This window comes from Acomys minous, assembly GCF_964271855.1.
Source record: "Acomys minous genome assembly, chromosome: 3".
In the NCBI taxonomy this organism is placed as follows: Eukaryota; Metazoa; Chordata; class Mammalia; order Rodentia; family Muridae; genus Acomys; species Acomys minous.
In genome coordinates, this window is record NC_140485.1 from 102,374,275 (window position 1) to 102,446,173 (window position 71,899).

Genomic DNA, 71,899 nt, shown 5'->3' on the forward strand with positions numbered 1-71,899 from the left:
ATACAAACAAACAACCCACAGCTCTCATCGTAAAGGGAATAAGAGACAGTTTATCCTGGAGCCTTTTTGAGTGACCCTGGCCTGGAAACACAGATTTACATTACCTTAAATTTCGTGGTGCAACGTGAAAACAGTTCCATGAAGTTTTAATACTTTAATGAACAAAGAAAGTTATAAATCAAGGCAAGGTTAAAATACATCGGTGAGCACATTACAGAGTCAGGTCCAACTATGTGTGGGGAGCTATTCTATTGGCACAAGATGCTATCTGAGGACATTTGGCAGAAGTTAGTGGTTACCAATCTAATAGATTCCAAAATGGCTTTCACCCATTGTTGCAAGATGTTAGTTCAGACACAGTGGGGTAAGGAAAGGCTGTTCTAGAAGGCCAGAACTTAGCCCAAGGTAAAGTAATTAGGCTCTGGACCTGGACCTGCAACGTTCCAATCTCTCCACAGTACTGAAATTGTACTCAGCCACGTCGCTCTCCGCAGTCAGATTCCTTTGGGGATTTTGGTTCACAGTCGGTGTCTCGGGGAGATATTTATGCACTGTAAACGTACATCTTGGGCTCTCGAGGATCCTGAAACAGTATCTACTCATCTCCTTGTCAATTCACAGTGAGCTACACAGAGAATAATCGTCTCTTCACTAGTGCATACCTCGTACTTCATATCCATAACCTGGATCAAGCTGTCACGCCCTTAAAGACCGCCAGCACTGATCACAGTTCCCCCCACCAATGCTCTAGTTAGAGATCTTGCGGGTCTACGGTTTACAAAAACCGAAAGGATCCAGTTCTGATTGGCTAAGATAGGAAGAGGGACAGAGACATCATCAAATGAGAAAATAGAGGTTCCCCCTTGCCCCGCCCCTGTCTTAGTCTCCACCCTAAAAATCCTAGCAACTGTGTTGTTTGTCTGCCCCCGACTCTCCCCAGGCAGCAGCCCGGGGTTGCTATGGAGACAGGAAGCTTGCAACAGGTAGGTGCAGTAGAACCCAGAAACTGATTGCTTACGGTATCGGTATCGCAACAAAGCCTGCTTCTTCCATCCACATATTCACTCTGCCCTCAGCTGGCCTTTTGCCCCCTTGACGCCTATGGAAAATCCCACTTCTTTGAATCAAGAAGAAAACAAAGAGACGGAGGAGTCAGAGAGGCCATGGCAAGGAGAGTCAGAATCTTCTCCCCGGGATCCCGATCCCCCATCACCTAAGTATCAGGAAGAGGAGCATAGGTCAGAAACTGAACCCCCACCCAGAATAAGCCCCTCTTGGGGCCGCCAGTCTAGGGCGAGCCTGTCTCTGGGAGGCATCACCGCGGAACCAGGAGTGTCACCCTCCTCCCCTCCTTCGCCTCCTCCGGAGTCTTATTTGACTCCTCACATGACTGCAGCTACTCAAGATCCCGATGCTTCCTCACAGGGAGGGAGGTCCCTTAGTGGGACTCCTGACACGGGGACACCTCATTCTGATCCCAAGGAACCGTATTCTGCCGCAAGACAGTCAACTCACTACGCAAGGCGAACAGAGAAAAACGCCTTCTCGCAATCTCAGGCACCCCAGTCTGACCTGTGTGGACCAGGGGATGCCAGCCATGACCAGTCCAAGCAAAAAGGGCTGAGATTTGACCTTTTACACGATGAAGAGTCAAACAGTAACTGTGACCCAGACCAGCCGGGATTTGGGGCCAATGAAGCAGCCCCCAGTATGCTTGATGTGGCTGTGCAGAACGCAAAGGCGTACCTGCTGGGTACTAGCACCAAGTCTGGCTTAAACCTGTAAGTATCACAACGGGGTGGGGTCGGGGCAAGTTTGACCACAAGGAGTAGGGACAGAGTGAAGTGAGTCTCTGTGAAAATATGTTGGAGGTGAAAGAAAATAGAATTAGAAAGGAACTCATTTGAAAAAAAAAAAAAAGCTGAGCCAGGTGTGGTGGCGCACGCCTTTAATCCCAGCACTCCAGAGGCAGAGGTAGAGGGATCGCTATGAGTTCAAGGCCAGCCTGGTCCAGGACAGCCAAGGCTACACAGAGAAACCCTGTTTCAAAAAGCCAAAAAAAGAAAAAAGAATAAGGAGAAAGAGGAGGAGGAAAGAAAGAAAGAAAGAAAGAAAGAAAGAAAGAAAGAAAGAAAGAAAGAAAGAAAGTTACTGAGGTGGTGGCATAAGCATTTAAGCCCAGGGCTTGGAAGGGGAAGGAGAGGCCAGCCTGGTCTACACAGCAAGTTCTAGGTCAGCCAGGGAAACAGAGTCAGATGCTATCTCAAAAGAGGGGGAGGGAGATACAAAAGTGAGTTAGTGAGATAACTGCACCTAACACTTAAATCTGGGCCATTGGTGATGATTCTTTAGGTCTTTGAAGACCTAGTCACACAATTTGGTTGGTTGTTTGGGGGATTTTGTTGTTGTTCGGTTGGTTTATTCATGACTTGGGGGAGATTGTAATGTCATGAAATCTAAGCACGCACCCAGGATGCTTGTAAAATATAATTTCCTAGAGCAACAGAGTGCTTTCTTGTCAACATTTGAGGATCTGTGGAGTTTGATTTTATGTTCATTTCCAGGCCAGTGCTGGGGTGACCATCCGTACTGGGTTTGTTAGAACTGTGCTAAGATTTGAGCACTGAAAGGTCTACATCATGTATTCTATGGGAACCCAGAAAAACAGGCCACTTTAAAAACAATGCTAGAGCTCTCTTTTAAAACTTCGGTAACCCAGGTACATACTCTGACATCTCGTTGCAGTTCAGAGACTCAAGGAGAACTTAAATCTGCTTGGTTCTTAGTTTTGTCTCATTCCACCATCGCTCTTCTCCAGGTGAAAGATGAGTAAATAGCAGCAAGAATTAGAGTTAACCACTGCATCACTCCAGGTTACAAAAAATTTTTTTATTTTTAATTATGTATCTATGTGGTGGGGGGGCGGTGCTTGTGAATGTGGGTGCCCTTGGAGGCCACAGGCATTGGATCCCACAGGTCTGCTATTTATGTTAAGCACTTCTTGTTTCCTGGAAAAGCAGGAGGCAACCCAGGAGACGTTAATGAGATTGGAAACAGATTCTTAGGAGGCATGGGCTAGAGACCTTGCCATTATTCCCTCATTCATCCATCCATCCACCATCCATCCATCTATCCAGCCATCCTCGCCTCCATCCATCCATTCCTACTCTGTGATCAGCGTTGAGCTATGACATAAGTATATAATAGTAAGCAAAGCCTATGCAGTCCCTGGAGATCTGGTGCTTGAAAAGTACAGCCTGACAGTTATGAACAAGGTGGAATTGACTGGTGGGAGGGTAAATGAAGTTCCTCTAATTTCATTGTGAACTAGAGGAGAACAAAATATTACAATCGCCACTCCAGAGAGAGTGCACACATCTAAAAATATTTGGGCTGTACAAATTGGTCTCGAGGCGCGGGGGGGGGGGGCGGGGGGAAAGGGACACAAAATTGGGTGGGTAGAGAAGGGGAGGGTTTGGGAGGAGATGGGCGATGGAGGTGAATACGGTCAGAACATACACATTCTCAGAGAACTGACAAAAATAGCTTAAAACAAAAGAAGAAAGAGCAAGAAATATGTCTTCAGTAGTATGTGTTTAGAAGGCAACTTGAAATGCATTCTCTGGGGAGGACTAAAAACATTACAATAAGTCATTTCTTTAAAAATAAGATGTGTGGGGCGGGGGCAGGGGGCTAAGAGAGAGAGGGCTCAGTGGTTACGATCACTAGTTGCTCTTGCAGGAGACCAGGATTCCAAAGCTAGCACCCACGTGGTAGGTCACAAACATCTGTCAGCTCCAGTGCCAGGGGATCCAGTAACTTCTGACCTCCTCAGGAACCAGCAGGCAAACGGTACACATCTATATGTGCAAGCAAGACACTCACCTACATTAAATAAAATAAATCTTTTATTTTAAAAAAAAGTTGTGGGTGCTCGAGAAATGGCGTAACAGTTTTAAGTGTGTATTGCTCTTTCAGAGCACTGGAGTTTGATTTCCAGCGCCCATATTGGGTAGCCCACAAGCACCTGCAACTCAGATTCCAGATGATCTGGCACATTCTAGATCTAGCATGGGCACTTGATTTCACATGCACATATTCACATGCACAGATATAACTGGAAACATCTTTAAAAAGATATAGGATGGTAAGAACATAGCTTTTAGGGAGTAGCAGGATTTGGCTCTCTGATTATATTTGGTGAGAAAAAGGATGGGGAACAGAAAAGAATTTAAGGTAGGAGAGTGAAAAATGTTCTGCACTGATAATATATAGCTAAGAGATTCCAACTTCAGAAATGAAATGTGAAAGTGGCTGATGTGCACTGTACATGTTGCTGTTGTGCTTTCATCTACTAATTTAAATATCCACATCATATTAGAGGGATTAAATCTAGATTCTATCTGGAATGATTAAAAAAAACCTTCACTTAAAAAATCTCTTAAGATTTCAAATTTGTTTAACTTCCCTAAAACCCAACTGAATTTGCATACAATTTTTTAAAGTGTTCGTGTTGCACATGCTATCTGGAACTTTTTGTCTGTGCAGATATGATCATCTTTCTAATGTGCTGGCCAAGGTCCTAGATGAGCGCCCTGCAGACGCTGTTGACATCATTGAAAGTATAAGCCGAGATGTGAAAATGGCACATTTTAATAAAAAATTAGATACGCTCCACAACGAAAACGAGATGCTTCCAGCGTATGAAATAGCAGAGAAGCAGAAGGCCCTTTTCCTCCAGGGGCATTTGGAAGGAGCTGACTCAGAGCTAGAGGAGGAAATGGTAAGTGATGGCTGACCATCTCAGTGCTGTTAAAGCACTGGCATCTCGGGGCAGAGTGGGGTTTGCTTTGTGAGCACGCCATCTTTATAGATCTCGGGATAGTAGTAAGTGATTACCAACTTGATACTAATGAGCACTGGGCCTCAGGCATGGATGAGGTTTGCTTTACAAGCTCACCAACCCTTTCTAATGCTCTCTAAATAGCTGCATAGGCCTGATTGGCCCCAAGCTCACAAAGATCTACCTGCCTCTATCTCCTAAGTGCTGGGATAAAAGGTGTGAACCACCATGGCTGGCTTGAATTGTTATCATTAGTACTTATGAAGGGTTTTTCCTAAGAGTCGTACAGTAACTATCATATCGCTGAGTATAGTACACAATTGATGTAAGAAGCTGCGTTTGAGAGAAGAATTGGAGTTTAGGGATTAACACAATTTGATGTTTATCTTGAAAGAAACAGTAGAGGAGAAAGTAATGGTAGAATCAAGATACAGGCAAACCTTCCTCTTATGAATAAAACTTTAACCATGGATGTTTGTTTCCCCAGGCAGAAAGTGCGCTGCCTAATGTGATGGAATCGGCTTATTATTTTGAACAAGCTGGAGTTGGTCTGGGGACAGACGAGACGTACCGAGTATTCCTGGCTCTCAAGCAGCTTACTGACACACACCCAATCCAAAGATGCCGCTTCTGGGGCAAGATCCTAGGTCTGGAAATGAATTACATTGTTGCCGAAGTGGAATTTCGTGATGGTGAAGAGGAAGAGGAGATGGAAGAGGAAGGGGTAGCTGAGGAGAGAGACAAGGAGGAGAGTGATGCTGGTGAAGGCGAGGAGGATGAACTACCGAAGTCCTTGTATAAAGCCCCGCAGGCGGTACCCAAGGAAGAAAGTAGAACAGGCGCCAATAAGTATGTCTACTTTGTTTGCAATGAGCCTGGGAGGCCGTGGGTGAAGTTACCGTCAGTTACTCCTGCTCAAATTGTTACTGCAAGGAAAATCAAGAAGTTTTTCACTGGGCGACTCGATGCGGCCGTCGTAAGCTACCCACCCTTCCCAGGAAACGAGAGCAATTACTTAAGGGCGCAAATTGCCCGGATTTCAGCAGGGACCCACGTTAGCCCTCTCGGATTCTATCAGTTTGGTGAAGAGGAAGAAGAAGAGGAAGAGGCAGAAGCGGGTCGCAACAGCTATGAGGAAAACCCTGACTTTGAAGGCATCCAAGTGATAGACCTGGTGGAGTCTCTGGCCAACTGGGTTCATCATGTGCAGTACATTCTTCCTCAGGTAGGGGAGTATTCGGGCAGAACATAGGTACAGATTTGTGTGTGTTCTGAAATTACTCTACTTGTTATATTTTCAATATTGGCATGTATTAACCTTGTCAACATTTCTTTTATTCTACTAGAATATATGAAATATCTATGTAAAGAACACTAAAATATTATGACAGAAACAAAACCCAGTTTTGTACAGCTGTTATCTAGACCCCCTTATACTAAGTACACTGCATATAATCAATTATGTATGTAAATACAGATGACTCAGTCCTCACCACAATCCCATGGGGGTTGCAGGATTTCGTTTATTTTTATAATGAGCAGTTGAGGCAAACATGTTGGAAGAAATATAAAAGCAGCCTTAGCTAATATATTATAGTGAGATGTGAGACAAAGGAGCCAGAACCATCCTCTGACATATCTGCTGCACTCCTCCAACACAGGTAGAAAATCTTCCTCACACATCCATACAGATAAGAGCTGCTCCTGAATGCTCTAGATACCTGTTATTACCTGAGAAATTACAACCCCACTCTTATCACATTTACAGGCGGTAAACCTTAAACCCCTACCCAGATCTAGACAATGGACAGAACACTCTCCACAGTAGAGTGGAGAGTGGGATATGACTTTCTCACATACTCTGGTGCCTCACCTTTGACCATGTCCCCTGGAGGGGGAGACCTGGTGGCACTCAGAGGAAGGACAGCAGGTTACCAAGAAGAGACTTGATACCCTATGAACATATACAGGGGGAGGTAATCCCCCTCAGGAACAGTCATAGGGGAGGGGAATAAGGGGAAAATGGGAGGGAGGGAAGAATGGGAGGATACAAGGGATGGGATAACCATTGAGATGTAACAAGAATAAATTAATAAAGAAGAAAAAAAAGAAAATTTTGTTACTGATAATAATTAGCATTGGAAGGGGATACAAGAGAAGGTAGCGGGGGCTGAATCTGATCAAGATACATTATAGACTTGTATGAGAATGCCACAGTAAAACATCATTTTGCTCAGTTACTATATGCTAATAAAAAATGAATGCTAAAAAAAGGTACCATGAAGGCCAGATGTATAGCATTATTAACCACTTCACTGGTGCCATTGTGGCAAAATCTTAGAACCATTTCTATTTTAGGAATGATCTATAAATAAGGAAGTGTAGGGACTGGACATGGGTGCTCAGCTGAAGAGTGCGTGCTGCTCTTCAGAAGGCTCGAGTCTGGTTCCCAGCATCTCCATCAGGCAGCTCACAATGATCTACAACTCAGCTTTAGGATACCTGCTATCTTCTTCTGACCTCCATGGACTCCCTCCCCCCCCCCCCCGCTTTCTCTCTCTCTCTCTCTCACACACACACTTGTGTCATACACACATACTCACACACATGGTTCTGATTATGCGTCCCTGCCTAACCTAGGACTTGCTATAAACATCAGGCTAGCTTAAACTCACAGACATCTGCCTGCCTCCGTCTCCTCAGTCCCAGGATTAAATGTGTGTGCCACTGTGCCTGGCCTTAATGATACAATTTTAAAATGCTAAGTGGTCATAAAACCTCCCTGATCATTTCTAATCTAAAATAACGTATCAATAAAATCAACTAGAACAGTTCAAAAGAAACTAAAATGTAAAAAATGGTTTTAAATCATCACTTATTTCATTTATATACAGTATTACAAACTAGTACACTGTACTACTATCATTTGCACCAATTTTTCTGCCTATTTTAAAGCACTCACAGACTTTCAAGTTCTGTAACTCCAAGAAATAGAAAATCACTGAAATTACTAGTACAGGTTTATTGTTTTTCCCAGAGAAACCCAGACGGAAATAGTACTTGGTAAAAGTATGCAGACTGTATAAGCTGAGTGTGGTGGTATGTGTCAGCCAGCCCATAATTCTGAAAGCTGAGGCAGGAGGATCATATAGAGTAACCGTGTCAGAATAGTTGATGGATTTCCCCTACAGAGAAGCCTCATCTTGACAACTACCAACCAATGTGAATATTCTGAGATTTGTAAGGGTCTCATTCATACATTAAACCTTGCAACATTCATCTCCAGGGTCGCTGTCATTGGTTCAACCCTCTACAGAAAAATGAGGAAGAGGAAGAAGAAGATGAAGAAAAAGGAGAAGAGACTGACTACATAGAACCAGAAGTGGGGCCTCCTCTCTTGACACCAATCTCTGAAGACTTAGGTAACTACACACAATTGGTAACAAAGGACTCATAAATTACACACATGTACACACTCATACATTACACACATTGTGTGTTAAATATGCCACCATTGGTGACTCTAAGGAGTGAGCAGGGAGTTAAGTCTCATCCCTTCCCTCCTTCCTAGGTTCTAGAAGGTTCTCAAAGAGAGTAAAGAACGCTTTTGACTATAGTTAACATGCTTTGAAAGAGGCTGAAGGAGCGATGCACAGGGGAAACATAAGTGGGCGGTAACTAACTGGAAAGATTGGCATCGCTCTGGCCTTACCTTCTGTACACCACACATGGCACAGCTACAGTAAAATATTAGATGAGTCCAATAGTTGCCTTTTATCTACGTTTGTCTCTATATTGTCTCTTCCTAATTCTGGTTTCGCTTGCAACTCTTATTAGTCTCTCCCATAGTAATGGCTTGCCTTTCCTTGGTTATCATACTGTTCTCCTCTCCTTTAGTCCCTGTTGCAAAAATGTTTATACATAGTGATATATATATATCACATATATATATACATATATATATATATATGTATGTGTGTATGTATCTGTACATGCTTAAAATTGTATTGGTCCAGAACATCCATAAAATACTCTCTTGAATTTTACATCAAGCTACTGTTTTAACTTTTTATAACAAATGTCAATGATTGTTCCATATTTATAAAAACTTACTTCAGTTATCAGTAGATCCTTGTCTGTTTAGGAGTTAAGCTTGTAAATTTCTCATTGGGTTCCAGAGATTCAGAATATACCCTCTTGGACTACACGACTGTCCTCAAATCTCATTCCACAGTATGCCATTGCTGTCCTTCGATCCAATCTCTGGCCTGGAGCATACGCCTTTTCCAATGGCAAGTAAGTATCTTGTCACTTACAAAGTCATTCATAACCAAACTCAACAGCTTATATTTTGGTGAGTGTAAAACCAATGTAAGCTCTAGCAGAATACAAAAGAGGAAAAGGATTTTTTTTTTTTTTACCCACAGCAGGTAAGCAGAACATCAAAGTCCATTTCAAAGCATCTCCCTGGTCAAAAGACAGGAAAGTGATGGTTTTGTTCTGGGAGCCCATCTCCTCATCCAGGGCAGCACACTCATGAGTGGTCCTATCTCTAAGTACTACAGTCCCAAGTAGATTCAACTTAAAGTCATAATCAAAGAAAGAAAGATAACAGGCACATTTTGAGGCATGTTTAGCTGAAGGTCATAAACACATGGTGTAGGATTTACATTCTGGACAGGGATGACGGGTCCTGCTCAATTGCACCATAAACTTTAGATAGAAATAAAGGAGACTTGGAAAGTATATTAATAGAGGCATTTGTCCTTGAAAATGCTCGCCTTGCTTAGCGTCTGATGATTTTTGTAACTATTTAGGCTCTGTAAATTATGTCATCATAGCGATGTTAAGCTAAGTTCTAACCCATGGTTGGCATGTTAGGTATATAGTGTATGATTTATTAAAAGGGCTTCTGTAATACAGTAAAGCACAAAATTCAGAACTAGAGTAATTCAGGGTTTTGCCTTTTATCTTAATTATCCCATTCATCTACATTAGACATGGTTTTACATCGACTTACTAAGCTAGTGGACTAACAGAGAGTTTAAGATGCAAGTGAATTACACATTCTTTTTGAGAGTTTTGATAAAGTTACTTATAATAGGCTGTACTTGTGCTGTCATTTCAAGGGAATTAGGATCAGGAGACTACTACAACTTCCTTTATCTCTTGCTGGGAAAGAACATGGTTCCATTTGTCTTATTTTTGTTTCCTTCCCAATTAGTGTCAGAAAGCTCACCTGAACAGTTGAGAGCTGAACTGTCATGGCAGGAGAGCTTATTAAAGCGTTAAAGCAAGCCTAATGCTCAGGAGTTTGTTGGCCAACACCGAGCACACTGTGTGTGTGTGTGTGTGTGTGTGTGTGTGTGTGTGTGTGTGTGTAAAATTGAGTTGGATGGATGTGGGGGTAGAAGAGATGAAATCTATGGGGGAAAAGTAAAAGCCAGGCTTTTAAATTATCTACCAAGATAACACAAGGGGAAGGGCGCTTTGACTTCTCCCCCACAGCATTCTCTACCAAGGATCATGTGGATTTTTAGAAATGTGGGTGTCACAGAAGGAACCCCATGAAAAAAGGCTCAGGAAGTTTTATGGGGGAGTAGGGGTGGGACTGTATGGAGGGATGGGCTTCAGGCCTGAGATGGAACACTAAGCATGAAGGTTCTTGAGCTAGGAATGCAAATTTAAGAACATGACCATCTTTGTGGGGACAGAGTCCTTGGCTGAAACCCTTTTAGCTGGCTGTGTGTGTGCAGTGTCTGCTGGGGGACAGGGAATGGGGAGTCTTACTAAGCGGGCTGAGCCCTACAAGGTGATGCTTCTGGAACTTCCTATGATCAGCGCGCGCACACACACACACACACACACACACACACACACACACACACAGCCGAAAAAAAAAACACATCAAATTTTAGCCACACCTCTTATTTTGCTCCCAGCCATGGGCTAGCAACTTTTAAATTTTGTGAAAAACCTAAAAGGTTAAATAATTGAATAACTGAAGGCCCTTTCTTGAGGGATGACTAGATGTAGGCTGCACTTTTGATAGGACCTGACCCTCTATTTTTCATAACCAACTTAGCAGTTTAGATCAAATAATTTCCAGTAGTTGAGGACTTATTGAGGACTATTTCACTCTAGCACTTTAAATGCTTTTTTTTTTTAATGTGGTTCCAAGGTATAATAACAAGACCTTATTCCTATAGAGGGTCAGCTTTTCTTCAGAGACATAACTTTATTTTCTTCTCACTTATAGGAAGTTTGAAAACTTCTATGTAGGCTGGGGTCATAAGTACAGTGTGGAGAATTACACACCCCCAGGCCCACCACCGGTTTATCAAGAATATCCCAGTGGACCAGAAATTACAGAAATGGATGATCCCAGCGTGGAGGAGGAACAAGCTTTCAGAACTACCCAAGAGGCAGCTGCACTCTCAGCTGAGGATGATGAAGAAACTGAAGATGAAGATGACGACGATGATGACTAATACAGAATTAAACCAGTCTTATGTGGCACTAACACACACACAAATCTTTTATGGGGACTGAGTTTTTTTATATACCGACACCCAGACACACACACACACACACACACACACACACACACACACACACACACACACTGAATATATACACGTATGTTGGAAATGATGGTGCAAAATATTCCTTTAAAGTTATCAAATGAGGCGAGCACATACAGAGGTGACTCAGTGGTTAAGGAAAAAAAAAATGTGCTTTTGCTGAGAACAAGTCTGGGGACTCGGTAACACCTGCCACTCCAGATCTAGGAGATCTAGTGCTCTCTTCTGCCCTCCACAGAGACTGCAAGTGTGCATGCACGCTCGCTCACATAAAAACAAATCTTTTAAAAAGAACATTTTAAAAAGCTAGATGTGGTGAATCACGCCTTTAATCCCAGCACCTAGGAGGTAGAGACAAGAGCATCTCTGTGAGTTCAAGGCCAGACTGGTCTATAAAGAGAGCTCCAGGGAAGCCAGGGTGACATGGAGCGACCCTGCCTCAAAAATACGAAATCTTCTATTAAAAAAAAAAAAAAACTGGGAAACTCCACACATAGAAGTGCCAGTGTTTACAGTAAGTTACAGTAAGTTACAGTGATTTTCCAAAAGCCCATGACACGATCATATCACTGTTTTAATGGCTATAGCTAATATAATTAACACTTTAATATCTTGCTTTGAAAATCTCAAATTTTCTTTCTTTCTTCCTTTTTTTTTCCCTCCTTGACAGAGTCTCACTATGTAGCTTGGGCTGACCCGGAACTCACTATGCAGACCAGCTTGGTCTCAAATTCACAAAGACCCACCTGCCTCGACTTCCCATGTGCTGGGACTAAAGGAGTGAACCACAATTCTCACTTTAACTCCTAGTATGGCAAGGACTGAAAATTATAACTCACAATGCTTCTTGGAACCTTTTAGTGTTTGTGTGCCGGGGGATATGGAGTTGAAAACATTAATAACCAGGGCTAAAGAGACCAGGGCTAAGTGGCTAAGAGCACTTCTTGCTCTTGCACAGGACCTGGGTTTAATTCCCAGCATCCACATGGAAGCTTGAAATGGTCAGTTCCAGGGGATCCAACACTTCCTTCTGGTCTCCGTGGATAACACACACACACACACACACACACACACACACACACACACACACACACACACGAGAGAGAGAGAAGGGGGGAGAGGGAGAGAGAAGCAAAATACTCATACACATAAACCCATAAAACAAATAACCCTCTAACCATTCACCTAAAGCATGTATTCAGCCTGTATACTTAAATCTGTAGTTGCTTATGCTGGAGGCAACGATAGCCTGCACAAATATTGTGCCTGTACACTGTCTTCCCTGGGTGAGTGTCCATGATTCCATAACCAAAGTAAAGGCTGTAGAGGTTTTCAAATTTTTAGAGCTTCGTTTTCCTCAATTTCTCCGTCCAACTCCTTGCTCATGCTAGTTGGCAGGACATGAACTACAGGAGATGAGGTCATGCTATCCAGACACTTTGGACTTAACGCTCTTAACCACTCTAAACATCCTCGTTCACTAAAGGGGCATTTTAAGTTTTATTTTATTATTCTGTGTGTGTAGGTGTTTTGCCTGAATGCATGACAACAGGGTGTTGGGTGCCCTGGAACTGGAGTAACAGACGGTTATGAGGCACCGTGTGGTGCTGGGAATTGAACCCAGGTCCTGTGCAAGAGCAGAAAGTGCTCTTAACCATGGAGCCAACTCTTCAGGCTCCAGAATTTAAAAAACTCTCAATTACTACACATCGTGAAATTATGAATAAAACCCAGGCACTACTCCCGAACATTGCTTTATAGAAGAGGGATTATAAAAGGGAAAATACAGGATTAAAGAGACTACAATTTACCAGTAGTGACACAACTGTGGAGTCCCACAAATCAGAGCTTCTCAAACTCTGGGCCAAAGTATCAGTTAAAAACAATTCCATGAGCCATCAGCTGGGCGGGGATGACACAGGCCTTTAACCCCAGCACTCTGGAGGGAGAGGCAGGTGGTGGATCTCTGGGAGTTCAAGGACAGCCTGCTAGGTCTAGGACAGGGCTACACACTGAAACCCTATCTCAAAACAAACAAAACCCACCCCCTCAAAACAAAATAAAACCAAGAAAACCCTACAAAAACATAAAAAGTTAAATAAAAAAAAAAAAAACAAAGTCTAGGGGCAGAGAACTGGTTGCAGATATGAGCACTTCCTGCTCTTACAGAGGACCAGAGCTCAGTTCCCAAAGCTCACACTGGGCAGTAAGAAATAGATGGCTGTGGGCTCCATCTTGCAGCATATTTATATTCTTGAGTACATCACTAATTTCTCAGAGACTCAGCTTCCTTGTGGGGTTAATAATAGTATTTTCCCCTGGCAATGGACAAAGAGACAGCTTGTTGGTGACGTTGTTTTATCAGTCGGGGGCAGTGAAGATGGAGGTCCTTTGTTTATCCTAGCTTCATGGCTGGCGTGGTGGCCAAAGCTGTCTTATGCCCAGGACACATAAAAACTAAATCAAATCAAATCCAGGCAGCCACGTGCACGAGGAGGAAGCCAAGAGACCTTGTGGACTGCCACGCCACCCATAGACCTGTCCCCAGTGCATAGGACAGGTGGGCCATAAACACCTGCTTGCCAATACGCCTTATAGTATAAATGGAGGATGTCACCCAGGGGCCCGCCAGCTGCATGGGCAGCCTGCAGCAGGAGCTACAATGTGTGAGTATGTGGTGGTCAGACGGGAGGGAAAGAGCCGTGGAGCGGCTTGAGCACTAGGAAGAGGGACGGAACTGGAGACTCCGGGGATGGACAGGAGCAGCAGCCTGTTGTGAGTGGCCAGCCCTGCCGCCTGGGGCCATGGCGAGGTCCCAATCTGAGGTGCTGCTGAGGGTCGTGTCTGAAACCGTGGCTACACAGTTGCAGGGGTCACTGTTGATGTCCCTAGCTCATACTACCAACTAGAAAAGACGAGGATGTCCCTGGTCAGGGCAGCAGCTGGGGACCACCTGAATGTGCAGGGGCTGTGTAGAAGAACTGGGCCTGCCTGCCCTTTACTGAACGCAGCGTTCTGGAGAGCTGGCCCTGTACCTCATCCTGGCAGCACAGTGGAGCTGGCCCTGAGGACAGGGGTATGGGTGAGCCAGCCCCATGTGCACGATATGGGAGAGCTGACCCTGCCACTCATCTGACATGGAGTGGCAAGGAGAGCTGACCCCAAGGGCATGAGAGCTATCCCTGGCCCTCACCTGGGCAACACAGTGGCGCTGGCCTTCATGGCAAAGGCGTGGGTGAGCCAGCCCCCAAAGGCATGAAGGCAATACAGTTAAACCTGCCTCCTGCTGATGGCAGCATTGGGTGGCCTAACCAGGACAGGGCTGAAGAGCTCACCCTGGTGGTGAGGATACAGGAAAACTGGTAAAGAAGGGTCGATGTCACTGAGCAGTTCTGCTACCACCCAGGCCTGGATCCAGGGCTCTGAGATGGCATCTGTGAACAGTTAGGATGCATGAAAGGGCCAGTCCTGCTGTTCAAAAGGTACAGGATCTGTATGACACAGGACAACAACCAGGAGGAGTCCTGATGAGGATCCCATATTGATGGCGTCACAAAGGCCAGGGACCTTGAACTGACCAATGGCTTACTGCAATAAACATTTGTAAGTGAAGATTGTAGGGACAGAGGGATGTCCTGTGGGACACATTGTGACACCTACAGCTTCCACGCTGAGATGCTTTGTATGTTTTGGTTTCGGTGGTGGTGATTTATGCTTTCACTTGGGGGTGGGGGGATTGAAGGGCTGAGGGCAAATATGAAGGGACATGGAAATGAGCCGGACTGTAATGCATCATGTGAAATTCACAAACAATCAACAGAAAGTTAAAACACAATAATAATAGTACTTGCCTCAAACAACTGTTTAAAAATTGAACATATTAATAAATGTTAAGTACTAAGAGCAGCTCACACAAGTAATTCATATTAGCTTACAACTATAAAATGAGTTTCTGAGACATGGACAAGAAATCAAACCCAATAATACAAACAAAATATTTTATTCAACTAAGTACTAAACAATGGAAATCTAAGAGGTATAACTTAACAGGCATTTATAACTTAAATAACAAATCAAGGACATAGGTGAAATAAAATTCTTCAACTTATCAATATCAGAAAAAAAGAATAATAACAAAGTCACTGAAATATTTGATTCAAGGGATCTTCTCCGCTGTAAACACTTGAGAAGCTTGTTTCCTGGCCTTGAGAAAGAATTGAGAAGAAAAAAGGCTTTAATTATAATCTAGAAATTAATTATGCTGTTATCACTTTTAAAAATTTAGTTACATTTATTGTTTTATCTGTGTGCATGTTTGTGTGCACATGTATGTGTGCCTGTGTTTTTTGAGCAAGTGTGTGTGCACGTGTATGTGTGTGTGTGTGCGCACACACACATGGAGTTCAGAGGACAGCTGTGGAAGTCGAGTCTCTTGATACCACATGGATATGAGGATCAAGCTCATCAGGCCTGGCAGCAAGTGCCTCTGACTGCTGAGCCATCTTGTCAATCCTATATCTTATTTTAATGTGGAAAATAAAACTTGGACTTTTTTTTTTCAAGGTAACAATGAAAATTGCTAGTGGAAAATTATGACCTAAAACTTAAAAAAAAGAATAACACATATTTTAAAAGTCAAATGATAAAGTTCTAGATAAAGACAAATAGAATGAAACGGAATGTTATACGTGAATGGATTATGCCAACTATAAAAATGGTGGCTCACAAAGAAAAATATAGATTGGGGGGTGGGACAAGGTGTACAAGGGAACCAAAAAAAAAAAAACAAAAAAACAAAAAAACAAAAGAAAGGCAGAGCTATGATCAAAGAACCTTTGTAAAACTTAGCCACCTCATTAGCACTCTAGACACGTCTCTTGAAAATCCTTTAATCTCACAACTCAGAACGCAGATGCAGGTGGATCTCTGTGAGTTTGAGGCCAGCGCTGTCTACATGGTGAGTTCTAGGACATCCAGGGCTACAGTGTAAGACCCTGTCTCAATCCTTAAGGGTGTGGCCCCTGGTAGGTTGACCATGCTCTAGTGGCTGGCCTCACACCCAGGAGTATATGAGCAGCAAACTGGACTCCTTGGATTATTTAAAAAAACAAAAAGGACATGACAGAATGTGGGGTGTGATGGGGGCGGGACTGGGAGAAGTGAGGGGGAATAGAGGAAAACATGATCAAAATACATGGTATACATATATAAAACACACACAGAACTAACAAAATATTAAAAAACAAAAAGGAAATTTCTATTGTTTGTGCTGTTTCCAAAATTTGGATTATAAACTAAAGCATATTAAACTAAACTAAACTAAACTAAACAAATTAGCTTAAATCAAGTTCACAGTGTTGGGATAACACAATGAAAAAACTAAGAATGTCATGAGGTAAATTAACAACCATTATCAAGATGTGAAAAGGAGCTGGACATGGTAGTAAACACCAGCGATCCAGCACTCAGGAGGTTAAGGTAAGAGAATGAGGAGTTCAAGGCTAACCTTGGCTACACAGTGACATACAGAGCAGTCCAGGCCACATGACCTCTTGTCGCAAGGGTTTTTAAGGAAGTGAGTAGGGAGTACTAGAGAGGCCCAATGGTTAAGAAGCTGCTCTTACAGAATATGTAAGTCATCCCTGACACCCACGCTGGGCAGCTCACAGCCACCTGCAACTCTACCTACAGCGAGCTGATGGCGTCTCTGGCTTCAGAAGATAACCACACTCATGTGGTAACGCACACAGACACACATACATGTAAAAACAAGATCTTCCTAGTGCCTGTTATGAACTTATCTACCTGTCTATCCATCCATTTATCTATGTATCTATCTATTCATCATCTATCTATCCATCTATCCATCCAGCCATCCACCCATGGCATTCTCAAGTATTCTATCTCGTCTTCAGCGGAAAACAAATACAGGTACTCAGGAAGTACTCTTATTATCTCCTAGTGTTTCCACATTGTGGGCTGGAGAGGTGCTCAGTGGTTATGACAGCCTGGGGCTCTTGCAGATGCCCAAAAGAATTTCCCAGCACCCACATCCAGCAGCTCATGATGCCCTGTACTCCAGCTCCGTGAGATCTAATGCCCTCTTCTGGCTTCTGTGAGCACTGCACTTACATGCACAATGTCACACAAAGAGAGAACATAAATAACATGCAATTAACAATAATATACAAAATAAAAATGTAAGATTCCGGGGTCTTTAGACTTTCTAGGCTTCGTGAGCTACAATGTAGCAGCAGCTCTAACTTGAGAGGAGGTGCCCTAACACCCAGAAGTTCTTCAGCCATGTGGAGCTCATCACTCAACTATAAGGATAGAGACGTTGTCCTGAGTGCAACCAGAAGGCCAGACCATAAAATACAGCTTCAGAATCACATCTGAATAAACAATAAGGCCACAAGACATAGGCTGTACATTGTTTTTATAACCACATTACTGTTATTCATCACTCACTTCACATCAAAAATTAAATTTAAATTATCATTCAAATTTTTGTTAAGATGAGTTAAGCAAATAGAGGACATTTAGGTACCATCTGAATTTTAAAATGTCCCTTCCAGAACTTCTGCAACATTAAAAACAAATGTGTTTGTCATTTCATGAAATAGAATGAGTCGTGATGAGATAAAATGAGGCAACACAGATTTTAACTAAAAATTTTAAACTACTTCATTCAATATAGAGATACTTACAGCTTTCTCCTCTGGTGAAAGAACACCCTCTACTGCTACTATCTGGTACTGCTTATGTTTTATATTTCCCACATATTTCCGGAGCTGCCTGAGACTACCAGTCTCTATGTCTTGCTTTAACAGTTTCTGCATTTCTCGAGAAGGACATCCGGGATCAAATATTAGTAAACACAATGTTCGGTTTTTTCTCTCTTCAATCCCAACAATTGTTCGACTGTGACCTATTTAATGTATAAATAACAGTTTAAAATGTTGCATTTATACCCAGTTATTACTACATATACATTTGTAGTCTTGGTGTGGGATTCTGTGTATTTAGCACACACACACACACACACGCACACACATATACACACACATATACACACACACAAACACTTTTAAATAGGTACAGTCTGGAAAGGCTTAACTTAACATAGTAAGTGGCAAGTGAGTAAAGATTGGAGGAGGACAAGAGATGAATAATGAGAGCAGTGAACGGAAAGAAAGGACAGGAAGTGCAAAGGCCCCAAGATGCTGGGTTACCCAAGAAAGTACCAAAAAGAAAAATAACCCTGACAATCAATCCCAGCTTCTGCCCCCACCACCTCTGCTATTAGAATCTTAACCTGCCCTTAAGCAAGAGTCAATCTGCTATCTTAAAGCAGCATCATTGTGAGTGTGTGTGTGTGTGTGTGTGTGTGTGTGTGTGTGTGTGTGAGTGAGTGTGTGAGATCTACTCACCCTGATGCTGGAGATAGACAGGAGGTTTAGATGTACACACAACCTTTGCATTCCCTTCCCTCTCTGAAGAATAATAGTTCAATATCCATTCAAATAAGCGAGGGTGTGTCCCCGAAGGACCAGTTGACTTGTGGAAATCAATAATGCGGCACCTGAACAATTGACAGATAACTTAGAGAATATTTTACAAATTTTTTCATAAATGTAATTATTCTAAAACAACAGTCTCACTCTAGAACAAATTTATGTGTCTATTACTTCCCTATGAAGAAAAAAGTAATTATAAATTTTTACTCTTTATTTAGAAATTATTTTGTGAGGAAAATAATTATTCAGATCACCATAGTAATTCAAATTATTCAAACCATTCATAGTAAGCCTGACGAATGAGCTAAAGCTTACCAGGATTTCTTACCATAAAAAATAGCAAATAAGGACCGTGCTTTTTGACCTTTAAAACTCATGTGCCACACCTGGGCCATTATCACTTTAGTCTACTACCCCTAGCCCTGATGATAAACTATAAACTGACTTTTGGACAATGGTTCAATGGGTAAAGGTATTTGCTGTATACACATGGTGGCCTGAGTTAAATCCTTGGAACCCACATCAAAGTGGAAGGGAATACCAACTCCACAGATTTGTCTTCTGACCTACACATGCACACGCAAACACACACATAGTAATAAAAAATAATAGAGGCTTAGACAAATAGCTCAGTGGTCAAAGGACATATTACTCTTGCAAAAGACCCACATTTGCTCACAATTGGCTGATAACTCCAGGTCCAGAGGATCCAAAGGAACCTGTACCCATGTGCACATATACACAAACATGTATCTACACATATAATTTTAAAGCAGTAAACTTTTCTTTTTAATTTTAAAGAAAATTGATTTCTTGCAAGACTTTTTTACTCTACTTCATAACAGTGTAAACACAGAAACAGATTAAAAAGTCAACCAGTAAGTTTTGTATATCTTTATTTAAAAGGAACAAAAAGAAGCTGAATTATGATTTTAATCCCCAGGAGTAGTCATTTCTAACGTCAAAAATACTCTAAATATTTTCCTCAAAATAAAATAAAATAAAGATAAATGTAAAAAATACTCTGAATACATTCAATTTTCTTCAATTGCAGTTACAGACAATACTTGCAAAGAGCATAGGAAAATGTGTGGGAGTTCACATCTCTACATGCACATAGCTCCTGTTTAGCACCAGTTTCACATCTCTGCATGCACACAGCTCCTGTTTAGCACCAGACCATGGTATTTACTGCCTTCAAATGAGTCCTCTTGAATAAATGAGACTGTTAAAGTAGGCTCACTTCTATATTACTCAAAACTATTTTAAAGTATGACCAAAAGCATTTACTATCTTAATTATTTTCAATTTCAGCTGAAACACTCCATCTCCTGGTCTCCCCTGGCAATGAAATCTCCAGAACATCCTGAACTGTTTTGGTTTCTGCCGTAGTCTGAGTGTGAACTGCCCCGGGTAGGTCTTGGGGGCTTTGTCAGCTGCTAGTGTTGTTCAGGAAGGTTGTGGGAACTGGAGGAGAAGGAGCGTCGCTGGAGGAAGCAGGCTCTTTAGAGCAGGTTCCCATTCCCTACTGATGTCTTGTTTCCTCACTGATGACACAATGAGACAGAGAGTGTCCTACTTTCTGCCACCATGCCTTCCCTGTTTCCCCAGCACGATGGGCTGTAGCCTTTGAAACTGTAAGTCAGAGCAGCCCTTTCTCACTGAAGCTGCTTTCGTCAGCATATTTTATCACAGCACGATAAAACAGCTAAGACAGTTGCTAACTTTGGTCATACTAAATTTAAAGTTCATAATTTGCAAATGAATACACCAATATTGCAAGTACATACTTTACTCTCAGAGAGGTCAGAAGCGTATAAATCTCACATGCTCCGATCCAGGCTTTTGTTCCCTGTAATTTGTTATTAAGTTGAGAGGCCCCCTGAGGATCAAAACCTTCATTCCATGCATCTTCAATCATGGACTGAATTTTTGGAATACAAGGAACTGACATACCTGAAATCATATAAGCAAGTAAGTAACAAGGCCAGGTACTAAGATATTGAACAACAATATCAACATAAGTCTATTGGAAGAACCCACGTGAGTTTCTTAAACACTTATTCCTAATGTCTTCTGCTATCATAAGCTCAGATGATAAGATTAAATTACATACCTTTCAAGCAGTCACCATATACATCATTTTTCAGTAATGATGAGAGTAGCATCTGGAAATTTCTATAACCACAACCCCAACCTTTGTCCCCGAAAGATGAGTGAAAGTGATCCACCACTGTAGAGAGCCACACACACCTCACATCTGTGGCAGTGTTTTGATAATATCTATGGAGGGCTTCAATAATCCCTAAAATAGAAGAGATTTAGAACACTTAAAGAGTCCTTATCATCATCACATGGCTGTTTATATGTCTAACATCAGCCTCAAGCTCCACAGGCAAAGCCTACCAACTCAGCTTTTAATATACCTTCTCACTGCTACACCCCTAGCCCGCTCCCTCCCTGTCCCCACGGCACAAGGTTTCTAACGCTAAAATAGTAGCCCTTGCATTGAATTGAAGTTGTACACATCTTTAAGCTCTTCAACTGCAAAGCCCAGGACACAAAGGATCCCTGCAGGATACTCTTCCTGTCTTTCCATTTATGGCATGCCATACTAGAGCTTGCCCAGTCTTAGTCTGTGTCCTCCTAAAAGGAAGTGCTTTCTGACAGCCTTTATGATCAGTTGTAGTAATCTATAGCATATAAAGCCTACTGATACGTGTCCATTTGACGTTCATGTTTTAGAATTCTTCTTGATCTAATTTTGTGAGCTAACAATGAAATATGCCTATGTATTTTAATTAAACTTCAGTAATATACTTTATATACATAGCAGGATAGTAACTGCTAAGCAAAGAAGATAAACGTGACAATGTCCCTAGAAAACATCCCTGGACTACAAATGCTAGAATTCGGTTAAGCGTGGTTTTCAGACACATTACATATAAGTCTTCCTTTTAGAACATTTTTCTTCCATTCAGAATGCGGAAGATCCTTTAAGGACCAAACAGCATTTTCAAATTACCTTTGATGACTCTTCAGAACAATCACTGCATTCCCCCCCGCACTTATCTAGTCACACTTCGTACAGCAGGACATGACAGCTCTTTCTGTATATTTTGTCTTCTTTAAAAACTCTGAAGCTACTGGGCACTGATACGTTTTACATAGTTCATGCTTCCTCATAGTATGTGGCATAAAAAAAGAAAAGTCATTATATGTATTTTATCTGAACGAGATTCAAGGGAATATGTCTTTAGAGAGACAGATGAAAAACCATACTCACACACAAAAATCAATCATGTAACCAATATCTATAGCTGTGCCCACTATCATGAAGAAGAGAAATTAGTTATACATTTAAAGAAAACTTAAATTAGACTCACATTCAAGAAAAAGAACAATGACAATAACTTGTAAATGAGTACTAAGTTTATACACGGGGAAAGATGAGGAAGTGACACCCAACAGCACTAATGTTATAACTGTTATACATGGAACGGGCACCCTAGGAACAGAAAGATCAGGGTCAACTCAGATGAGGTCAGGAACTAAGACAGGCCCTTAGAATGGGAAGGGTCAGTCTATAAGAATAAAGTAATAAATATTTAAGCATACTCTGGCATACTTATTGCATATAAGACAGGAATCCCTCACTTCCTGCTAACTTCTGTGTTAGCAATGATACCATACAACCACATTAAAGAAACATTCTCTTATAATAGAAGTAGTTTGTAATTCCTAAATTTCCTTAGATATATTCCCAAATGCCTGTTGTTAACTTATATTTCATTGTTTAAAGTATGTTAACTTATACTTCATTGTTTAAAGTATGAGGCTGTAAACATATAAAGGAGCATTAAGTGACTGTTCTAACAGACACTTGTATAATTAACAAGAAGGAAAAATCTTTACCATGGGGCTAGAGAGACGATGGTTCAGAAAAAAGGACATTTGCAACGGCTGCAAAAGACACGTGTTCAGTTCCCAGCCCCACAGTAGGCAGCTCACAACCACCTGGAATACAAACTCTAGGGAGTCTGACTGCTTTGCAGAAGGAAAACACTCAATAAATGGTGTCAGGAAAAGAACTACTTTAGTCATATATAAGTAGTTAAAAACAAAACATTGCTATTAAAAAAAGTCTCCACAACATTGGAGAGTTTTGGGTATCAGGCAGCAAACTGTCTCAGTTACCTTCTCATTTAGGAAGCTGCTAACCTGCACTCCTATATACTCAGGTAAGTAATTTTATTCCTTCTCAAGTCTTTGATAGTATTGAAAACCAGATAATTTATTTTTACAGTTAAGTTTAGTGGTTTAGGGGTTAGGATGTTTTTAGATCTAGATAGATGTTTTAAGTTGATAATGATGAGATATGACAGATACTGATTTACACTCAGAATTTTAGATGCACCAAGATAGGAAAGACGTTTGTTATCTTCAAAGGCTGCCAAATACAAATAGCCAAAGCACTATGAAGATAACATTTATATAATTCCTGATTGTTTCGTGGTTCTTCTTGCTGTAGGCAGTTTATTGTACATATGTGTAATAATGTAAATATATATGTAAAAAAATTTTTTTGAGTCAGGGTTTCTCTGTGTATCCTTAGCTGTTCTGGACTCTTGTAGACTAGGCCTCAAATTCACAGCAATCCGCCTGCCTCTGCCTCCTGAGTGCTGGGATTAAAGGCGTGCACCACCACGCCCGGCTATAAAAATTTTTTTTTTAACTAATAAAAAAAGAAAAAAAATCCAGAGCCCCACTTTTCCTTCCATCTCCATCCCTATAAACGAAGAAATACTAGGTAGATTAAAAATTAAACTACAGAGACTAGAGAGTTGTCTCATGGCTACTTGTAAAGAGGAACTAGGTTTGATTCCCAGCACCCATGCAGTGGCTAACACCATCTGTAGCTCCAGTCTAGAGTATCTAATGACAGCTTGTGGCCTGCATGGGCCCCAGGCATGTAAGTAGTACAATGACATACATGCAGGTAAAACTTCCATTCCCAAAGATGTTTTAAATAAAAACATAATACAGCATAGTTAAAGAACCATAGAAGAATGCACATCTGTAATCTTTAAAGAAACCCTTCCATTTTATGCAGACAGACAGAATGCACACAATAAAGACAGACATTGAGAGGTCTGCTGTGTGTGGTGGCTTACACCAGTAATGCTAGTACTTCCCTAAAAAAAAAAAAAACAAAAACAAAACAAAACAAACAAAACACACAGGAAATGTGATCATATGTACATGTGACACTTCTACCTAAAGATAACCATACTCGGGTCTGGCATAGCAGTGCATGGCTTTAATCATAGCACTTGAGAGGCAGAATTATGTGGAACTCTATGAGGTCAAGACCAGCCTGGTCTACAAAGCAAGTTTTAGGACAGCCTAGGCTACATAGTAAGTTCATGTCTTTGTGTTTGTGTGTGTGTGTGTGTGTGTGTGTGTATGTGTGTGTGTGTGTGTGTGTGTGTGTGTGTGTGTGTGTACATACATATTTATATAAATAAGCATATGCTGATTCTCTGAACCTGGAGTTACAGACTATGGTGAGCTATCATGTGGGTCCTGGGAATTGAACCTCGGTTCTCTCCAAGAGCAACAAGGGCTTTAAACTACTGAGCCATCTCTCTAGCCCTGTGAGATCATCTCTAAAACAAAAAGTCTAGTCATGGAAAGGCAACTGTTTCCATATAAAATGTATTAATATTCTAACAGAGATACAAAAACATAATTAGAAAAATCAAAACAAACCACCCACCAGGAAAAGACATACCAACCTGAGTAAGGCAGATCTGATTGTCCAACTAGCCAAGTCCTAACAAAGTTATATACAATGTAAGTGTCAAGTAGACAAGAATGTTCATTTGGGCCCAGAAGAAACAATGTATACAAAGCTTTTACTATCCAAAAAATGTAATGCGCAACAGTGTGGCCAGTACACACACAAGGCTATTGAGTATTTGAACTGTGGCTTATCCAACTGAAATGTGCTGTAAAGTATAAAATATATTATGAATTTAGAAGACTACACAAAGAATGTAAAATATTTCAATTACTAGTTCTTGTGAGGTGAACATAAGCACCATACTATAGGAAAACCCCTCTTAACACTGACAACATGTTGGAATCGTGCAGTAGACACTGGGTTTAAACTATTAGAAGATGGTATTTAAACATATGATAGCTAAATAGGAGTTTTAGAAACTTTACCACCAAAGGACGACATTCAGTAGAAACCATGCTTTGACCATTGATGTGTTCCTGAGCTATGGACAGGTATGCAGTAAATTACTTTCTACAGAGTGCTTCCAGCCAGTCACCATATTAGGAAGGTTAACTGGAGACTGAACACAGTGTAATGTCTTGCTAAGGTATGGTGTTAAGTAGTGTGTGTGTGTGTGTGTGTGTGTGTGAGAGAGAGAGAGAGAGAGAGAGAGAGAGAGAGAGAGAGAGAGAGAGAGAGAGAGATGTATATTTTATATTTTTTCAACTTATAACATTTTCAGCTTATAATAAATTTACCAATACATAATTCACTGTAAATTGAAATGCTTCTCCAATTTTATGTTTTTCTTTTCTTTAATATGGCTTTAAGAGATGTAAAATTTTGCATGTGGCTTATATTATGTTTCTGTGATATGTTCAAATATATAGTAATTTAAGCTAAAGGTTCAGTAAGATGACTTCTTTAGGGTAAACACACACTCTCTGACTGGACTGAAAGTGGATCCACAAGAGGGAAGTCTTGTCTGGTGCTGTAAATTCAGCCAAAACTCCCCTGGACCCTAACTCATGGGTCCCTAATAGAAAAGCTTCTATAGTTTTGCAGTTGACATGATATGCCCATCAAACTGTCTTCTAAAAGTTTACATAGATCAGTGCTGTTGTTCTTTGCTCAGAGAAGATTCTTTTGGTACTGAGTGTCAGTAACTAGTCCAAGGACTGAGTGAGAATAAATGACTATTAGACGTTCAGTCCTAAATGGCCTATCTACATCAACCCTCCCAAAGCTCCGGGACATCAAGGAGGAGGGGCTGTTAAAACAGCAGGATCTGAGGAAGAGGCGACATGTAGAATGCTGTCTTCTGGGCATGGGATGGCTGCTGGCTTTCGCCCTCAGCAGCAGTGGCTATCATAACAAGACTGAGCTGCCAATACAGTCACCGAGAAAAGAGGTATTCACAAGGACACATCCATCTCTGCGTCTTTACAGGCATTAAAGCATGACTAGTTGGGAGCTCATACGGCCCCTCCTCTCCCTTAGGATCTATATAAAGTAAGTGGTATTGGGGTTGGAGAGTCAAGAAACACACATCTGTTTTCTTGCTCATGATCCTGTATATAACCATTCACATCCTTATAAGCAACCCTTAACCAAAGCCAAATAAACACATAAAAAACACGTGGAAATAGAGGGTCAAGCGGTAATGGTAGACACTAACTGGGAAGAGGAAAAGGGAGCAGCAGGAGTGGGAGGACAAGAAAGGGTAATGGGGCGGTACTGAATACGACCAAAATATACTACACATATGTATGGAAATATCACAATAAAACATTATTATATATAATTAATATATGCTAATACAAATTAAAAACATCCAAAAGGTTCATTTCCCATTGTTGTTAGTTAATATAATAGAAACCAAATTATTTTAAGTGAATTATTTACTATGATTCTATGAAAATAGAAGTTTAAATGCTTTAAAATGTTTTGTAAATAACATAAGAACACAATCTCGCCTCAAACTATATTAACTATTGACGGAATATTCATCAAATTCAAGTGGTTTTATTACTCCAGTAGTCTCTGCAATAGTAAAACCGTGGCTGGGATCTTTAAGCACTCACCAGAAGTTTTTGTTTTTCCATCGTCAATACCCATAGCTATTGATTCCAACATGTCAGCTTTTCTGCTATGAAATTCAGATGGATGCATTCTTCCCCTATTTACTTCTATCTCCATATGTCGGAGCTGCTGTTGTTTGTATCCTCCAGAATTATCTAAACCATACTGCCGCTAGTGAACATAAAAACAAATAACTTATTTTTGTGTCCCTGTACTTCAACCAGATGGAAACTTATAACTTTTACTTTTTGGAAATGTATGTTCAAATAGTCTGATATGGATTTTTCATACAAGTAAATGTAAAGATTTTTATGAAAATTAAACCATACATCTGTAATAATTCAATATTTCTGTATAAACATCTATAGCTCCTACAAATAATTAGTTGTTTTCCAAGTAGTATAGAAATGAAAGACCCATCTTTCTGCCAAGGTATTGAGAAAAGCAAATTCTAAAAATACTGCTGATTACAAAACAACTTTTGGGAACTTGCTATAACTTGCTATATTTTGTCCCAGTGTGGATCCAGGAAGGCCCACTTAGGTCATAAAGCATGCAAACATGCTACATAGTAAATGAGCTGTGTTGTTGTAAAACTAGACTGAGGGGCTCACATGCATAAACCGCCTGTATGGATAATCTTCCTGAGATCTAAACAACTTACCAACTGTCAGTCATGGTTATTCTTGAAATTATTCTCAAGACAAGATGATTTTAAATCACTATGAAACAAACTTTTGGGCATGTCTGTGAGGCTGTGTCTAGACTGGGTTTAGAGAGATAGGAACCCACCCTAAACATGACCCCATCGCAAAGCATGAGGTCACAGTTGAATGAAAAGGATACAGTAGGTCATCTCTCCTTGCTTCCTGACTGTGAATGCAATGTGACCAAGCAGCCATGCCCTCCTCACACCACACAGGTAAACCCTCCTCCTGTAAAGGGCTTCTGCTTGGGTATTTGATCAGAGCTACAACAAAGGTGCAAGGAAGCCAAGCAAGAAGTGGGCGCCTACTGCAATAAGCCTGCCTGACCACTGGAACTTGTTTGTGAGGAGGATTAGAGAAAGTTTGAAGTGCCAGGCTCAGAAGCCCTAGTATACTGTAAGCAGGGCTTGGTGGGCCATTCTGGCAGAGTGAAGGCCTGGCTCAGAAGGTTTCAGAGGCAAACTGGGCTGGAAGCCACTCAGGACATATTCTGGCAAATAACATGGCTTCATTTTGTTTGTGTCCTGAGAACTTCACTGATGTTCACTCAGAGTTAATGAGGTAGTAAGGAACTCTCAAGACAAGATGGCATTTAGATTGCATCACAACTACAGCTTATATCCTATATGCAGGTCTACAATTGCGTACAAGGTAGAACAGAATGCTGAAAATTTCAAGTTTGGTGAGGAAAAGTGTTAAAGTTACAGACAAAGCAAGTATGAAAGCAGCTGCAAGTGAGATAGCTCCTTGGGTGAAGGTATTTGCTCCCAAACCTGATTGCCTGAGTACAAACCCTGAGACCCACATGAAGGAAGGAGACAAACAACTCTCAGAAGTTTTGCTCTGTTTGTCACAGGCTTGATATGAGAATATATGTATGTCCCCTGTAAGTCCATGTTTAAAGAGTTGGTCCCTAGTTAATGGCGCCATTTGGGAAGGAGGAGGAGGTGGGGTCTTACTGGGGCAGGGGTGGCCTTGTTGGAGGAAGTTATGTCACTTGGGTATGCTCTGTGGTTTCACAAGCCCATGCTAGGCCCAGGCTCTTTCCCTCTGCCTGCTGCCTGTAGATCAAGATGAATTTCCAGCTCTTGCTCGTAGCACCATGGCTTCCTGCATGCCACCATAGTCGCCAACATGATGGTAATGGACTAGCCCTCACTGTAAGCAAGGCCCCAATTAGATGTTTTGTAAGAGTTGCCTTGGTATGGCATCTCTTCACAGCAACAGAACAGTAACTAAGATAACTGTAAGAGAGAGAGAATACATTAAGAGAGAAAATGGGCACTGAGGACTTGGACAACAGGAACAGAACCTTAATTCCATCCACGAAAGGTTCGAGCTAAAAACAACAACAAAAAAAAACAAATAACCCCCCCCAAACCAAAACAAAACAATTCACTTGAAAGGAGAGGGCCTAAACTGGGAATGCCACTGAAGGGTCCCTAGTCAAAAAGTATCATGTAGGAAAGTGTTTCCCATGGATGGCGCTCAAGGTTAAATGCAACTGTGGTCCAAAGGGCATGGCACCATCTCAAGATAGCAGAATTTGAGTGTTGTCCGAGTGGTACTGATTATGCAGACATGAAAGATGGAAGACATGTTGGGGTTTGCACCATGGTTCTAGAGAGCCACTGAGGCCACAAATGTGTGGCAGGGTGCTTCCACAGCAGAGGCCCATCAGGAAAGGCCCAGGAGGTCAGGGAGTGACACTGAAAAGGTAAAGCATCCGTTGTAATAAATCATAGGGTGCTGGAGATGGCAGAACCACAGGATATAGACTGAGGAAAGCTGCAGGCAGAAGGAAATGGCCCACAAGAAAGGCTATTTATGGTACAGACAGCAGGCATGAAGAGGCAGGATTCCCAAGCCCTCTGGATCTAGAGTCCAGTGATAGCATCACAAGTACCAGATGCCTAATAAGGAACTGCAGGATTTGGTGCTTGCTCTGCTGTACCAAATGCTGCTTGTTTTTGCATTGGTCTGATTTTTTTTTCTTTTTCTTTTTCTTTTTCGGTTTTTCGAAACAGGGTCAGGGTTTCTCTGTGTAACCGTGGCTGTCCTGGACTCACTTTGTAGACCAGGCTGGCCTTGAACTCACAGTGATCCACCTGCCTCTGCTGGGATTAAAGACATGTCCCACGACACCCAGCCTTGGTCTGATATTTCTTTTGTTATGTTGCCATTCTTCCATTTTGGAATTGGAACACCCAGTTTGTACCATCATATGGTAGAAGCATGAAACATGTCTTGTAATATTCTAGAGGCTTGCAGTTAGGTATTCATTAAGCCTCTAAAGACTCTGCACTTACACTTTTGAGCAGTACTGTTTTAAAGACCATGATATCGTTTGAAGAGAACACATTGTGCATTATGAGATAAGTTAAAACTTTTTTTGATGTTATAGAAATTCAATTTATAGTAAAAGACAGTGCCTAAGTGTCAGAAGAAACTCAGTACTTATACTTTAGAATAGTGATAACCAACGGACATGATACTCTCCACCACTGAGTGGAGAGTGAGATCTGACCCTCACACGAACTCTGATGCCCCTTTTCTGACCACGTCGGGTAGGCCTGGCGGCCCTCAGAGGAAGGATAGCAAGTTATCAAGAAGAGACTCGATATTCTAAGGGCATATATAGGGGGAGGAGGTCTCCCTCAATCACAGACATAGGGGAGGGGAGAAGGGGGGAAGTGGGAGGGAGGGAAGAATGGGAGGAAATAGGGGAAGGGCTAACAATCGAGATGTAATATGAATAAATTAATAAAAAAAGTAAAAAAAAGAATAGTGATAACACTATTCAAGACTAGGGAGACTTCGACGTTGAAGAGAATGCATTTGTCTGAGTCTGTGGAGACAAGTGTGGAAGACGATGGTTTAAAAGTGATGTGCTTGCTGGACGGTGGTGGCACACACTTTTAATCCCAGCACTTGGGAGGCAGAAGCATGCAGATCTTTGAGTTAGAGGACAGCCTGGCCTACAAAGTGAGATGCAGAACAGCCAAGGCTACAAGGAGAGACCCTATCTGGAACACCACACCCCCAAAAAAGTGACGTGTTCAGTGTCAAGTTGACAAATGGTAGAGTTGCAATGGTTTATTTTGACTGTCAACTTGATGGGATTTAGAACCAGCATAGAGAACTGGTGTGTAAAAATGGCTCAGTCTGTAAAAGTGTTCACCATGCAAGGCCAATGACTTGAATTAGATCTCTGAAACCCAGAGTGAAAAAAAGTCTCCAAGAATGTTCTCTAATTTCCACATATATTCTACAGCATTGGGCACAGAACACATAGACATGCGTGTGTGCGCACACATAAATAATAAGTAGAATGAAAAACCCCTGGGGATTACAGATTTGGTAAATTGAAGTGGGAAACCCCCTTTGAACATGTACTGCACATCTCACAGGTTGGGTTCCAGACTGAATACAAAGGCCACCTCCCATCCCCCTCGCCATGCCTTTCCTACTATGATACATTGTATCCTCTCAAAGGGCAAGCCAAATGCACTTGCTCCTTTGTGTAGCTTCTTGTCAAGCATCTTATCACAGCAACAAGGAACTAACACAATAGCAAGCATCTCTACATGTTAGGGACTTTCTGTATTGTTGAAACTCAAAAGGCTTTGTACATCTTTATGGTGTTACATTTTGAACATGAAACCACAGGCTAGGTTTTGAATAGCTGTGTCCCAGACCAAGGCACTATTTTGGACGGCCGCGGAACCTGTGGAAAGTTGTCATTCCCTGCGCAAAAGAGGCCAGTACTGAGCAGGCTCAATTCCTGTCACACCATGGGTTTCCTGTTCCACTGTCATGTGAATGGTCCCTCCATGTGGGAAAAAAGCTTTCCCACTCATCTGAATTCTGATATGAAAAAAACATTTTGGAAATAAATGAATAACCAATGAAGAGTGTGTGTGTGTGAGAGAGAGAGAGAGAGAAAGAGAGAGGTATGGAGGGGTACTAATTAGATCTTTCAAAGCACATTTCAGGGAAAACTGTCATATATAAGGATGTCTGAGAAGAAAACAGAAGAAAAGTATATGTATAATACACAATATTAAAGGTTTTCAGATGTATGTAAATCTAGGACCACTTTCAGATCTATCCATTCATAAATCCTTTATATTTATAATGGTCTATTAACACAAATGACATTTTAAAATTCTAGAAAGTATTATCAGTACAAATAACCATAGTCCATGTTAGAAGGAGAATGTGCGACAAACACATAAAATACCAACCTCTGAGCAGTCATTAAAATAAGCAATGTCTGAAATTGTGATCTCTCAAGGAATTTAAGACTAAGGAGAGCTACACAATAAAAAAATAAATAAAAGTTTTAAAAAGATAGGCAGATTCTCCGTACAGTTTCCCCATCTGCCCGTCATATGCATACTTTACATACACACTTTACTACCTACTATAGGTAGTTGTCTAACCCAGGGCAAGTCACTGAACACTTTACTTTTAGTCTTCATTTAAAGACAGAAAACAAAACAAAAAGCAACAACAAACCCTGTTGGGTTTCTGTGAAGATTTTCACATAATTTATCTGAAGTGATTATGCCAATATTTGAGCTTTTTTTTTTTTAAGATGGGTCACCGGTGGCCTCAAACTCAAGAGATTCACTTCCTCCATCACCCTAGTGCTGGGATTAAAGATATGTGCCACTACACACAGTCAAGAACAGTTACTGGGGGACAACATGAGAACATAGCCGAGTGTCAGCTGATCAGGACTCCTGGGGGCTTGCAGAGATCAGGGAGCTTATATGGGTCTGACCTAGATCTTCTACTTATATGTTATAGGCGAGTAGCTTTGTGTTCTTGTGGGAATCCTAACAATGGGCGCAGGGGCTGGCCGTGACTCTTTTGCCTACCTATGGGACCCCTTCCTCCTACTGGGTTGCCGTGTCCACCCTTGATGTGACAGTATGTGCCTGGTTTTACTGTAGCTTGGTATGTTCAGTTGGTATCCCTGGGAGGCCTGCTCTTTTCCGAGGGTAGACAGAGAGGGGGTGAATCTGGGGGAGAGGGAGATGGGGGGGGAGAGACTAAAGAGACGGGAGGGAGAGAAAACTGCAGTCAGGATGTAATATATGAGAAAATAATAAAATAATGCATTTACCAAGATTTGAATAAAAATGGAAAGTGCTCAAGAAAAAGCTATTTTATTTATTTTTAGTGTGTGAGGTGTGTGTGTGTGTGTGTCCGTCTGTGGAAGTAAGAAGAAAGACTGAGATCCCCTGGAGCTAGAACTGCAAGCAGTTATAAGCTGCCTGAAATAGGGACTGGGAAATGAACTCAGGTCTCTGCCACAGCAGCAAACACTCTTAACCATTGAGCCATCTCTCCAGCGTTGAAGAAAGGCTGTGTGTGTGTGTGTGTGTGTGTGTGTGTGTGTGTGTTCAATAAACACATAGAGATGATTATTTTTGTACATAATGTGGACAGACTAGGTAGCAATCTTTCTGGCTGTGAGCCTTAGTCTTTAATGGCAGAGTCATATCTCTAAACCTAGGTAGACATGTCAAAAGCATATGTGGGCAATAAGAACTCCATGCAATAAAAACTCTTACAAATCTCTGTACCTGCAACTTCTGAAACTCTTCCCTTTCTTGTCTTGATTCTTCAGATCTCCTCTTCCTGTCTTCTTCTTGCTGAAGCTGGTAAGCTAATGTTCGATCACGAGAACACTGGACTCTGTCCATGCCTATTAGAGAGGAACAGCCAATATCCACTCAGTGCTCAGGCTATAGCAAGCATTTCTCACTAACTAGTTAATCTCAACTTCCTGACAACTTTATGGGGTGTTGTCTGCTGAGAAAGACAAAGTTTGAAAGGTTATGAGACACTTTTCATTGATATCTCTGAACACAATTAATGAAGATTCATTTTTGAAGGAAATACAGAGAAAAAGAAGAAAGCAATAAAGAATACAAACATACATTCACAACCTCCAACTGTCTCATTACTGTTACAGATTTTACCCAGTTTTACACAGCATAATGCCTTGCTTCCTCTCACCCAGGGCAATTTAGATCCTTTCGTCAGTAGCTTCTGTATAGTATCTTCCTCACAGTCCCTAAATTCCTAACTATTCACTGTTCTGCAGTGTAACACACATACACACACACACACACACACACACACAGAGAGAGAGAGAGAGAGAGAGAGAGAGAGAGAGAGAGAGAGAGAGAATATGGTAGACAGAGAACCAGAGACAGAGAGAACATCATGAGTCACAAGGGGATTGTATCACATAACGATGCAAGTAAAAAGTTCTTGATAGCCTGTCAGACAGACAAACCAGCTGTGAGATTCAGACCAAGAAGTTGGAAGTGCTAGCACCAGTTTGCCAATGGCAGAGATCCCAGTCTGAGGTCAAAGGCTCAGGATTTCTCACAAGAGTCCCAGAGTCCAAAGGCCAAACATGCTGAAGTCTAATGGCAAGAGCAGCAGCAAGGGGAAGTCCCAATCCAAAAGGAAGAGCCGAAGGGCATCTGCCCTTCTTAATTGCTGGTCCGTCTAGAGTCCTAGCTAAATTGGATGCTTCCTGCACACACTGAATGTAGATCTCCTCCCCTCAGTTTGCTGCCATATGCATCCGTTTTTCTGGGAAACCACTTCAGAGACACAGCCATAAGAAATAGTTAAGGAGTCTTGTAGAGATTCCTCAACTCAGAGACATTACAACTCACAAACCTGGTGATTTAGTTCTAAAACTGAGTAGTCTTTCTTCCAAACCTCTCAAATGTTTTACACTTTCCTCTTTGGTTCTTCTATCATTCTTGGATATGTAATTCACACCTGACTTTTAGCATGCCCTGAGACTGTCTTGATTCCTTTATAGAACGCATGGCCCAATTCAAAGCCTATCCACAAAGTAAGAATTACCAAACATTCCGCTTTTAAAAGTTACCACTTCCACGGTATCCTCTTACAATCTTACTCAAAAGAAGAGAGCTGTACAAGCTAGTTTGATGTCAACGTGACACAGGCTAAAGTCACTTGGCAAAGGGGACTCTGTTGAGAAAATGCCTCCGTAAGATTGGCCTGGAGGCTGGGTGTGGTGGTGCAGGCCTTTAATCCCACCACTTGAGAGCTGAGGAGGCAGGAAGTCAGTTTGAGGCAAGCCTGGTCTACACAATGTGAGTTCCAGGATGGCCAGAGTTGCACAGTGATACCTTGTCTCAAAACAAACAAACAACAACAAAAGATCCAACTGTAGGCAAATCTGTAGTACATTTCCTTAGTGACTGATGTTAGAAGGCCCAGCCCCTGTCAGTGGTGCCATGCCTGAGCTGATGGTCCTGGGTGCTCTAAGAAAGCAGGCTCAACAACCCAGGAGAAAACAAGCCAGTTAGCAGTACTCCTCCATGGCCTCTGCATCAGCTCCGGCCTCCAGGTTCCTGCCTAGAGTTCCTGCCATGACTTTCCTCAGTGGTGAACTGTTATCCTGCAAACAGGAAGGTAAACAACTCCAAATAGCTTCAGGAAGTCCCTGTAACTGACCAGATTCACTAGCCTCCCCTTTGAGTAAACAACAAAAGCTGAAGGTCCCCTCAGAGAGAAGAACAGACAAGGGGCAAAGACTTTCAGACCAAGCCCAGGTGCCTGAAAGAAGCAGAAACCAACTGAGCTGACTGGAAGACGTTTAAACCAACCCAGTCATCCACACACATATGGTCACTTGATTTTGACAAAGAAGTCAAACCTATTCAATGGAAAAAGGATAGCATATTCAACAAATGGTGCTGGTCTAACTGGATGTCTACATGTAGAAAAATGCAATTGGACCCATATTTGCCACCATGCATAAAACTCAAATCCAAGTGAATCAAAGACCTCAACATAATACCAGAAATACTAAATCAGTTACAAGAAACAGTGGGAAAGAGCCTGGAACACATTGGCACAGGAGACAACTTCCTGAACAGAACACCAACAGTCCAGGCTTTAAAGTCAACAATTAGGCCGGGCGGTGGTGGTGCACGCCTTTAATCCCAGCACTTGGGAGGCAGAGGCAGGCAGATCGCTGTGAGTTCAAGGCCAGCCTGGTCTACAAAGTGAGTCCAGGACTGCCAAGGCTACACAGAGAAACCCTGTCTCGAAAAAAAAAAAAAAGAAAAGAAAAGTCAACAATAAATAGGACCTCATGAGGCTGAGAAGCTTCTGTAAGGCAGGAGACACTGTCAACAGTACAAAGCGACAGCCTACAGATTGGGAAAAGATCTTCACCAACCCTGCATCTGACAATGATCTAATATCCAAAATATATAAAGAACTCAAGAAATTAAACACCACCAAACCAAATAACTCAATTGAGATGGGGCTCAGAACTAAACAGAGAATTCTCAACAGAGGAATACCAAATGGCTGAGAAACAGTTAAAGAAATGCTCAGTCTCCTTAGTCATCAGGGAAATGCAAATCAAAACAACTCTGAGATTCCATCTTATACCCATCAGAATGGCTAAGATCAAAAATTCAAGTGACACCACATGCTGGCAAGGATGTGGAGAAAGAGGAACACTCCTTCATTGCTGATGGGAATGCAAACTAGTACAATCACTTTGGAAATCTATATGGCGCTGTCTCAGAAAACTGGGAATAGGGCTTCCTTAAAACCCAGCTCTTCCACTCCTTGGAATATACCCAGAAGATGCTCCAGCACACAACAAGAAAATTTGCTCAACCATTCATAATAGCCAGAACCTGGAAACAGCCTAAATGTCCCTCAGTAGAAGAATGGATTAAGAAAAAAAAAAAAAAACTGGTACATTTACACTATGGAATACTACTCAGCTATTAAAAACAAGGAATTCCCGAAATTTGTGGAAAAATGGATTGAGCTAGAAATGATCATAATGAGTGAGTTAACCCAGAAGCAGAAAGACTCAAATGGTATATACTCACTTATATCTGCACAGTAGCCCAAGGGGAATGTCCCATGAAAGTCTTCACTTACCAGGAAACTGGGACAGAGGGAAGGACATCCTATTGGGACTCTAGGTGAGAGAAGCATGGGAGAATGGGGAAATAGAAGCATCCAGAGGGTCCTAGAAACCTACAAGAACATTATGACGAGCGGATCTGAGCCCAGGGGTCCTGCTCAAACTATGGCACAGCCAAGGACAATAAGTGCAGTAAACTTCGAACCCCAACCCAGATCTAGCCAATGGACAGGACAGTCTCCACAGTTGAGTGGAGAGTGGGGACTGACTTTCACACGAACTCTGGTGCCCCATATTTGACCACGTCCCCTGGAGGGGAAGACCTGGTGGCACTCAGAGAAGGACATCAGGCTACCAAGAAGAGACTTGATACCCTATGAGCATATACAGGGTGAGGAGGTCCCCGTCTATCATAGTCATAGGGGAGGGGAGTAAGGGAAAAATGGGAGGGAGGGAGGAATGGAAGGACATAAGGGATGGGATAACCATTAAGATGTAATATGAATAAATTAATAAAATATATTTTTAAAAAAACCAACCCAGTCACTCGGAGAGAACACTCTCCAACATGTTGAGCTGCCTGAGGCAGTGCAGTCTGCTCCATGTCTCCTGGATTTGTGAACTGTCCCCCATGACGGGGTGGCCCTTGGTGGTGCAGCTGAGTAATTTCTACTCCTGTAAATAACCCCTCACCCATATTCCTGTAAGTGATCCAAATAAATTCATTGGTTACAAAATTGGACTGTATTGGTAGTAGAGTACTTTGGTTTGTTGTGGGTTACCTATTTGAGGTAAGTAGGCGTGTGTGTGTGAGTGTGTTGTGTCTCCCCAGGAAATCCTTTGTCACACAACAGTCACTGTTGAGAACAAGCAAAGGAAATTTATTCTAAGTACTACCATTTCATTTTCAAACTTCATTTAATCATAGGGAGGAACTAAGTTCAAGGTCACAGGCCTTAGGAGAGCTGGGGACTTCCCAATAGCTGAAACGCTTCTGTTGTAAGGAGACAGTTGTCTGAGTCCAGACATCTCAAGGCAATTTCTCCATCTTGCTGGCTGACTCAAATAAGTTCCTGTTCCCAGGCCCAGGCCCAGGCCCAGGATCCTACTCCTGTTCTGAATGATGGAAACTCCTTTGTTCAACCCCTTATGTCAAAATGTGATTGGACAGTGCTACCGCCCACCCAACTCCCCCTCACTTTATGGTTTCATCCTTTAACTATGCTGTACAACATCCCTTCAGGGTCCCCGTTCAGCTCCCACATCTATTCTGTGGCCCTGATCAATCGGTAGCAGCTTGATTACAATAGGTTTTTGTCATCTGTATTGACCTGGTGTTTCAGTTATGTTGGCTTTCAGCAGGCCCCACAACAGTCACAAGATTCACATAAATTCACAGTTCTTAAAAATAGCAGGTTCGAAAAAAATTGTTTTAAGTGGCAGCTTCTTAGTTCAAATTATTTGCTGACTAAATCCTAACTCCATTACTTCACATCAATGAAGGAATGGCCTCAACTTGTCAATAAAAACTTTAAAATGAGCTGGGTGTAGTGGCACACACCTTTAATCCCAGCACTTGGGAGGGAGAGTTCAAGGACAGACTGGTCTACAAAGAGAGTCCAGGAAAGCCAGGACTACAAGAGAAACCCTGTCTCGAGAAACAAAAACAAAACAAACAAACAAAAAACCAACAAAACAAAACCTTTCAATGGCATACAATTTTAACAGCACTCTATTAAATGATTTACCCTCTACATATTAGAGCAAAACCCAGGATAGATAACCTTGCTTTGGATGTTGTCTCCATAGTTCATTCTTTACAACTTTTCTGCACAACAACTTCAAGGAAAGCAGTGCAGCTACAGGAGAATTATTTACACAGTAGGACTTTACTCGTTGTGCCGTTAACCTGAAACAGAGTATTCTAGGAAGCAAAAGTGAAAATGCCGTTAGACATAAACATACCTTGTTGAAAGCTGCTTTCTTCAAGATGTAAGTCCACATGCTCTTGGAGAATATGGTAGTTTGTACAGACAAGCCCACACATGGGACAGTCATAGAGGGCTTGATGGCAATCTGTATTAGAGACAAAGGTAGGCTAGCTTAATCTGTAGACTTTTTAGACTTTTCGCACCCCATGCCAAGGACTATCGACTTTATCATATGAGTAAAATGTTTTTGTAGTTAGTGTTAAACAAGTCACCCAGGCCAAATGGTGCATAACTTTAATTCTGGTGCTCAGGAAGAGACAGAAGCAATCAGATTTCTGTGAGTTAAAGCTAGCCTGGTCCACACATCAATTTCCAGGCCAGCCAAGGCTATATGAGACCCTGCCTCAATAAATAATTAAGCAAACAAACCAAACATATCAAAGACTTTCTACTACTTTCTAACCTTATTTTAAAAGTAAAAGCTCTTTATAGTTTTTATTTTTAAGCTACTTTTCCAGGGGCCAGTGAGATGGATCAGTAGATACAGGTGCTGGCCAGCATGCCTGATGGTCTGAGCTCAGTACCTGGGACCTACATGCTGGAGAAGGCGACTGAGCTCAGTACCTGGGACCTACATGCTGGAGAAGGTGACTGAGCTCAGTACCTGGGACCTACATGCTGGAGAAGGGGACTGAGCTCAGTACCTGGGACCTACATGCTGGAGAAGGGGACTGAGCTCAGTACCTGGGACCTACATGCTGGAGAAGGGGACTGAGCTCAGTACCTGGGACCCACATGCTGGAGAAGGGGACTGACTCCCAAATGGCATCCCTGACCTCCGTAAGTGTGCTATGGCAAAAATACAACAGACACAAAATAAATATATGTAATTTAAAAATATATGTATTAACTTTAGAGTGTTTTTTGAACACTATGGGTGCTTTTTCAAGCTTGGATGAAGACACTGGACGGTGATAACCAATCTGTAAGACTTAGACTTGTAGAGATAAAATAGGCTATACAGGGATGTGAATAGGACACAATGAGTTAACATGTGTAATTTTTTAAAAAATAACTACTACTTTTCTACTTCTAAATACAAAATGAATAGATGTATAGTACAGTCATACTGTACAGTGCAGTAATTGTACATAAAGGATTGGAGAGATGTCTCAGCTGTTAAGAGCACTTGCTGCTCTTCCAGAAGACCAGAGAATTGGTCCTCAGCAACTACAGTAGTGAGCGCACAACCAGTTACAACTCTACTTCCTCTCTGGGCACCTGTACACACACATTATAATAAAAATAAAATCTTAAAAATAAAATAAAGTAAGAATGCTAAGGAAATAACTGAAAGTTAAAGAACTGTTCTGATATTAATGACATGTTATAAAATGATAGTTATTAAAATAACAAAGTAGCAAGGAATAGCTAAGTAAATAGAAGCTGGAAGACAAGAAACTGACTGTACAAATTAAGTAAAATAGCTTAAAAAGTATTACGAATTAGTATCTTTCATATTCCAAATTTTCACAATATTCATTAGTACACAGAACATATACATAATTCAAACATAATAAAAGCCTGTAAAAGAAGAATATAAATGGATACTTTATTATCTCATTATAGGCAATATATGGAAAACAAACACAAATAAAATGTAAACCCTACAAAAATTAAAGAATAACCCACAGTAGTGTACAACAATTTAAGTTAAGGATTACTACTCAGAAAGTATTTTCAAAGCAACCTTTTTAAGATATGTCAACAGATAGATGGAGAATATAAAAGAATATAAATATATAAATGACCACACAAAAGAAAAAAGAGAATACAAAAAGTAACATATACATTGCAAAAGAGGAAATCAGCTAGAACTACTGATAATCATGGAAAATTATTTTAGAAGAATGTACACTGACTTTATGCCTTTTCCAAAGCTATTCATAAAGTTTTTGAAAATTTTAATTAAAATAGTCATAGTTCTAAGTGCAAAATGCAAAACTCTAAAAAAATTTTTAGAAACTGGCAGTGAGTTTTCAAATACAACCATAATAGATCTATAAAGAAGAAATTTAGGTGAACTTCATTAAAATTAAAATGTTTATTTTCTTTAAAAAATTAGCTAAAATAAAAATACAAGACATATTCATACACAGGGAGAAAATATTTACAAAGTGCTTATCTGATAAAAGACAGGTGTGGTGGCACACACCTTTAGTAACAGCACCGTGGAGGCAGAGGCAGGTGGATCTTGGTGAAATTGAAGGCAGCCTGGTCTACATAGGTGTTCTAGGCCAGCCAAGGCTACATAGAGAGACCCTGTATGAATAACAAATAACAACAAATCCTTATATCAAAAATATATGAAGGACTCTTAAAGCTTAACAAAGGAAAATGACGTAATATCCTAAACCTACGTAGCCAAAACCAGAGTCTCAGACACAAGGAGCTGCTGAGATGGCTCCGCACTTGCTCTTGCAGAGGAGCCTAGTTTCAGGTCCAGTAATTCCAGTTCTGGCTTCCATGGGCAGCAGAAACATAATACCTAGATAAGGAAGTGTGTAAACAAGGCAACATTTGTGCACATAAAAGTAAGGATAAGAACAAAGCTGAAAGAGCTGACAGGAAAAATAACACAAAATTACAATTATAAATGAGAATTCCAACAATTTCTTCTCAAAAACCCACAGAGCTACTAGATAGAAAATAAACACTGATGTGCACATAAACAGGACATAGGTGATGGATACTGAATGAATCTCAAGAAGGCAGAATACGTTTTTCAAAGAGTCATTAAACATGAGCTAAGATAGACTATAGCTATATCTTACGCTATAAAACAAGTCTCACAAATCAGAAGAGCCCAGCATCAGCGTGTTCTCTCGTCACCAGTGAAGGCAAATGAGAACTCACTGACACAAAGCCAGACTCCAGCGCAGCCCAGATTTGGGCTGGTGGGAGTACATATGCTCTCTAGGAAGTCTCCAAAACTGCTGTCAACTTAACTAAAGCATCTCATATCTGCATCAAAATTCTTTTATGCTGCAATGATAACAAATGAACAATATTATGAACATGAATTGAATCCAAAGCACCCAGCTGTCGGGATTAACAAGCCAGCTCTCAGGGCAGCACATAATAAGCTGAGACTATTGCTTTTATGACCATGTAAACAAACCTGAACACTTTACCTGCTAATGGAGTCTCTAAAAGACCGGCGTGCTTTGTTTTCACGTGAGTTTCCACATCTTGACTACATTCCTCTATTTTTCCACAAAACGGACATTCAGGAGGACTATACGTTGTCTCATAAACTGATCCTTGGACCTCAGACAATCCAGACTGGTTTCCCCTGCTTTTCAGGGACTTTTTAGGCTCAGTTATGTTCTCGGTATAAAAAGCCTCACGTTTTAATGTCCCATCTTTACCAAGGCCTTGAGCTGCATTTTTCGGAAAATTAGATGCGCATGCAGAGTAAACACTTGAACTAACTTCCACTGTGCTCTGCAGGGTGGTGGTGGTCTTGCTGTTGGAGTCTTCGCACTGTACTGTATTCAGCTTCTCAAAGTTTCTTTCTGGTGTGTTCTGCTCAAAATGAACAGTTTCGATATGAAAACACATCTCATCATAACTTATACCTGACAACTTGCAAAATGGACAGATCACTTCGTTTTCCATGTGAACAATCAGGTGAGCCTTCATGTCTGGTTCTGAGGTCACTGTCTCACCACATATGTCACAGGAAAGCATGGTGGGACATGGACCTAGAAATGAAACACAATTATAAATTTGAGAGAGTTGAGGAAAAGCACATTGTCATAAAACAATTTGGGACTGTTCTTTGGCATACTAAGAGATGAATTAGCTTCGACAAAGGAATACTCAGTGTATTTATCATTCCTTAAATATACACCTTATTTCTAAGCCCCAACAAAACCTAACAACAGGTTACATATCTCTGATCCAAAAAGCCTAACTCCGAATGCTCCAAAACCCCAAACTTCTGAGGTTTGGCATGGTGTCAAGTGGATCTATGCCTGACCTTTTGTAATGGATGATAGTCAAAACACAAGCACACTAAAAATACATAAATATACATGAAAATACAAGATATATATATGACAAGTAAAATTTCTATTTAGCCACATATGCCTAAATATTTTAGATAAAGGCTATTCAACCTGTACCCGAATGTCAAGACGTTAGAGGTAATAATAAAATAAAAAAGGCAGCTAGGCACAGTGGCACACGCCTTTAATATCAGCACTGAGGAGGGCAGAGGCAGGTGGCCAGCCTGGTCTACAAAGTGAGTTCAGGACAGCCAAGGCTACCCAGAGAAGCCCTGTCTTAGAAAAACTAAACGAAATTAAATAAATAAAATTTATGAATAGAAACATTTCAACCAGACATGGTGATGCACCCATTTCATCAGAGCACCCGTGAGGTCAAGCTTTACATACATGGAAACCCCTCATCATAAAGGTCAGGTCACTACAGGCAGGTAAAGACAGAAGGCAGACACACAGCAGAAAACAAAAGGGAAAAACTGAGGGGGTGTTGTAGGAAAACAGCCCTTTCTCCCAGAGTCTAGGAAACTGGGTGATGGACATTGACTTATGTTAGCTAACAGCTCATTATGCCTCTGAAGTTCACTATCAAATGAGTTATGAGGCTGCAGATTTTATGAGCTAATGGAATAAAGAATACTTATAATGTGTTTTTCTTTTTAACTTTTGAAGCAATCACACCACCACCTTCCTACTAGACCATAATCTATCTGCCACGTATTTAATAGAAAAGAAAAAAGGAGGGTAATTCTTCCCTTCGCCAAAGCCAGCTTTACAAAATCTCTCTACATCGTTCTTGCTTTCGTTTCTCTCCGGACGAGGGAAATAAGTTTCTGATTCTAGAATGAAAGTTCTCTCCTGACACCCAGTTTCGTTTCCTCCCGGGGGGCTGGGGCAGGGCACATAAAAAGGATACACTGGAGGTGAGTGAGATAGGCCAAGGCTGGCGAAGGGCTAGCCTGGGTACACAGTGGCGAAGGCGGTAAAGCCCAAATCTGACAACGTTCTGAGCCAACGTCCCACGTCCCACCAACGGTGGGCAACACGACCTGCGCCACCGCCACCCAGAGCCCAGCTGCAGGCTGGGACCCCTGGCTGGATGGCGCGCCGCCTCTCCCCACCGCAGAGCCAGCCGCCTCCCGCCGCCGCCCCACACAACCCGCCCCACTGCCGCCATCCCGGCCTCCCGAGACTCGGACCCATCGCGAACCTAAAGAAGCTTTGCCTCCCAGAGCCCTCCGCAGTGCCGCATTCACACAGGCCCTTCTTCAGCGGCAGGGAAGGAGAGCGATCCCAGCATGCCTCGGTGCACACCGGGCTGAGCTGTGATGCATTCTGGGACTTGTGAGGTTAGTTTGTATCTTTTTCCTAGGGCATCAGGGTATTCCGGGTCCCTCCCATTCTTCCACCTCTGTCTCCACGCCAGATGTGCTAAAAAGAGGGTCTAGGTTCTGAGATTTTTGAAATCCATCTGAGTAAATGAATACGTTGGATCCTAGGGAAAACACGTGTTTTTCTTTACCTGTTGTCTAGGCTCTAAATTGTGCAGGTTAATTAAGGCAGGTTCTGCTGTCAAGGTTACTAAGTTGCCTATCCCATGTAATTAGTCTCTGTCTCTACCCTGTATAAGGAAGTTGCTGGAGTATGCAAATATAAGAATGACATAATCTATGAATATCCTATTTTTAAATGATGGGGATATGATCAAACCGAATACATGGAGCAATATATGTATGTATGTGCGTATATATATACGTATATAGAATATAATAATATAATGCAGAAGAATATCTTCTCAGTCTACTAAAAGAAAGTAAAAGATTTAAAATAATCGTAAGTGCAAAGGTATTCTTGCAGAATGACTCGAGCTAGAAAATGAGCAGATTTGTCGTCAGCAGTTAGCTGCGAACCCAACAAAAATAATCCAAAGTCCCCCGAGGTATAAAAATGTTCAGAAGAAAACAGATCGTTTCTGGAAAGGAATTTGAAGGACTGAATAAAGAAAACTTTGTGGAATGTCAAAACTCCGCCCCCAGATTTCCTCCACTACTGGCCATCTTCTGTAACCAGGTAAGGCTTCCAGTGGAGGGACTGGGACGCCAATCCGGACACAAAACCTTCCACCTACAACCAATCCTGTGTGCCAAGTGTGCTGGGGCAAACCAATGACCAGCCTAATTTGAGGCCTATGCCACTAGAGGGAGCACAAGCCAGAAACTGCCTAAATACTAGGAACTGGGGGCTGAGTTGTTGAGAGACCTAGGATAGAAGAAAAAACCAACAACAACAACAACAACAACAACAACCCAGGAACAAGAGCAACTTTGGTTAAAACTCTCAGGCAACACTCTAGCACTGACAGCAATGAAATGAAAGGCAGGGACAGAAGCAGAAACCACGGAGCAGGTCTTCTTAGGGCTCCTCAGGGCTTACTCAACTTGCTTTTGTGTATCTTTAAGGACCACCTGCCCAGGTGATGTCACCCACAATGGGCTGGGACCCACCTCCCACACCTGAAATACTAAATCAAGAAAATGCCTAATGCCCCACAGGCCAGTCTGGTGAGGGCATAGCTTTTATTGAGGTTCACCCTTCCCCCAATGACTATAGCTTGTGTCAGGTTGACAGAAAGCTAACCAAGATGTCAGTTGACAGGATGTCAGGTGGTGGATGAACATTTTTTCCGGGATTGATACTGTTTTGAGTTCATAGAGCAGGGATGGCAGGGATTTAGAGAAACATGTTACTTGTGTTCTGCAAAACAAGCTACTTTTGAGAATTGTCACAGTTCACAATGTCATGCATGGTCCTGGCTAACAGTGAATCCCCTAATCTGATTGTCCCAGCTCATCCTGGGACGATGTATGTGTCCAAGGCAAGAGATGGAAAATGCTTTCCTAAGAAATGATAAAGGGAAAAATTAGGAAGGGAGAAAGAAAAGGGGGAAAATATGATGAGGGAGTGAGGGAGGGAGGGAGGGAGAGAATATTGTCTGAGAAAAATCAGTCCTTCCCTTGTATTACCCTGTAGAGAAGTCACCAGATGCTGGGTTTAAAAAGCCCTATTGACGTATACTTGCAGTAAGCAAAGAGGAATTCAGTGTCTTATTCACAAATGAGTTGTTAGCTTCAGATTCGTTGAGGCAATGGGAAAATCATAGAGGAGACTGTCCTCTACAGAAACAGATGTCCTTAACTAGGACAATGAAGAAAGGACAAGAAGTGTCTTAAGAGGAGTGGAGCCTGTGTGCCTAGGCACAGGAGGCTTGGGTTTTAATAGGGAAAGTTAGACACAAATGTTTTTAATCTGTAGATTTATTTTTTTTTAATAGTCTGGGGTCTGAATAATGCCAGTGGATGTTCTGACACCACGTTGACCTTCTTGTCAAGAGTCTCCTGGCTCCTAGGTGATGTCCTCATTGTTGTGTTGGCTATCTTCACCAGTCAGGTGTTCTTATTTATATGCTGGGTCAGGTGTTTCTCAGTTCATGGAGGCTCTTTGTTTTTGGTCATTAAGCCATCCAGAGTCTAAATTCAAGGATCGCCAGGCATTTGAGTAGAGCCAAAATCTGGTAGAAAGAAACATATACATTGGGTTCATACACACACACACACACACACACACAGCTGGGTGTGTGCACACCCCTGGATAGTCCCCCTCTCCCCAAGCATGTCATGCACAAGAATAAAATAGGAAACACCCATGTGCACCAGAATAGGAATTCTATTCGGTGTCATTGAATCATTCCTGACTGACAGATGAAGTGTGGCATGAGGGTAGTGGGTCCCACTGAGCCCTGACGGTGGAGATTTTTACAGCCTCTTTGGGGCTTTCCCTGATGAGGGGAGCGGAGCAAGGATCAGCCACATCAAGTTAGTCTACAAAGCCACTCTAACCCCATAAAGGCCTGAAGTGTAGGTTGGGTTTGGGGAGAGAAGAAAATTTCCTCTTCCTGCCCTTACCTCTCCCTAGGAGTTCAAAATTATTCCGGTGACATACACACACAAAGCTTGAAGCCCCTCACTGCCCCTTTGGGCAGCAGCCCATGTTGAGTTCAGCCCCTGGGAACATAAGCAATGAATGCCTTGCATCTGAAAGCTGAGACTGAGCAAGCTCTGTCTCCTGGAGATCTCAGGCACCTCGCTGCACATGCAAGGTGCTCTGACTATCTGCCCACTCTTGATTTACATGTAAGATTTGCAAACCAAAGCCAGCACATCCGGATGCTCAGACTTCCTGTCCGCTGTCTGGGGCAAGCAGCCCAGGTCTGAGATGGCATCATCTTCCCACCTGGAGAATGGAAAAATGAATTCATAAGCTCAAAACAACCATACCAGAATTAGCTTCACACCTTGTACACAGGTCAAAGTCAGGTAAATCATTTTAGTAGCTTGTTCTAGAAGTTGGTTGATTAAATGATTATCTCTGAGTTAAGAATAAAACATTCAGGCCTGTCACCCCATTTGCATCCACATCTCAGAGCTTGGGGCACCTAAGGGCTCCCATGCTCCCATGGGATACGTGTGTGGTCTTCATATAGAGAGAGCACAGATGTAGCCAGAGTTTGCATTTTGTTTTTCACTTTTAAACAGAGTTTAAGGTTAGCATGGGCAAATGTTGCATCTTTCTTAGAGCCAGGTCCTAACCCCTGCAAACCTACAGAGCCAGATCATACACTCTGACTTGACCCCCAAAGTTACATGCACGACAACAGTTGAGAAGCAGTGTCCTTGAGGAGTGAGTGCTTTGCCACTGTCACTTTTCTCTCTATGTGTGCCTGCCTGCCAAAGACTGGCACCATCACAAATGGCATACCCTAGCTAAGCGATCCTTCTCAACTCCTGAGCATCCCGTGGCCCAGCTTGCTCCTTCCCCAAGGTGTCAAAGCTGACTCCTTTCTAAGGAGAGCCACTCTAGTGTGGCTGGAATGGCTACTCACCCATTTACAACAGCCAAACAACTTATCTTACACCTAGGGAAACAGCCTCCTGAATTCTTCTCTCGTCCCCCATCTGGAGCAGCTGCTCCTGCACATAGCCAGTGAGCTGAGGTCTGGTACACTTCCTCTTGGCTTCCAGGTCTAAGATGACGGCAAGTACGTATGCCTGGTGATGGAGCTCATGCGAGGTGGGGAGCTGCTGGACCGCATCCTCCTCCAGCAGCGCTTCTCAGAGCAAGAGGCCAGTGATGTGCCGTAATGGCCAGGACCATGAACCACCTGCACTCCCAAGGGGTAAGGCCAGGGCAGTGGACCAGCCTCGGGCCAGGAGGGAACTCCACAGGAAGGTAGATGCAAGGGCATGGAGGAGTCACAGAGCTGTGGGTGCAGGCGTGGGACGCCTTTATAAACTGACACCTCGCCTTTAGGCAAACCGGAGGGCAGATGCTTCCCTGTACCCTCAATCTCTTCATCTCTTAATAATCAACATAGCCATGTGATGTAATCCTCTGGGGTGTGTTCTGCATCCTTTCTGGGTCTAAAGTCATTTGTACCCCTTGGTATATACAGGAACTAAGTTGATAAATCAGTGTGATTTCAGCAAAGACAATTTGATGCTCTGGTCCTGATAAAGAGAGATTGAGACGTTCCATTGCTTGTGATACATAAAGAGAAAGGGTAACAGTTGGGACCTTCAGATGGCCAAGGCTGCACTAGAGTTCTACATGAATTTACTTCTAAAATCTGGGTCATGTGTTTTGTATGTCTTAGAGGACCAAGCAACCAAACACATGCTGGTTAAGGAGCTTCTGAGTCTCAAGAAGGGAAGCTAGTAAAGTACATTTTCTGCATCTTCTCCATGATGCTTCCCCCATCCCTTCCTTCATCCTTCTCCTCTATCCTTCCTGCATCACTTCCTGCATCTTTCACCTGTGTCCTGCCTGCATCCTTTCCTCGATTCTTCCCCCATCACTTCCTCCATATTACACTTCTATCCTCCCCACCACTTCCTCCATCCTTCACCTCCAACCTTCATCCATCCTTCACCTCTCTCCCACATCCTTTCTTCCATCTTTCCCTCATCCTTTCGTCCATCCTTCACCTCTCTCCTTCCTGCATCCTTTCTTCCATCCTTCCCCCAAGCCTTCCTCCGTCTTTCACCTCTCTCCTTCCTGCATCCTTTCTTCCATCCTCTGCTTCATCCTGGCATCGTGTGTGCCTATCTTTTTCTCCACCCTTTTCTCCACTTCACCGTGGACCTCTATCCTTCATCACCCACACAGATACACACAGACACAACACACACACACACACACACACACACACACACACACACACACACACACACACACCATCCTTCACCTTCACTCTCCCCTCTGATCCTTTTTTCTCCTTAGAAGTTCTCATAAAGCAAATTTGGACCATCTGTGTGTACAAGCTTGCCACATCTCCCAAGGTCTCACAATAGGTCCCTTTGTGTGGCTTCCTCGAGACCTAGGAGTTCCACAACACAATTTTCCAATAGTTAAATTCAGGAAGTATCCCGAGTGGAGTGTTTCACAGACATTTTCTGTTTAGTGGAGGAGGTGAGGGATGGCGACAAGTCTTCCAGTCTCCCAGAGCCCTGCTGTTGGTTTCTAAAGCCAAACTAGGTTGCCCATGGATTTCACTTCAGTCTTCCTAGCAGGACCTCTCACTGCTCTGCCAGAGGACAGCTGGGATGCTCAGATGTCAGGCCTCATGAAGGCACAGCACACAACTGCACAGGGGCCTTCTGTCCCTTCAGAAGCCTAACTTTACATGCTAAACAGCTGCTTTGTTTTGAGGGATGCTGGCCCTTCTGCGATGACAGCTGTCGCTGTAACTGTGGGATGTGTTCGGAGTCTGCCTTGGCAGGTGCAGGTGCAGTCTGCAGCCCTGACTCTTCCCCCTTGCTGCCAGGAAGTCAGTGTGCCTGTGACAGCAGGTCCACCAGTGCTTCTGGCACTCATGACAAGTGGCCGATGCCAGGCCTACACCCAAACCCACCGAGTGAACACAGAGCATGGGGACCTTTTCATGTCTGTAGCCAGAGTTGCCTGCCACGGACACTTCTGTGCATAGTACCACAGCTGCCCCTGTGTCTCCAGCAAGCATGCATTTTTTTTCTTTCAATCACATAGTTCTTCTCTATAAAGGGAGGCTATGTAGGTACTTGTGACCAGCATGGGTGAGGGAGACAGGGTGGCCCATCAGAACAGTCTTTCTCCTGCCATGGGACCTGCCCAGTAGTCAGTTCCCAGATGGCCCTTGCCTCCCGCACCCCCTCCTTTCTGTCCTGCTCGACTTTGACTCTTGCTTCCCACCTTCTGAGTTGTTTGTTCATCAGAACCTGAAACTAAATAACATTGTGTACGTGGATGAGTCTGGGAACCCCAAGTCTATCCGCATCTGTGACTTTGGGTTTGCCAAGCAGCTGTGAGTGGAGAACGGGCTGCTCACGACCCCTTGCTACACAGTGAAGTTTGTGGCCCCTGAGGTATTGTCCCCTAAACCAGGGAAGACAGATTTGTAGGACTGAGGGGAATACCTCTTGCTGTTGCCAGGACAACCAGGGTTCTTGGAGGCACTGAGGCAACACAGTGGGCTCAGCGGAAGAGGGCAAGCCTGCTGTGGAACCAGCCAGTACTACTTGCCCTCTGCAAGAGGTTTCCTTTCCACTGGAAAAAAACTTAAATGGTTTTTGCTCTAAAGCAGTAGTTTTCAACCTTTCTGACACTGTGACCCTTTAATACAATGCATTGCTCATGGTGTGCTGACCTCAAAACCATAAAATCATTTTCATTGCTACTTCATAACTATAATTTTGCAACTGTTCTGAAACAGAATGTAAATATCTGTTTCTTCTAATAATGGTCTGGGGTGACCCCTGTTAAAGGGTTGCTTGACCCTCAAAAGAGTTGCAACTCTCAAGCTGAGAACCAGTGCTCTAGTGTTTCCTTGACAAACCAGCATCCATCCAAATTGAAAATATTGGGGGCCCACAACCGTGTGCAGCTGAACGCTCACGTGTGCACAATGGACCCACGATGCTCCCCGCTTGTGACCTCAAAGGGTCACAGAAGAGCACCTTGTCCCCTTGCCAGCTTCCTGAGGCCAGCCCCTATAGGCTCTGTGTCACTGGTGATTGGGAGGAGGAAGAGTCTGGTTTCTTGCATAAGTTGATAGTGAGGAGGGACCATACAGTGGCAGCCTGGCTGCTGTTGCTGCTGGACCCAGGAGAGGCTCAGGCATGCAAAGGGCTGCTGTGTGCTTTGCTGAGAGAGACTCAGGCAGATCCAGGACTGGGCAGGATCTGGCTTCCCAGGGGTTGCACTTGAGCAGCCTTGGCCCCTTTGGAACTGCTGGTTTGAAATTCTAACTGTGTGTTCCTTGGCCGTTGTTAATGCTGACAGAGAACATACAGGAAGCCACTTTTTGTAGACTGAGGAAAGGAAGCAAACTCAGTATTTACATGACTCTGGGATCACTCAGCCAGTGACACAGAGGTGAGCAGTTCATTCAGCTTGCGATACCTGCCATGCACCGTGGCAAATAATGACAAGGGGCCAGCAATGAAAGCAAGGCCCTTCACTCTCACCCAGGAGCACAGAGTTGCACAGTTGTATTCAGGCAGCACAGCAATCTACAGTGCTCCATGACCACCAGCCCGGGCTCTGAGCTGCCACTCAAGCATAACCCTATCCAACAATCCCCCGTGTACAGTGTGAGTGACATGGCGGTTCACCAGAATCCTTCCTTCTTAGTAATTAATTCCTCATGTTTACCTAAGACATGTCGGGTACGGGGACACACACCTGTAGTCCAGAGGAACTCTGTGGATGATGAGGCAGGAAGACTACTACGTGATGTCAGGGGCTGGAGACAGCACGGTTTGACCTCATCTCAAAACATACTCCAGCAATTTAACTCCTAGGTGCATACCCTCAAGAATAAAATATGTCTGTCCATCCTTGTATACAGCAAAGTTATTTACAACAGCAGCCCACGTACCCACGACTGGCTAATAAGTATGTATGTGCACGCACACACCAGAACATTACTCAGCGCTCGAAGGCAGGGAATTCTGACCCCTGCTACAGCATGAGTGAACCCTGAGGAGATGCCCCAAGAGACATCTGCAATCAGTGCAGTGTGTGTGTAGCAATCATGAGGCCCTGGGCTTACACCCTGTACTACATAAGCCAGGCACAGTGGTGCGTTCTTATCCCAGCGAGGTGGAGACAGAGGGATGATAGATTCACGGTCATTCCTGTGAGTTCTGGCCAATGTGATTCCACTTACCTGAGGCGTCTCACAAGGTCAGATGCACAAAGTAGAATGGGGTTGTCAGGGACTGGTTTGGCCAGTAGGGAATTTGTACTTAAGAGGCTAAAGTTTTTGTTTAGGAAAATGGGGTTCTGGAAGATGGCTGCACTGCACTGTCAATGTGCATTGAATGGCACTTCTATATGTGGCTAATCTAACCAACTGAAAAAAAAAAATTTTTTCCCCCAGAGCTGAAGACTAAACCCAGGGCATTTTGCTGGCTAGGCAAGCACTCTACCACTGAGCTAAATCCCCAACCAGGAAAATAAAACTTTGTGTAGAGCAACTGCTGTGCTTCTTCCTGGCCCCTGCCCAGGGGCCATGCTGGAACATGGTGGGTAGGGCTAGCTGAGCTTGGTAGAAAATCCCACCCTGCCCCCTTCCCATCCACTTAGCAAAACCTAATCTGAGATGGAGCTGCCCCATGCAATCCTGACCTTGCCTGTTGTCCCTGCAGGTCCTGAAGAGGCAAGGCTATGATGCAGCGTGTGATGTCTGGAGCTTGGGGCTGCTGCTGTATACCATGCTGACTGGGCTATGGAGGGCCACCAGGAGTGTTCTCAGCCACACCTGAGGGCTTCACCTCTCCTCCCTGGTCCTTGTGTAAATGAAGGTCAACCCGTCATTGTTAGGGTGGACATACAAACCCTGTACAGTAAGGACACCAAAAGGGAGCTCTGTGCTCTCCACATGCTCAGTCCATAAACAAAAGATGCAGGCCTTCTGCAGACCAGTCCACACTCTCTCTACTACCAAAACCATTCTCCTGAAAGGAACAGTGAGTGAGTCTAGTGTATCCCTCTTCCTTGTGGGGGATAGGGGGTAGGGGGGGTGGGGGGTGGTTGTGCTGGTGTGAATCTGACTTGTGTCTGGTTTGTGTACAAGGACTGCACCTGACATCATGGTGGGACCTTTGTAGTTCAAGACTTAATGTTCCCAAGAGCCAAGACTTGGTAGCAGACAAACCCATGGATCCCACACATCAGGTTCCTGTCCAATGAACCACTCAGTCATCATGGAAGCCAAATGTCTAGGCAGACCCCTTCCAATCCTGGCACTAGTGTGACCTGAAAGTGCCAGAAAAGATGCATGCTTCGCCTGAAAGGTCGTCTCCATCCATCTTGGTGACCTGTAGCACTGACCAAGGGAGGAAGGTGGCATGACACTATGACATGCACCATGCCCTGGCCTGAGCATGGACTCAGAACACATACAGACAGACAGCATCCTCTCAGCAGAGATCTCTGCTGCAGGGCTGTGAGCTCTGTGTGTCAACCCTCTCCCCACAGTGGTTCACACCTTTGCCAATGGGCCAGATGATATTTCTGAGGAGATTCTGGCAATAACTGGCAGCGGGAAGTTCACCCTTTCTGTGGGCAACTGAGACTCCATATCTGATGTGGCCAAAGTGAGTACATTTCCCAGTGTTCTCAGCTACGAGGCAGGAGACCCTGCAGAGGAAGACTGATGGCCAGGAACTGGGCTTGCTGCCCATATAAACGTTACAGACTTTCATTCTCAGAATGTTCCACATATTATTCTTTTAATTTAAAAAATTAATGTTAATTTTGTAAAGCTCTGCAGAGAACCATACCCAATAGGTGATATAGGCATGGCTGTACATACAGGCATAGACAAATGTAGACATATGCAGACAAGGTCAGAGAGTGGTGATGCTTAGGGAACTGTGACCAGAGCTACAAGCCTGAAGTTTACAGGGTGACTAGCAACTGGGAACCCTGAGGAAGAGGTGAGGCTGCAGGGTGACCTCAGAACCCTCTGCTGCCAAATTGTCTCCTCTCTAGAGACATTCCCAGGTGACTCCAATGTGTGAGGAATGTTTGTGTTACTTTAAAGTCACTGAACTTGGGTTTTCCCTGTGTGCACACATTGGTCACCAGCTTTGCTCTCCTGCTTGTAGGACTCTAGTCTTCAGTGGATGTCATGAAATTACTGTCTAGTAAAATAATGTACCGCTGGGCTGAGGGTGTGGGCCAATGCTCAAGCACCCCTGGTGTTTGCAAGATGCTAGACTCTACCCAAATAGTGAAATAAGTACACTGCAATCTAACCTTTAGGAAACAGTGACAGCAGAAGGCAGGACTCTGAGTCAAGATATGCCCTCACCACCACTGTGTGACCTCAGGCAGAGGTTGGAGCAGCAATACAGAAGAAGGTGGAGGTGATGGAGGAAGGGCTCATACTGTAGAAGGTGGTGAAGGTGGCAGCTGGGCGCTAGAAGGGGCTGTCCTCTGCAGAGATGTTCAGTAGATGAGAGTGTGGTTTGTATACCCAACATCCAAAAAGAAAAGGCAGGCATCACCCTATGTGAACCTTTACCTTCACAGGAGAAGAGACAGAGGGTAGCGTTCACTAGCTGGCAGCCTAGTTCCAGGTCCTGTGAGAGATCCCCAAGGAAAGAAGGCAGAAAATGAGATAAGCAGGACAATTAATGTCTTCCTCCTGACTTTGTACACATGCATACAGGGGTGAGTGCATGTCACACAGCACATACACATGTGTATGCACACACACCCCCACAACACTGTACACACACACACCATCCATGCATCCCCTCCCACATCTCATACATGCATAACATATACAAATGACAGGTGTGGTGTGGAGGGCAGGGGAGTTGGAGGCTGAGGTAACAATGTAGAAGTTGACTGCTGGGCGATAATGGAGGATGTTAGAGAACATGGTTGTGAGGTCCTGGTGAAGGTGATGATGGGGTACGGTGGAGGTGATGCTAAAGAATATGGTTGTGGAAGGTAGAGGTTATGGTGAAGAATGTGGTGGTGGAGGCAACAGTGTGGGGTATAGTGGAAGTCCTGGAAGAAGCAAGAGAGAAGGTGATGGTGGGGAATGTGGCAAAGATCATGTTAAAGGTAATAATGGGGAGATGGCAGAGGTCCTGGCGAAGGTGATGCAGAGGTGATGGTAGGGACATGATGAAGGTCCTGGTGGAGGTGATGGCAGGGGTGTGGTGGAGGTCCTGGCAGAGGTGATGACAGGATAGAGAATAGAAGGCCTGGTGGAGCTGCTCTGCAGGTGATGAGGACAGACAGTGTTTGGGGAGCACTTCCCATGTGTTGAACCCTAACAGCCAATCTGCTCCTTCCCACACACCCACCTTGTCTCAGATGACTGGGAATTGTCTCAGCTTGGATCCCACAGCTAAGCTCACAGCAGGATCTAGTTCTGGTGTCCCCGTGGGAGAGCAGAGAGAAGGCAGAACAGGCCCAGTGCAAACAAGCATGAGCAAGACTGCTGCCGCCAGCAGGAGCCTTTGCTGGCCCCACCAAAACCCCTTTGGCTCTACCCTGCCCCCTGCACCCTCTCCTCCCTCATCTTTCTCCTGTCCTTTCTCCTCACCCTACTCATCATACAGCGGAGTCGTCCACACTGAGCTCTCAGACAAAGCTGTGATAGCATGTTTTTGCTTTTTGGTGTCTATCATTGCTTGGTTTGGAACTGTTTCCTGGTTCTGGAAATCAAACCCAGGGCCTCATGCAAGCTGGGTATGTTGGTTTTCATCACTGTGACCAAAATATGTGCCACAAACAACTCAAAGAAGGAAGGAATTTTTCTTTTTGTTTTTCGAGACATGGTTTCTCTGTGTAGCCTTGGGTGTCCTGGACTCACTTTGTAGACCAGGCTTCCTCTGACTCCTGAGTGCTGGGATTACAGGTGTGCTCCACTGCGCCTGGCCAAAGGAAGGCTTTATTTTGGCTCACGGTTTTGGATGGTGCATCCCAGGGTCATTTGGCTTCAGGTGCTTACTCAGAGCATCAGACCAGCAGGAACAGGTAGCACAGGAAAGCTGCTCACATAATGCCAGGCAGAAAGAGGAGAGACAGGAAGATGGCAGTGACAAGACAGCACCAAGAGTCTGCTCCCAGTGACCCTCTTCTTTCAGATGACACCACCTCCTAAACTTTCTGGAATCCCCAGTATATCATTAATACCTGGGGACTGAGGCTTTACACAGGAGCCTATGGGAAATAAAACATTTCCATTTCACACTACAACTCTAGGCAAGTGTTCTGACACAGAGTAGGCCCCAAGCCCTGACAGCATGTCATCATTTGCATCCCATGTGTGCTGGGACACCATGTCACAGCTGTGAGGCCTTGAGCAAACAGTGTTTTCGTTACTCTCATGCTCACATGTGAGACCAGGAGCAGCTCTGCTTCCAGGACAGACTTGCTCCAAGGCATCACTGAAGTCCCTGATGCCAGATGTCAGGAGGCGTTAGGTCTCTCTGTAGATGGGCACTGTTGCAATGCATGCTATTTCTTGTGTTGGTGGAAGGTGATCACTTTTTATTAAAATAGCATCTCAACTGCCCGTTGTGCCATTTAACATTCAAAATATTTTTGCTATAAAATCTTTAATGACACAAACTTTCTATGGACTGCTAAGTCAGAAATCATTGGCACTTAGAGTACATTCACACACTCATAAACCAAAAGTCATTTGACCCAAATGCAAAGAGTCACGTCAGAATTGCAGCTGTGTTCTTCTGGGCGTTCTCCTGCCAGCCCAGCACCACAGGCTGTATCCCCTCTAGACATTTGGCAGGATGTCCTGTCAAAGATGCTCCATGTGGACCCACAGCAGTGCCTAGCAGCAGTTCAAGCATTGAAACACCTATGGATTGTGAACAGAGAGTACCAATCCCAAAACCAGCTGAGCACACAGGATGTCCATCTAGTGAAGGTACCCTGTGGGCAGAGCCATGACAGAGGGTATGGGGACTCTGGAGCTAGGGAAACAGTGCCTCACCACCATGAGAGAGGAAATGGCAGGCACAAAGGTGTCACTTCAGCACACATGCAGAAATTGTGTTTGAGTGACAGCTTTGTAGGGATGGTGCATGGTAACACGGCTGTACAGCCCTATGCCCCAGAGCCCTCTCAGTTCTGGACCAGAAATCTGTAAGTGTCCCCTTCATGCTAGCAAGCCCTGTTTATTAAATGGTGTTCTTCCTTAAGATGCCCTTTGGGAATTCCCCTGCACTGTCCCGCTTCTCTCAAGCACAGGAGGAATATGCCATGACTCTTTGTTCTCTCTGGCATGTGTTGCCGGCCCTCACCACCTGCAAGATTGTGAGACGCCCCAAGTAGAAAAGGAATGTGTAGTCCCTGCATGGCAGGGACAGGTGGGAGGCAAAGCCAGCATGGCTCATCCGTGCAGATGAAAATGTACCTGTCCACCCTGCTCCTGACTCGCACTGCGTTTACATGCTCAGCAGCTCCGTTTACAGCTCACTCCTTGTTCACACTTCCTGGCTGTGATTGAGATGGGCCACCACTGTACAGACATTTGTTATGGTTTCCAGAATTTCCCATGAGATTTTTTTGAATAAACATAGATGTTATGAAGTATATTATTTCTCTGGAATAACCAGAACCGCTTGCACTTTCTACGTTGCTACTAACAACAGTCCGTGGACCCACCCCATGTCCTCTGTCTCTCCCACACACTCCAGGCCACTGTCAACTTCTGCTGCCACTGAACTTGGTGGCAAGGTGCTGCAGCAATGTAGCCTCTCCACTTAAGAGCCTTGCACACACACCTGTGTGCACCTGCATTTGGGGATTTGGTGGCACTGGAGACTCTTAGGTGTCTGTGTCCCTGTGTGCATTCTTATTGGTATACTTCATGGGGAGCTGTAGGAAATGTGCACAAAATGCATACACATGACTGAGAACATGTGCACCCATAGGTCATTATGTGTATATTATGTTTGCATACACATGTACAAAGGTATGACTTGGGGCATATTTGCATAAATGTAAATGAACCTGCTTGTATATACAGGTGTGCTATAACCCTCTATATACAGGCCCCGGGAAAAGACCACACAGCTAATGGCAGCGTAAACCCCCTTTGCTCAGCAGTTCAAAGGGTCCTAAACCTTATGGGGTGATGGAGAGCAGCCAAGTGGGTGCCTAGCTTAGGAAAAGTCACTCCTTTAGGAAGGCCTGTAAGCAAACCTGCCCATAACTAACACTGAAGTTAGTACTGCCTTTAATAAAGATAATGGGCAGAGAGCTCACCTTCCCTGGCAGAGAGACAAGTCACTGTCCCAGCCTGTCCGCTCCATGATGTCCTTGGAGAGTTAGTCAAGATTCAGAGCAGCTTAGACTGCAAAATGCAAAAGGCCACGAGATTTGCCCCGCGCCCTCAGCCCTCCCCAGCCCCCGTTGCCCCCCATACCACAGCAAGTGGCTCTGAATCCCCAGGGCTGACTTGACTGTCCTCCATGCTGAGCCTGGGAGAAGAAGGTGGGCTTGTGCTGGGCTGTGCTGCTGTACCTCCTGTTGTTTTGTCAAGACACCTGCCCTCCTGAGCTCAGAGGCATCGAAGCAGAGCCCATCTCCAAAGTGTCAGAAATAGTCCTCTGCAGACTTGACTCTGGAGACCACTTTTCTCAGGCCCAGACAGCTGTCTGCTCTAAGCAGGGCCCCTGCAGGGCAGCTCTCCTCAGAGCAAGTCTTCTCAGAGTAGCTGACCTCACTCTGATAATGAGTCACCTGGGGTTCAGGGACGAGGAATTCTAGTAGCTAAAGCCCTTGACCTTGTCCACCTGGTGAATCAATCTCACCTGCTGAGCAGACCAGACACCACCCAACAGTCACAGCCAGGGTGGGAGAGCTGACCCTGGGCCTGGCTCTTCCAGGTCCCCTGGTGTAAAAGTCACCTGACCTGAGAGTTCTGTCTGCTGGGTCATAAATGTGGTCCCAACTCCCAGGAAATAGGCACCTATTAGCAAGGAGAGGGAGAAACAACGAGCAAGTAAAATGCAGAGAGTGTGGTGGCCAGCCTGGGGGGGTGGGGGGGAGGGGGGAGCAGAGGGAGCTGCTGGGGGTTGGGGTGGCTGGGAACCGAAAGCACAAGCCAGGTCCTGGCCCTGCTCCTTCAACAGTTAACTCATCATCTTTATCCTTTCACCTACGAGACCATCCCCCTGTGTAACTAGAAACCACGACCTAAGATAAAAAGAAATAAGCTGAACAAGAAGACCTCTTTCTGGAAACTTGGCCACCACGCCTCAAGCAAGTTCTATCTGTTTGCACTTGTTAAATGCCAACACTAGAGGGCAGTAGGTCCACACCCTCTGCACTTCCTGGCCCACACCTCCAGATAACTAAGGCCTTCCCCCCAGCCTGTTCCCTTTGGGAGCTCTTTAAGTTGGAGGGCATGCGCCAGGTAGAGTCCCCAGGGGACAAGGCTACCCAGCATTTGCTTCTGGTACCTTCTTCAGCCTGGACTGGCTACTGCTGCCCCTGCCTTCTGAGCTGAGCTCCGTGTCTGTGCTCTGATGGTCTGTACCTGGAGAAGCAGATGAGAGTCATAAATCCACCATAGACCTGCACAGGTGAAAAGTGGTGATATCTCCTGGCAACCCAAGGTGTTAACACTGGTTGCATCTCTTGTAGGAGGGTTTAGATGCAGCCTTTAAAAAGTCTGCCCTAGAGGGAGCAAAGAGTTGCTTAGTAAGTACCTTAGGGAGGTCTGTGGGGAGGGCTGTTTTGTTGTTTCTTGATTTTTTGTTGAGACAGGGTGTCTTTCACTATATAGCCCAGGCTGGCCTTGAACTTCTGATCCTCAAGTCTCCACCATTTCTCTAGAAGTTAACACTCTTTAGTAAACTCCCAATGCTACCCTACGGCCAGGACTTTGATCAGATATCTTTGCGTCAGACCTGACTTTCCTGTGTTGAAGAAAAAAGACTCATCAATGTGAGGCACCTTCAGGCAGGAGAACGCAATGGAAGATGCCTTGGTGTGGAGAAGAAAGGATCTGTCCAGTCAGGAAAATACACAGAATGTCAGTAGGAGACAGAGGCTGTTACGGTTGTACACTGTGTGATAGGAAACACCATCCGTGAGACGGTAAGAATGTAGAGACTGAAAATGGGTCTGCGCTCCCGGGGTGGGGAGAGGGAGGAGAAGAGGGGACATAGGAGCTTGCACAGTGACACTGCCTGACAAAGCCAGGAGCGAGCTTCATGTCAGCCATGCACTGGGTAACACTGATGGGTCCCTATAAACTCATGGGTTGTGAAAAGTCTCCTGTCTTCTAGAGGAATTGGTTAGGGTAGTTGGATGTACATTTTCCTACATGGTAAAGTGCCCAGGTCTCCTCCATTCTCCTCTGAGTCTCCATACCTAGTGTGAGTGGAAGGCCGGCACAAGGCCAGCGCCAAAGAGATGGCAAACCAGACAGAAGACTCACCTCATTAGTTCCAAGTGCTATAAGCCAGGGCCAAGCAGAACATCACCATCTCTGGGTCTCTCTTCTGCTTACTCGGTCTCAACCCTTTGGAAGCAGAGGACAGGCTCAGACCTTGCTTTTCTGTTTTTGTTTGTTTGTTTTGTGAGGCAGGGTATCACAGCTCAAGATTCAATCTCATGGTCTTCCTGCCTTATCCTCCCTGGTAGCAGGTCAGGAGCCTGTGCCGCCACGCCTAGCCACCCTTTGCTGTTTGCTACACATCTCAGCCTCAAAAGGGTGAAATTATAGATCATGAAATAACTGAAGAATTCAGAGTTCGGGTTTACACAGCAAGGGCTCTCAGTGCATACTGGAAGGGTGCCTATCAATTAGCAGCTCAGCTGGAAGGATTGGCATGCTGGACTCAACTGTCTGCTTTCTGCTCTCCTCAGATCCCCAGGGAAGCTCTGAGCCTGTCACCCCTTGTTCAGAGAGAACCCTTAATTCAGCTTGGTGGAAGTGAACCTGGGTTCTTTGTTTCCATATCCTGGCCACTTGTTCCCTCAGTTGGTGAGATATGTGACACCTAAGGAGATGGGTGGCAAGGTGTGTTGACAGGTGTTGAGCCCTTCCCATGACGAGCGTCCCCACACTGGGAGAAGACACAGTCTGAGAGAACATTTACTTCTAGTCTCAGGAAGCCCAGGCTTCCTCAGCTGCTAGTCAGCTGGGGTTACTCCATCCCAGGCCACTCAACTATGATATAACAGGCCTTGCTACCCATATTCCCCTGTAACTCCTCCCTGACTACCCAGACAATTTCCTCGGTGTGGCTGCCCAGCTGTCAAAATCCTAATGTGGGGACAGCTCTTCCTTGTATGAACACTGAGCCTGAGCTAAGGAGGCAAAGGTCATAGAACACAGGCTGGTCTTAGTCTTTGTGCACTAGATGCTGGTTACCTGTAGCTTAGCAGCACATGATTCCAGAAGACAAATTCACCCATGACTTTAAGGTGAGTGTGCCTGAGTTTTAATGTATGGACATACACTATGTGTGTTTCTAACACATGTGTGTAGCATGCATGTACGAGCATGTGTTTGAATGTGTGTGCACATGTTCTCTGTCTTTACATGAACAGTATCTACATTTTGTGGTACATGTATGCACGGGTTGTACGTGCATGAGTGTGTGCATCGAAGCTTGCAGACCCTGCTGCCAGTTCGCATTACTGGTTCAACTGGAGGGCATGATCTATGGGGAGAAAACATTTGAATTCCAAGCACCCTTATTCCTTGCCCAAGGACAGCCTGTGTTCAGGATGCCAAGTGATGCTTACCTCTGATCACGCTGAGGCCAAACCCATGGGCTTCTCAGATGTATGCCATATCACACCCTTGCTGTACTGTGGCTGTGACCTCTAATAGAGGAAGGGCCTTAGCAAATGCAGAACTACCTCTGGAGTGACTGGGACACTGGGTCAGGAACGGAGCAATGTCATGTGTTCAGGTCACTACTTGGAACAAGGGACCAGGCCTGGTCATCTCACTTATTTACAAAGCACCAACCTAAACTTCACTCCACATCCTTTGAAGTGGAAAGACTGTGTTCGAACCCAGATTGGAAATGCCCTGTTTTCTTAGGGTTCCTCTGTGGCTGTTTTAAGTTTGCCTGTACAGCTGAATTTGATTTTTTTTTTTTTAAACTCCCTATGGAAAGGTCTGTGGAAGCTCTTGCTGTTGGCGGAGGGCAGCAGTCAGCAGGCCTCCATCTTAGTAATCTATGGTCACCTTTTGGGACGTCAGTACACCTTTCAGTTGTACTGCTCAGTGGTGCCCTTGCTGTCTGAAAGCCTTCCTCTTGAGAGCTTGTCATCTGTGTCATCCATCCGCAATCCACTGTGCAGTTCTGGGAGGAGCCAGGCTAGGAGCCTGCCCTTGCTCACAGCTGGCCCACCAGTAAGCAGAGGGTGAAACTCCAGCCAAAAGTCAAATGGTACTCTCAGCACCATCCATTACCAGGAAAAGCAAAGTCCAAGCTGAAAGAGTCACAATTGAAATGTGGCCGAGGAAGACAAAGCTGTGCTCTCACTGTGTTCAGTGCAGAGGGCATTGTGGTGATTAACAAACAGAGGCTAACTGTGAACTGTGACTAGCATCTGAGGTTCGATGGAACTCACAAACAAAGTGGGTAGAGCTGGCCCCCAGGTATCTGGAGCTTGGTGCTCACGGACAAATGCCCACAGAAACTATTAAGACTCTCACCTGCATGATGGAAAGGTCTCACTGGTGCCGATTGAGGGCATGGTGCCCTAGATCTCTGAGCAGACCCCAGCACACAGGTTCTGACACCAGGGACACCTTGAGGAGAACCTGGAGTCTGTCCCCAAGCACTATGGCTTCCTGGCAGCCTGGTCCCATAAAGAGACATTCATTTCTCCCAGTGTGGAAACAGGAGCTTCAGGTCCAGTGGTAGCAAACAGGGTCTGGGAAGCCAGGGGAGCACACACTCTTTCTGCAAAGCCAGGGCAGCATGCTCTGGTTATGGGAATCTGAGGGATGACTTTACTCGTTCTGTGAAGCCAGGGGAGCACACACTGCATCTGGGTAGCTTGGGGAGCACTCACCAGTTCTGGGAAGCTGGAGGAGCACTCATGTCTTCTAGCTCCCCCAGGCTCTCAGGCACACTGGTGATCCTTGTTCATGGCTCATGCTCACAGCATCGGTGGTTCCATCTTCACACAAAGTCTCCCTGAGTACAAATGGCTCCCATTTCCCCCTTTTGTCAGCACATCTCTCTTCCTGGTCCATCCATTGCCCTGTGGCCTCAGCGATGCCACTGACCCTATCTCTAAACAAGGCCCCATTCTGGGGTGCTGGGTGAACTCCAACATTTGAATTAGGGGGAGCCCAGAGGAACCATACTAGAAGTTTATCACCGGCTCTTGGAAAAAAGAGACAAAGGGAGAAAAGAGTAAAGATGTCTAATTTCAAAAGCACCTTTTCACCTGAGATTGTTCTCTGGACTTGGCTCAGGAGCGCGTCTGTCGTAGTTTCTTTCCACTTTTCTGGAATGAAAGTCCACAGCTCTGTGTATCTTCTCATTGAAAAATGTATTTCTTGCCTTTGTCATCCAAAGGCTGGAGGCCTGGCTGTGGACTGGGGCGGGGGTCTTCTCTCCTCCCCCAGGAGAGGAGCCCTCATTAGCTTGCAATTTGCCATTCCCTCACCTGTCAGGCTTCCTGCTTTCAAGCTGCTCCTGGCTAGGACTAGTGTTGCTATGGAGACACCCTATTCCTGCCCACTTCTCTGGCCAGTGGCTCCAGGGCAAACCCAGCCTGGGAAAGGACTGTGGAGAATTCTTAACAGCTCCAGGCAATAGAAAAGAACCCTTCCCTAAAACAAAGGATATGAGACAGAGCCTCCAGCATGTGTATCTCACTTCCGGATTAGACTCAGGCTACCAAGGAAAGATGTCCAATGTCACAGATTTGGGCTTTCTGTTCTTGAGCCATATGCACCCAGCTATGTCTAGTGTGTATTTCACTATGTTCCATCTCACTACCCTCTAAGTTTTACTGAGGGGCCCCTACCTTGTGTTGTGGCATCATTTCTTGGGGTGTATTCCCTGAGATGGAACCTTTGGGACAGTTATCTTTAGAGCTTTAACACCAGTCTTCCCACATGGACCACCATGGTTTTCCCCGCCCCTTGGGCATCCATTATTGACTTCTACATGTCCCGGTCAGTTTTCTTTCATCTTGAGAAAACACTAGGAAGAGGAGCATTGACTGGGAAAATATCTCCATCGGATGGACTGTAGGCAAACTGGAGGACATTCTCTTGATTAAAGATTGATGTGGGAGGGCCCAGCACACAGAAGAGGGTGCCCCCCCAGGGGGTGGAGATGAACCTGGATAGTTTATTATTTTAGGCTGAGCAATCAACGTGTAGAGCAAGCAGAAAAGTAGCACTCCTCCATGGTGTATGCCTCAGTTCATACCGTCATGGCTTGCCCCAGCCTGCAGGGTTCGACTAAAACTCGGGAGAAAGGTCACCTATTGAAAATGCAAGACACAAAGAAGGAGAGCAAGTCTGATTGATCAAACTCTCAAACTTTATTAGTCAGGTAGCAGCTTTTATAAGACAGAAGGCAGGGAAGCATGTTGCTATAGCAACCGAACTACAGGCCTTTCTCAAAACACAGGGAATTCCAGGCAGGGTCATAGTGTCCTGCCACACAGGGTATCTTGCTTTGTCTTCATCTAGCCCTAGTCTAACTGCTGACTCACAACAAGATCACTCCATCCTTATCTGTCTTTAGTCTAACTGCTGACTCACAACAGGGTCGCTCCATCCCTATCCGTCTTTAGTCTAACTGCTGACTCACAACAGGGTCAGCTAGTTTCTGGTGAAAGGCCAGCTCTGGAAAAGACAGAGACTTAACGGTGCAGGCTCTGACAAGATGGCTGAACACTGGCCATATGGCCTATTGTCCCCAACAATAGCTTCCCTGACTTCACTTCAGGATGGATTAAAACTGTAAGGAAAAAGAAACCTTTCTTCTCCAGGTTGCTTTTCAACATGGTGTTTATCACAGCAATAGAAGCCTAACTAGGACAACAGGTGTTAATGGGTATGTCATTTTCATGCATACACATTAACCATATTACATTTAACTTTATTTATGCTATAACCTCATACTAGCGGCTGGCATTCCCACCTTAGTGGCATTTCCCTTTAAATTACAGTGCTTTCGGAGAAGTTTCTCAATGAGAAGATTCCTCAACCTGGGTGGACTTCACCCTCTAACATCTTAAGGGAATAAGGGGCCTGTGGTGAAGCCCTGTCAAGTCTATTGCTTCTGTCTGGGGCGGGTCAATGCAGACTGAGGTCCCAACAGGCATAAGTCAGGGTGAGGCCCACATGGACACATTCAGATTTCTTGGAACAGAATATATCTTCTGCGTATAAAAATGCACATCCAAGAGATGCCTTGTAGGTTAGGTCTCCCATGAGTAACCCATGGCACCTGACATCACTTTCTATCAGGGACTTGTCAGTTGTACCAGACACATTGTAGGATCAGTGTTCACCAACATGTGTGTTGGGTACGACAGGAGTCTTACCCCTAAGGAGCAGGTCAACACCGCAGGATATGAAGTCTGGGGGTCTGCAAGAAAAACCTGGACAAAACAAGCTCATCAACTGGGGTGCCCTGGCTGCATGGCCTCTCCTGTGACAGGCCTCACACATCTCCCGCAGTTGTCTTGAGTGTTGTATCTGCCTTAGGTATGCACTCTGCAGCATCTCCACTGTCTCATCATCTCTGTAGGAGACAATTCAGGTCATCTGAGCATGTGCTTGCAGTACTCAGCTTGTAGAGGGTGTTCCTCATCAGGAAGATGACACATGGATCGTCTGCAATTCCCAAAAGGATGAAGATGTGAGGGCTGCTGCTGCTGCTGCTGCTGCTGCTGCTGCTGCTGCTGCTGCTGCTCCTATTGCTAAAGGACACTGTGAATGAAACATGATAATTTGTTCCGGGCAAGAGAAATAATGAAGTGGGTTAAATTATTTCTTAGAATAATGTCTTGGACTTTGGCTTGTCTTCCTATTTCATGTGTGATTTTCCTACTTCCCAGTGGACATCTTTGAAAGAAGTCTTTTAGGAATGATATCTATAAATATCTGTGCATCACTATGCCTTAGGTACAAAAGAAGGACAATCAGTGTGTGAAAAGTGTGCGTGCAAGAAGATGCTGACCTTCAGGAACTAGCAAATGGAACCTTGATGCTTAGTTGATGACTCTGTCAGTGGTCAGTTTTGAAGCTTCATGGATTGTGATGTTGCTTTTGAAAACTTAAGATTCTGTCTGTAGCTCTTGTGACTGATGGCCACATGTGTTATGGCTAGAGCCCCTGGAAGTGTTCTACAGTCCTCATCTGGTGGGAGCTGTTGGCTTATGGGGAGATTGACCCCAGATGAAGGAATGGGGTCCACAAGAGCACCTTTTAGAGTTGGGGCCACATCAATGATATTGAGTCCCCATTTGGAACAAGAGAAATACAGAAGAGAACAGAAGGCTTGAGATGAAAGAAGAATGGGAAAGTTCTTAGAGAAGGTATGAAGTGTGCTGAAGAGTGATGGAGAAAATAGAAGCCAGATATAGAACAGGGGCCAGCACAGAGCAAACCTGGAAGCACAAAGCACAAAGGTACCTGGCCATGCCTGCTGCCTGTTCTCAGGGCCCTTCCCTGCGCCTCACTTCTGAGGGGAAAGTTTGTTCTGCCCCAGTCGAGGTCTTGACCTAACACAGCAACACAGTTTCCTCAGGGTGTTTCTTATCCTGGTTGTCCAGCCTCTGAAGTCTCTTTGCTGGCCCGGACTGGGGGCAGGCTTGGCCTCTATGGATGTGCTCTGGGAGCAGTTAACTTCTCCAATGCATGAAGGCAGGGGTCACTCCCGGCACATTGGAGGGCTTGGTCCAGTGTAGCTGTCCAATGGACTGCCCTAGAAGGAGGAAGACCTGGCCCAGTGGCTCTTCTGCCTCCTCTTTGACCAGCCTTCTGCTCACAGGAAGACTCCTGTTGACCTGAATTTGACCTGAGCAATGAGCCAAGGGCAGGCTCACTGGCCCTCCTCCTTGGTGCCAGAGGGAAAGAAGCAAGACCTTCTGGGGAAGGACATGGCCTGCCCTTGGATGTATGAAAAGAGCCTTGGACATGCAGCCCTGTGCCTAGAGAGCCTGTCCTTTCAAGTAATAGCATGCCATAGCCTGGTTAAATTTTATTTTTTGAGTGGCGTTTCTTATCTTTTGGGTTTCACATCCCATGTATTCCATTGTCTTGATAATTTCAGGGTCAGGAAACCTGGGGATCATTTCCTCAGAGTGATGAGGGAATCCGTCTGTGTGTTTCTTGAGCCAGGGATGTGTCCACAGTTCAGACACCCAGTACTTTGGGTTGACCATTAGTAACAGGCTGGTCAGGTCCTGAAGTTCCTGACCCAACCTGTGTTTTCCCAGCTCTGGTGTGGTGACAGCATCAAATGGGACCTTCCCAACTACTAAAAAATATAATAGAACTCCTAAGGCTCATACGTCAACCTTGAGGCCATCATAGAATATGCCTGGGAAGAGTTCTGGGGCGCCGTAATAGCAAGCGCCACATTGCAGGTTCAGCCTCTGCCCTGGGTAGACTAGAGTTCCAAGGCCGCAATCAACTATTTTGAGTTTCCTTTTTGTATCCACCAAGATGTTATCCGGTTTGAGGTCCCTGTGAACTATTTCCAGGTCATGGCAATAGTTCACAGCTGCTAATAACTGTTTGAATATTGCGCGGGCCTCCTCCTCCTCCAGGTGGCTAGATTCTCGAATATATTGGTAAAGCTGTTGGCCCTTGACCAGCTCCATCACAAGGTATATTCTCCTCTCAGACTCGATGACCTGAAGACGTGATATGATGTTGGGGTGGTTTGTCATCCTCATGACGTCTGCCTCTGATTATTCTGCTATATATATATATATATATTTTTTTTTTTTTTTTTTTTGGTCTATAACTTTAACAGCCATGGGCATGCCTGTTAGATGGTGGTGGGCCAACAAGACCTTAGCATTTCTCCCCTGCTTTATTGTCTTTATGATTTGGAATTTGGAGTAGAAGTTGTCTTCTTCTGAGAAATTCTGCTGGTGGCTGGTATTGGTGACTGTCAGTAGGTGTAGGCATTGTAGCCACAATGACTACAAATGATACCTAAAAATAAAATAAAATAATAGAATAAATAATGAAAAAGATGTAGGGAAAAAGCTAAAATCACTACAGATTCTAGCTAAAAGTATAATACAAGTAATTGGAGAAAAATAATGTGAACATGGAGGGAAACAAAAGCCAAAATCAAATTGAAATCTAAGGGCCCCTCTGCTTGGGACATCCAGTTACCACAGCAAGCTTGGTCTCAGACATGTGATTTCCATTCTCAGTCTTGGACTCCATTACAACCTCTCTGGTGTCACCCTACATGCTGCTACATGCACTCCCTGAAATGGCTGGTGTTAGGTGGTATGGGGTCATCCCTCTAGTGGCTCTTGACTTCACTCAAGTCAGCAGATCTCCCAGGGCTGAGTGCTGCAGTGTCTGGAAGGCTGTGCTCCATCCTCAAGCCTCCGCCCCGGAGTAATCCACACCTTCCTCCCTCCATACTTCGTAACTGATAAACTTTCCTACCCTCTAGAATCCAGGACAGCTCCTCAACAATACAACTTATCACATTTTAAAACCAAGATTCTTCTCAGAGGTTCCCTTGCGTCCTCTCTTTTCTCGGTATAATCCAAGAGCTCAACTGACAAGGTTTCAAACTGGGAAACAAAAGGTCCAGGGTTCGACTCCCTGCTAATCAAATGTCTTTTTTCCTTTAACATCTTAAATAGCCAGGCTACCAGACTAAACATTTTCCAGTGCCCTGTGACCCCCTGCATCCAGTGAGATTCTTGTGCTGCCCCCCACCCCACCCCCACAAACAGCCTGGATACCAGCCTAAAGCTAAGGAGAGAGACACTGGACAAACAAGGCTCTAACAAAATTGTTTACAGGTTAAACACTTTAGATTGGGCCAGCTATATTAACAACTATCAAAGCCAGACAACTTTTTTCAAGACAAGCCTTATTATTTGTCTCGAATATGTAATTAACAATATATCTGAGAGTCTGGCACCTGCAAGAGGATGAGGCCCAGGGAATATTCAGGCAGTTATTAGCAGTTGTGAGCTATTGCCATGACCAGAGTATAGTTCACAGGGATCGCAAACTCAATAACACCTTGTTGGACAATAACAGAAAAATTAAAATAATTGATTTCGTCCTTGGTACCCTAGTCCATCCAGGACAGGGGCTGATCCTGCAATGTGGCGCTTGCTACTATGGTGCCCCAGAACTCATCCAAGGAAGATTTTATGATGGCCTCAAGGTTGACATATGGGCCTTAGGAGTTATCTTATATTTCATGGTAGCTGGGAAGATTCCATTTAATGCCATCACCGCACCAGAGCTGCAAAGGCAGGTTGGGTCAGGGATGTTTTTTATCCCCTTGGAACTCTCTGAAGAACTCAAGGATCTGCTTGCTTGCATCTTACTGACAGCTTCCCCTCAATTTTGATGTAGAGTCACTGAAGTGTTGGTACATCCCTGACTTAGGCAAGAGACAGAGGGATTCCCTAATCACTCTGAGAAAATGCTCCCCAGGTTTCCTGCCCCTGAAGTTCTTAAGGCAATGGAATGGATTGGGTACCAAACCTAGGATATTAAATACTTATTGAAAAAGCAAAAATACAGCCAGACCATGGCTTGCTATAGCTTACTGAAAGGACAGCCTCTCAAGAAACAGGGCTGCACACCCAGGGCTTCTTTCATGAATCCAGGGGTGAAGCCATTTCCTTCCCTAACAGGTCTGTCTTCTTTCCCTCTGGCACCAAGGACAAGTGAGCCTGCTCTTGCCTCATTGCTCAGGTCAACAGGAGTCTGCCTGTGGCCAGAGGGCTGGTCAAAGAGGAGGCAGAAGAGCTACTGGGCCAGGCCTTCCTCTTTTCAGGACACTCCAGTGGACACCCGCACTGGACCAAGTTCTCCAATGTGCTAAGAGTGTTCCCTGCATTTACAAAGGAGACTGAGAAGATAAAAACTGCTCCCATAACACCTCAGCAGAGGCCCAGCCTGTCCCCAGCCTGAGCCAGAGGAGACTTGAGAGGATGGACAAGGAGAATAAGCAATTCCCATAGGAGAGGGTGCTGCTGTTTTACAACCACAAAGAAACCTTGCCTAGGGCAGAACAGAGTCTCCTCACTGAAGTGAGGCACAGGGAGGAGGCCCAGAGAACAGACAGCAGGCAGGGCCAGGTATCTTTGTGCTTTGTGTCTTGCTCTGAGTAACTACTGGAAGTGATTTGAGACACATGGCCCAAGAACAGACTGGGCGATGGCGGCGGCAGCAGCAGCAGCAGCAGCAGAGGCCCTGGCTTTCCTGTCCTTGTGGGAATTGCTGACTTGCCAACTGGTTAGGAAAATGGCTTAACTGAATATTAATATTTCTAGAGAGCATGGCTCTCTAGAACAAAGAGCTCTCTCACAGCGAGGAAAGCCTGACATCCAATAGAGATGTGGAATGTCACCTTCCTTGCTCACATGAGCAAGGCATAGTGGGGACAATATGATAGCAACATCTATATAAAATCTCCCATAGGACCCCTCCCAGCTTCCACCAGTGGCAGTAGCCAGCTCTGAGTCACCACATTCAACTGTTGGCTCTAAGTCCTACCTCCCCCTGTGCCTTGGAGGAGTTAATGACAGGATCCAGCACATTAGTTAAGGTAAAGTTGGAACCCTGAGTCCTGAGGAGGCCTGGCCATATGTGCAGCTGTCCCAACTGAGCCCCTTGAGTGTCCTGGAGACAGGGTGATGACATGCTCTGTCCTCAGTGCTCACAGGAAGGCCCAGTCAAGATTCACTGTCACTTCTGTGTGATTTCCGATTGAGGGACACACAGTAAGTCCTCACAAGGACACCCAGGCAAGACAGCAAGCATGTCTGCAGGCTGCTATTTCTGTAATGCAGAAAATTTGCTGTACCAGAGTTTGGCTGCTTCAGCTCTGGGTGGTGAGGTTTCTGGGGGAGGGGGGAATCTGTGACCTCCATGCCCTGCTGCTTCAAAGCCCTCAGTTCCTCACAGAGCTCCTGGTTCTCCTTCATTAAGGCATCGGTCTAGTGTTGGAGGTCTTTGTGCGCTGCACACCACCAGGATGCCTGTCTAGTGGGCTCTGCTGCAAGGTCACAGATCTGCTTCTGCACCCCTGCGGTGGAGAGCGATAGGCATGTCTCAGGCACCCTGTGGGAGTACCATCCCCTAAAACAGAGTCTGTCCCCTGAGAGATTAGGGACTTTGGGGATATTGTTTGCCTTCAAAGTGATAGCCAAATGTCCACAGCTTCAGCCATCACTGTCAAGTGTCTCCATTAGGACTGACTCCACATATCCCAGCTAGATCTAATGGATGGTGAGGTATAGGCAATGCTAGAACATGTCTGTGAATAAAATTCTCTGCTCTTCCTCATTTCAGCCTCCTTCTGGGGGGGGGGGCAGTTGAAAAGGAGCTGCCACCATGAGAGCCAGACTTTAGTCCTGGCTTCATCACTTCCTTGCTGGGAGACCTCAGAGAAGCCACCTAACCTCTCTGGGCCTGCTTCTTTCCCCCCAGAGAGCTGAAACAAAATGACCTTGGTTTATTATCTGACAATGGAGACTGTCCAGCATGACCGATATTACTTGGACAATGCAACTAGGTTTTGTGTCTGCTAGGTGTGTGTGTGTGTGTGTGTGTGTGTGTGTGTGTGTGTGTGTGTGAGTGAGTTTGTTGGTTCTTTATTACATGATGCCAATTTTAATGTCATATCTGTTCATCTTAGTCTACAAACCCAACTGTACACACAATAGGTGCCATTAGACACCAACATCAGCCGCTCCCACATGCTTCCTGGGTTTGAGGATTGAAGAGCTGATGGCCAATGGGCAAGCAACAAGAACTGAGTGAAGGGAGTGCTCTTCTGCCTCCCTTTACCCCTCAAAGGCAGATCCAGGGACACAGAGGCACCTGTGCCTATCACAGGACAGTTGTATCTATTGCCTGGATGCTACTGTGGCTAACAAGGTCTGGTCCAGGAACACCTCCCCCATTGCTTTCCCATCAGCTGCTGCCCCAGACCTCCATGGTTTGTCCTTTCCCTTGCCACTCTGCCAAGGATCCCTGACTTTGTGCCCCTCTCACCATTACCTAGAGGCCTTAGGAATCCCCTTAGAATGGGAGATGCCTAACTCTGCTTCGCTGAGTCCCCCAAACCTACTGCCTGAGAGTAGTCT

The 71,899-nt window shown here is 44.3% G+C and overlaps 2 protein-coding genes and 1 long non-coding RNA gene across 6 annotated transcripts; 2 read left to right on the forward strand and 1 right to left on the reverse strand.

Annotated features, from left to right (window-relative positions):
• Positions 1–934: 934 nt before the first annotated feature.
• Positions 935–11,394, forward strand: RSPH4A (radial spoke head component 4A). The gene is made up of 6 exons (XM_084777416.1): positions 935–1,781; positions 4,549–4,783; positions 5,331–6,068; positions 8,130–8,265; positions 9,022–9,139; positions 11,103–11,394. The coding sequence occupies exons 1-6, from the start codon at positions 1,102–1,104 to the stop codon at positions 11,332–11,334; spliced, it is 2,139 nt and encodes a 712-aa protein (XP_084633542.1). The 5' UTR covers positions 935–1,101; the 3' UTR covers positions 11,335–11,394.
• A 4,017-nt stretch (positions 11,395–15,411) lies between these two features.
• On the reverse strand, positions 15,412–43,829 carry ZUP1 (zinc finger containing ubiquitin peptidase 1). Of its 4 annotated transcripts, none has more exons than XR_014777741.1 (11): positions 43,695–43,829; positions 42,056–42,181; positions 38,449–38,559; positions 33,119–33,240; positions 26,817–26,985; positions 21,064–21,252; positions 20,738–20,903; positions 18,861–19,012; positions 18,138–18,358; positions 15,971–17,750; positions 15,638–15,920 (listed from the first exon to the last, which is right to left on the reverse strand). XR_014777741.1 is itself a non-coding variant. In XM_084774905.1 (10 exons), the coding sequence occupies exons 2-10, from the start codon at positions 42,165–42,167 to the stop codon at positions 15,584–15,586; spliced, it is 1,737 nt and encodes a 578-aa protein (XP_084631031.1). In that variant the 5' UTR covers positions 42,168–42,181; positions 43,695–43,828; the 3' UTR covers positions 15,412–15,583. The 4 variants fall into 4 exon arrangements, 2 of the variants coding, with proteins under 2 accessions (XP_084631031.1, XP_084631032.1); XR_014777742.1 differs by having other exon boundaries at positions 41,609–42,181; XM_084774905.1 differs by lacking the exons at positions 15,638–15,920; positions 15,971–17,750 and adding an exon at positions 15,412–15,631 and having other exon boundaries at positions 41,609–42,181; positions 43,695–43,828.
• LOC311593540 lies at positions 43,762–57,079 on the forward strand. Its single transcript, XR_014777743.1, has 3 exons — positions 43,762–43,833; positions 47,563–47,717; positions 56,819–57,079. It is a non-coding gene; the product is annotated as an uncharacterized lncRNA (long non-coding RNA).
• Positions 57,080–71,899: the final 14,820 nt, after the last annotated feature.

Bases quoted from the DNA above. Each gene is read 5' to 3' on its own strand.
- RSPH4A (XM_084777416.1), top strand. From the start codon at position 1,102: ATGGAAAATCCCACTTCTTTGAATCAAGAAGAAAACAAAGAGACGGAG. The intron at 1,782-4,548 runs GTAAGTATCACA...TTGTCTGTGCAG, and splicing joins ACCAAGTCTGGCTTAAACCT to ATATGATCATCTTTCTAATG. The intron at 4,784-5,330 runs GTAAGTGATGGC...TTGTTTCCCCAG, and splicing joins CAGAGCTAGAGGAGGAAATG to GCAGAAAGTGCGCTGCCTAA.
- ZUP1 (XM_084774905.1), bottom strand. From the start codon at position 42,167: ATGCTTTCCTGTGACATATGTGGTGAGACAGTGACCTCAGAACCAGAC. The intron at 33,241-38,448 runs GTATGTTTATGT...CCTCTCTAATAG, and splicing joins AGAAAGCAGCTTTCAACAAG to GCATGGACAGAGTCCAGTGT. The intron at 20,904-21,063 runs GTATGTAATTTA...ATATGATTTCAG, and splicing joins ATATGGTGACTGCTTGAAAG to GTATGTCAGTTCCTTGTATT.